Source organism: Dipodomys merriami, unplaced genomic scaffold (genome assembly GCF_024711535.1).
Source record: "Dipodomys merriami isolate MVZ:Mamm:240054 unplaced genomic scaffold, mDipMer1.0.p SCAF_79, whole genome shotgun sequence".
NCBI lineage: Eukaryota > Metazoa > Chordata > Mammalia > Rodentia > Heteromyidae > Dipodomys > Dipodomys merriami.
Genome location: NW_027206390.1, coordinates 3,250,652 through 3,322,740, shown reverse-complemented (window position 1 = coordinate 3,322,740; position 72,089 = coordinate 3,250,652).

Below are 72,089 nucleotides of genomic sequence, written 5' to 3'. Positions count from 1 at the left end.
CATCCTAACCCACACCCTAAACCTAACCCTCATGCTAACCCTCCCCCTAACCATAAAACTAACCATCACACTAACCCTAACCCACACGCTTACCTTCAGCCTCAGCCTAACCCTAAGCCTAAGCCTAAAACTAACCCTAAACCTCACACTCACCCAAGCCCTCACCCTAAAACTAATCCTAACCCTAACCCTCATCCTAACCCTCAACCCAACCATAACCTGAACCATCACTCTAAACCTAATTCTAATTCCCACATTCACCCTCAGGCTAAACCAAAGCCGAAGCCTAACCCTAACCCTAACCCTCACACTCACACTCACCCTAACCTTAATCATAACCCTAACCCTAAACCTAAACCTCAACCTAATCCTCACCCTAACCCTAACCCTAACCCTCATCCTCACCTTAGTCCTCACCCTAACCCTCACCACAAACCTAACCCTCACCGTCACCATAACCCTCACCGTAACCCTCACCCTAACCCGAATCTTAACCCTAAACCTAAACCTCACCCTAAGCCTAAAACTAACCCTCACCCTCACCTGAGCCCCCACCCTAACCCTAATTGCAACCCTAACCCTCATCCAAACACTAACCTTAACCCATATCCTAACCCTAAACCTAATGCTAACCCTCAACCTAACCATAACCCTGACCCTCACCGTAACCCTAACCCTAACCCTCTCCGTAACCCTAAACCTAAACCGAACCCTAAACCTTATCCTAACACTAACCAGAACCATTACCCTCACCCTATCCCTCCTCATAACCCTAATCCTAACCCTAACCCTAATGCTAACCCTCACCCTAACCCTAACCCTAACCCTCACCCTAAACCTAGCCCTAATCCTAATCCTCAACCTAACCATAACCATAACCCTAAGGCAAAAACTCACCCGAACCCTGAACTTAATCCTAACCCTAAACCTCACCCTAAACCTAACCCTCACCCTCACCCTCACCCTCAGCCTAGCCGTAACCCTAACACTAATCCTAACATTAACCCTCATCTTAACCTTCACCCTAACCCTAAACCTAACCCTCACCCTAACACTAACCCTCACACTTAACCTCACCCTTAGCATAAAACTAAGCCTAACCCTAAACCTACCCCTAACCCACACAATCACCCTCAACCTAACCCTAACCCTAACCCTCAACCTAACCCAAACTCTCACCCCCAACCTCACCTTTAGCCTAACCCTAAGCTTAACCCTAAACTTAAACCTAACCCACACACTCACCCTCACCCTAAATCTATTCCTAACCATAACCCCAACCCTAACCCTCAACCTCACCCTAGCCTTCACCCTAACCCTAATCCTAACCCTAACCAAACTCTAACCATAACCCTCATCCTAAATCTCACCCTAAACCTAGCCCTAACCCTCACCCTCACTGTAAGGGTAACCCTAACCCTAAACCTAACAATAACCCTAAACCTAACTCTAAACCTCACCCTAAATATAACACTCACCCTAACCCTAACCCTCACCCTAACACTTACCCTCACCCTTACACTAAGCCTAACCCTAACACTAACCCTCACACTAATCGTAAACCTTAACCTAACCCTAAACCTCACCCTAACCGTAACCCTAACCCACACCCTCACCCTAGCCCTCACCCTAACCCTAATCCTAAACCTAACACTCATCCTAACCCTAACACTAACCCTCACCCTAAACCTAGCCCTTACACTCAACCTCAGCCTAACCATAAGCCTAATCCTAACCCTAACTCTGACCCTCAAACTCACCCTCACCCAAACTCTAATCCTAAACTTAACCCTATCCCTAACCCTAAACCTCACTCTAACCCTCACACTAACCCTAACCCTAACACTAACCCTAACACTAACCCTCACACTAACCGTCACCCTAACGCTAACTCTAACCCTAAATCTCACCCTCATCCTAACACTAACCCTCACCCTCACCCTCACCCTCAGCCTAGCCGTAACCCTAAACCTAATCCTAAACTTAACCTTCATGCAAGCCCTCACCCTAACCCTAAACCTAACCCTCACCCTAACCCTAACCCTCACATTTAACCTCACCCTTAGCCTAAACCTAAGCGTAACCCTAAACCTAACCCTAAACCACACACTCACCCTCAACCCAAGCCTAACCCTAACCCTCACCCTAACCCAAACTCTCTCCCCCAACCTCACCTTTAGCGTAACCCTAAGCCTAACCCTAAAACTAAGCCTAACCCACACACTAACTCTCACCCTAACACTATTCCCAACACTAACCCCAACCCTAACCCTCACCCTCACCCTAGCGTTCACCCTAACCCTAATCCTAACCTAACCCAAACTCTAACCCTAACCCTAACCCTAAATCTCACTCTAAACCTAACCCTAACGCTCACCCTCATTGTAAGGGTAACCCTAACCCTAACCCTAACAATAACCCTAACCCTAACTCTAACCCTCACCCTAACCATAACACTCAACGTAAGCCTAACCCTCACCCTAACACTTACCCTCACCCTTACACTAAGCCTAACACTAACACTAACCCTCACACTAATCTTAAACCTTAACCTAACCCTAAAACTCACCCTAACCCTAACCCTAACCCACACCCTCACCATAACCCTAATTGTCACCCTAACCCTCACCCTAATCCTAACCCTCACCATAAACCTCACTCTAACCCTAAACCTAATTCTTAATTTAACCCTCACCCTCAACCTAACCCTAAGCGTAACCCTAACCCTAACCCTCACCCTAACCCTAACCCTTATCCTTATCTTAACCCTCACCCTCAGCCTAACCCTCACATTTATGGTACCGTCACCCTCACAATAACCCTCACCCTAACCCTAAATCTCATCCTAACCCTCACACTAACCGTAACCCTAACCATCATCCTAACCCGAACCCTTACCCTCAACCTCACCCTCGGACTAACCATAAGCCTAAACCTAACCCTAACCCTCAACCAAACCCTAGCCCTCACCCTAACCCTAATCCTAACCCTAACCCTCCTCCTAACCCTCAATCTAACCCTAACACTAACCAACACTCCAACTGAAATCCTTACACCCAACCTCACCCTAACCCTCACCCTCAACCTCACCGTAACTCTAACCATAACCCTAACAATAACACTTATCCTAACCCTAAACCTAACAATAACCCTAATCATATATCTAACCCTCACCCTCAGCCTCACCCTCACTGCAAATGAAACCATAACCATAACACTAACAATAATCCTAACCCTAACCCTGACCCTCACCCTCACCCTAACCCTTATCCTAACCCTAACCCTCACCCTAACCCTAATCCTAACCCTCGCCATAATCCTAACCATCATCCTAACCATCACCCTAACCCTAACGCTAAACCTCAACCTAACACTAACCCTAACCCTCACACTCACCCTAGCCCTCACCTTAACCCTAATACTAAGCCTAAACCTCATCCTACCACTCACCCTAACCCTAACCCTAACCCTCACCCTAACCCTAATCCTAACCCTAACCCTCAAACTAACCCTAACCCTCACCCTCACTGTAACCTGAACCCTAAACCTCACCCAAACCCTAAAATTAACCTGAACGCTAATTCATACCCTAACGCTAACCCTAACCGGAACCCTAACCCTAACCCTCACCCTTACACTCACCCTCAGCTTAACTGTTAGCCTAACCCTAAACCTAAGCCTAACCCAAACATTCATCCTAAAATTAAACGTAATACTAATCCTAACCCTAACCCTAACCCTCACCCTCATCCTAACCCTCACCCTAACTCTAACTCTAATCCTAACCCTAAACCTCACCCTAACCCTCACCCTAACCCTAACTCTAACCCTAAACCTCACTCTCACCCTCACCCTAAACTTAACCCTAACCCTAAATCTCACCCTAACCCTAACCCTCACCCTCACCCTCACCCTCAGCATAACTCTAATCCTAACCTAACAATAATACTAATCCAAACCCTAACCCTAAACCTAACGCTCACCCTAAACCTCACCCTAACCCTAACCCTAAACCTCACCCTCAGCCTCACCTTCACCGTAAACATAACCCTAACCATAACACAAAACATAAACCTAACCCTATCCCTAATCTAACCCTCACACTCACCCTAAACCTAACCATAACCCTCACCCTAACCATAACAAGCACCCTCACTGTAACCCTAACCCTAAACCTCACCCTAACCCTAAACCTAACCCTAACGCTAAATCTCACCCTAACCCAAACCCTAACCCTCAACTTCACCCTAGCTCTCACCCCAACCCTAATCATCCTCACCCAAAACCTCACACTAACCCTAACACTAATCCTCAATCTAACCCTCACCCTCACCCTAACCCGAACCCGAACCGTCACCCTTACCATAACCCTCACCCTCAGCATAACCCTCACCTTTACTCTTACTGTCACCCTCATCCTAAACCTCACCCTCATCCTAACCCTCACCCTAACCGTAACCCTAAACATCACCCTAACCCTAACCCTCAGCCTCACCTTCAGCCTCAGCCTAGCCCTAAGACTAAGCCTAACCCTAACCCTAAACCTCACACTCACCCTAACCCTCACCCTAACAATTATCCTAACTCTAAACCTCATCCTAAACCTCAACCTAACCATATGAACCATCACTCTAAACCTAATCCTCATCCCCACACTCACCCTCAGCCTAATCCTAAACCTAAGCGGAACCCTAACCCTAACCCTCACACTCACCCTCACCAGAACCCTAATCCTAATGTTAACCCTAACCCTAAACCTAAACCTCAACATAACCCTCACCCTAACCCTAACCCTAAACCTAAATTTAACCCAAACCCTAACTCTTCGCCTAAACTTAACCCTAACCCTCACCCTAAACCTAACCCACACCCTCACGCTCACCCTCAGCCTAAGCCTAAGCCTAAGGCTAACCCTAAACCTCACACTCACCCTAACCTTAACCCTAACCCTAATCCTAACCCTAACCCTCACACTCTCTCTAACCCTTACCTTTACTCTTACTATCACCCTCATCCTAACCCTCACCCTAAACCTAACCCTCATCCTAACCCTCACCCTAACCGTAACCCTAAACATCACCCTAACCCTAACCCTCACCCTCACCTTCAGCCTCAGGCTAATCCTAAACCTAACCCTAAACCTCACACTCACCCTAGACCTCACCCGAACCCTAATCGTAACCCTAACCCTCATCCGAAACCTCAACCTATAACCAGAACCATCACTCTAAACCTAATCCTCATCCCCACCCTAAGACTAAGCCTAACCCTAACCCTAACCCTCATCCTCAGAGTAACCCTTACCTTAACCCTCACCCTAACACTAAACTTAACCCGAAACCTAACTCTCACCCTAAACCTAACCCTAAACCTCACCCTAAACCTAACTCTCAACTTCACCCTCACCCTCAGCCTAATCCTAAGGCTAAGCCTAACCCTAACCCTAACACTCACACTCACCCTAACCTTAACCCTAATCCTAACCCTAAACCTAACCCTCTCCCTCACCCTAACCTCACCTTAACCCTAAACCTAACATTTACCCTAAACTTAACACACACCCTCAGCCTCACCCTAACCCTAACTCTAACCCAAAACGTCACTCTTACCCGAACCCTAACCCTAACCCTAAACCTCACCTTCAGCCAAACCGTAACCCTCACCTTCACCTGAGCAATCACCCAAAACTTATTCCCAACCCTAAACCTCATCCTAACCATCCCCTAACCCTATGCTTAACCCTCACCCTAACCCTAACTTTCTCACCCTCAACCTCACACTCAGCCTAACCCTAAATCTAACCCTAACCCACACAGTCCCACTCACCCTAACCCTAATCCTAACCCTATCCCTAACATTATCCCTACACCTAACTCTCACCCTAACACTATCACTAACACTAACACTAACCCTAAACTTCATCCTAACCCTCACCCTAACCCTGACTCTAAACCTAAACCTCACCCTCACTCTAACACTAACTCTAACCCTAAACCAATCCCTAAACCTCACCGTAACCTTAACCCTAACCCACAACCTCAATGTAACCATAAACATAAACCTTACCCTAACAATAACCCTAACCCTAATCCTAAACCTCACCATAACCCTAGCCCTAACACTAACCCTAAACCTCACCCTTACTCTCACCCTAACCCCAACCCAAACCCGAACCCTAAACCTCAACCTAATCCTAACCCTCACCCGCACCCTCACCCTTACCTTAAATCTAACCCTAATCCTAAGAATAATATTAACCCAAACCCTAACCATCACCATAACCCTAATCCTAACCCCCAAACTCACCCTCAGCCTTACCCTTAAACTAAGCCTTACCCTAGACCTAACCCTCACACCCACCCTCACGCTAACCCTAATTCTACTGTAACCATATCCCTAAACATCAAATTAAACCTCACCCTCACCCTAACCCTAACAATAAACCTAACCCTAACCCTCACCCTAAACCTCCACCTACCCCTAATTCTAACCCTAAAACTTACCTTCACCCTAACCCTAACCCTCACCATAAACTTCAACCTAACCCTCACCCTTAACATTACCCTAAACCTCACTGTAACTCTAACCCAAAACCTAACAACAAGACTAACCCTAATCCTAACCCTAACCCTAACCTTAACCCTAACCATAAACCTCACCCTCAGCCTCATCCTCACCGCAAAATTAACCCTAACCATATCACTAACAATAACCCTAACCATAACTCTAAACCTAACTCGAACCCTAAACCTTGCCTAATCCTCACTCCCAACCTAACCCTAAACTTCACCCTCAACCTCACCCTAACCCTAACCTTAACCCTAAACCTCACCCTAACCCTAATACACACCCTCACCCTCACCCTCACCATAACTCTAATCCTAACCCTAACAATAACACTAATCCTAACCTTAACCCTAACCCTCACCCTCATCATAACCCTAACGCTAACCCAAACCCTCACCCTAACCCTCACCCTAACCCTAACCCTAAAACTCACCCTAAACCTAACCCTAACTCTCACCCTCAGCCCCACCCTCACTGTAAACTTAACCCTAACCAAAACACTAACAATAACCCTAACCCTAACTCTAATCTAACCCTCACACTCACCCTAACCCTAACCCTAACCCTCACCCTAACCCTAAACCTAACCCTAAACCTCACCATAACCCTAAACCTAACCATCAACTTCACCATAATCCTCACGCTAACCCTAATCATCTTCACCCAAAACCTCACACTAATCCTAACACTAATCCTAAATCTAACCCTCACCCTCACCCTAACACTAATGTGAACCCTCACCCTTACCATAACCTTCACCCTCAGCCTAAACCTCACTTTTACTCTTACTGTCACCCTCATCCAAACCCTCACCCTAAACCTAACACTCATCCTAACCCTCACCCTAACGGTAACCCTAAACATCACCGTAACCCTAAACCTCATCCTCAGCTTTAGCCTCAGCCTAACCCTAAGCCTAAGCCTAACCCTAAACCTAAACCTCACACTCACCCTAGCCCTCACCCTAACACTAACTCTCACCCTAACCCTAATCCTAACCCTATCGCTAACCCTAACCCTAAACCTAAACCTCAACCTTACCCTAACTCTACCACTAACACTAAACCTAACCCTAACCATAATCATAAACCTCACCCTCAGCCTCACCCTCAACGCAAACTTAACCCAAAACATAACACTAACAATAACCCTCACCCTCACCCTAACCCTAAACCTAAACCTAACCCTAACTTTAACCCTAACCGTAAAACTAAAACTGACCCTAACCCTAATCCTAACCCTCACCCTCACCCTCACTGTAACCATAACCCTAACCTAACCCTTACAATAACACTAACCCTAACCCTATCCCTCATCTTAAACATACCCTTCACCCTAACCCTAAACCTCACCCTAACACTTACCTTTACCCTAACCCTAACGCTAACACTAACCCTACCCCTAACCCTCACCCTCAGCTACCCCCTAACCCTAACTCTAACCCTAAACCTCCCCTTCATTCTAACCCTAACCCTAACCCTAACTCTAAACCTCAGCCTAACCCTAAACCTAAACCTCACCCTCACCCTAGCCCTCACCCTATCCCGAATCCAAACCTAACCCTCATCATAACCCTCATTCTAACACTAACCCTAAACCTCATCTTCAGCCTCACCCTAACCCTAAACATAACCCTAACTCTCCACCTAACCCTAACCGTCACCATCACCATAAGTCTTACCCTAACCCTCACTGAACCCTAAACTGATCCCAAACCCTAACCCTAACCCTCATTCTAACCCTAAACCTAACCCTCACACTCACCCTAACCCTCACCTTAACCCTAACTGTAACACGGACCATAACCCTAAACCTCACCCTGAGTCTCATCCTGACCCTAACTCTAACCCTAAACCTCACCCTCATCCTAACCCTCACCCTAAACCTAAACCTCATCCTAACCCTAACCCTAAATCTCACCCTCACGCTAGCCCTCACCCTAACCCTAATCCTAACCCTAAACCTCATCCTAACCCTCACCCTAAACCTCACCCTCAACCTCCCCCTAACCCTATATCTAAACGTAAACCTCACCCTCACCCTAACCCTAAACCCCACCCTAACCCTAACCCTAACACTCACCCGCACCCTCAACCTCACCGTAACTCTAACCCTAACCCTAACAATAACACTAACCCTATCCCTAACTATCACCCTAACCCTATTCCTCACCCCACCCTCAGTCTCACTCTTACTGCAAACTTAACCCTAACCATAACACTAACAATAACCCTAACCCTAACCCTAAACCGAACTCAGCCTAATCCTCAGCCCCACCCTCATCCTCAGCCTAACTCTAAGCCTAACCCTAACCCTAAGACTAACCCTCACCGAAACCCTAACCGTATAACTAACCCTAACCCTAAACCTAAGCCTAACCCTAAACCTAACCCTAATCCTCAGCTTCACCCTCACCCTAACCCAAACCCTAACCAGAAACCTCACCCTAAACCTAAGCCTAAGCCTAACCCTAACCCTAACTTTCACACTCACTCTACCCTAACCCTAATCCTAAACCTAACAGTATCCCTAATCCTAACCCTAATCCTCATCCTAACATTCACCCTAACCCTAACCCTAACTTTAACCCTAAACCTCACCCTCACCCTAAACCAAACTCTAACCCTAACCCTAACACTAAACCTCACCCTAACACTAAATCTAACACTCACCCTAACTCTAACCCTCACCCTCACCCTCAGCCTAACCCTAAGCCTAACCCTAACACTAACCCTAACCCACACACTCACCCTCAACCTAAACCTAACCCTAACCCTCACCCTAAACCTGACCCTCACCCTCACTCTCAACCTCACCCTTACCCTAACCCTAAGCATAACCCTAAACCTAACCCTAACCCACACACTCATCATCACCCTCACCTTAACCCTAACCCTAACCCAAACTCTAATCATAAACCAAACCCTAAACCTCACCCTAAACCTAACCCTAACCCTCACCATCACTGTAAGGGTCACCCTAACCCTAACCCTAACAAAAACCTAACCCTAACTCTAACCCTCACCCTCACCATAACACTCACCCTGACCCTAACCCTCACCCTAACACTTACCCTAACCCTAACAGCAACCCTAACCCTAACACTAACCCTCACACTAACCCTAACCCTGACCCTAATCCTAAACCTCACCCTAACCCCAACCCTAACTCTAAACCTCACCCTCACACTAGCCCACACCCTCAACCTAATTCTAACCATCACCCTCAACCTAACCCTAACCTTCATCCTCACCCTAAACCTCACACTAACCCTAACCCTAAACCTCAACCTAGCCCTCAACCTAACACTAACCCTCATCCTCACCTTAAACCTCACACTAACCCTAACACTAATCCTCAATCTAACCCTCACCCTCACCCTAACCCTAACCCTTACACTTACCGGAATGCTCAGCCTAACCCTCACCTTTACCCTTACCGTCACCCTCACCCTAACCCTCAGCCTAATCCTAATCCTCATCTGAACACTCACCTTAACGGTAATCCCAACCATCACCCTAACCCTAACCCTCACCCTCATCCTCAGTCTCAGCCTAACATTAAGCCTAACTCTAACCCCAACCCTAACCCTAACACTAAACCTAACCCTCACCCTAACGCTCACCCAAACCCTAACCCTAACCCTCACCCTCACCCTAGCCCATACCCAAATCATAAGCTTAAGCCTAACCCTCACCATAACCCTCACTCTAACCCTAAACCCAACACTCACCCTAACCTTAACCCTCACCCTCACACTCACCCTAACTCTAATCCTAACCCTAACCCTAACACTCACCCTCACCTTAAACTTAATCCTAACCCTAACCCTAACACCAACCCCCACCCCCAAAATAACATCACCCTAACACTAACCCTAACCCTAACCCTCACCCTAAACCTAACTCTAACCCTAAGCCTCATCCTCACCCTATCCGTAACCCTAACATTAATCCTAAACCTCACCCTAAACCTAAACCTCACCGTAACCCTAACCCTAACCGTCAACTTCACCCTAGCCCTCACCCTATCTCTAACCCTCATCCTAACCCTAAACCTCACAGTTACACTAACACTAATCCTCAATCTAACACTCACCCTCACCCTAACCCTAACCCGAACGCTCGCCCTTACCATAACCCTCACCCTCAGCCTAACCCTCACCTTTTCTCTTACTGTCACCCTCATCCTAACCCTCACCCTAATCCTAACCCTCATCCTAAACCAAACCCTAACTGTAACCCTTACCATCACCCTAACCCTAAACCTCACCCTCACCTTCAGCCTCAGCCTAACCCTAAGCCTAAGCCTAAACCTAACCCTAAACCTCACAACACCCTAGCCCTCACCCTAAACCTAATCCTAACCCTAACCCTCATCCTAACCCTCAAGCTAACCATATCCTGAACCATTATTCTAAACCTAATCCTCATCCCCACAATCACCCTCAGCATAACCCAAAGCCTAAGCCTAACCCTAACCCTCACACTCACCCTCACCCTAACCTTAATCCTAACCCTAACACTAAACCTAAACCTCAACATAATCCCCACCATAAACCTAACCCTAACCCTCACCCTCACCTTAGGCCTCACCCTAACCCTCACCCCAAAGCTAACACTCACCCTCACCGTAACCCGAACCCTAACACTCACCCTAAACCTACCCCTAACCCTAAAACTAAACCTCACACTAAGCCTAACACTAAGCCTCACCCTCACCGTTGCCCTCACCCTAACATTAATTGCAACCCTAACCCTCATCCAAACACTCACCCTAACCCTAACCCTAACCGTCAACCTAACCCTACACCTAATTCTAAACCTCAACATAACCCTAACCCTGACCCTCACCGTAACCCTAACAATAACCCGCACCCTAACCTAAACCTAATCCGAACCTTAAACATAACCCTAACCCTAACCCTCATCCTCACCCTATCCGTCATCCTAAACCTAAGCCTAACCCGAACACTCATGTAAACACTCACCCTAAGCCTAACACTAACCCTCACCTTAAACCTAGCCCTAATCCTAACTCTCAACCTAACCCTAACCCTCACCCGCACCATAACCCTAACCCGAAACATCACCCTATCCCTAAACCTATCCATAAACCTAAGCCTCACCCTAAACGTAACCCGAAACCTCACCCTCATGCTAGCCCTCACCCTAACCCTAACTGAAACCTAACCCTCATCCTAACCCTCACCCTAACCCTAACCCTAACCCTCACCCTAACCCTAACCCTAACCCTAACTCTAACCCTAACCCTCACCCTAACCCTAACCCTCACACTCACCCTCAGCAAAACCCTAAGCATAACCCTAACCCTAACACTCACACTCAACCTCACCGAAACCCTAATTGTAAACCTAACCCTATCCCTAACCCTAACCCTCACCCTAACCCTCACCCTAACCCTAAACCTAACACTAACCCTAACACTAACCCTCACAATAACCCTCACCCTAATGCTAATAATAACCCTAAACCTCACCCTCACCCTAAACCTAACCCTCACCCTCACCCTCACCCTCAGCCTATCCCTAAGCAAAACCCTAACCCTAACCCTCACACTCACCCTCACACTCACCCTAATCTTAATCTTAACCCTAAACTTAACCCTCATCCTAACCCTAACCCTCACCCTAACACTAACCCTAATACTAATCCTAACCCTAAGCCTAACACTCACCCTCATCCTAACCCACACCCTAAACCTAACACTAAACCTAACACTAACCCTCACCCTAACCCTCTCACTAACACTAACTCTAAACCTAAACCTCACCCTCAACCTCATCCTTACCCTAACCCTAACCCTAAACCTCACCCTAACCCTAAACCTCACCTTCACACTCACCATAACTCTAATCCTAACCCTCAAAATAACACTAATCCTAACCCTAACCCTAACCCTCACCCTCACTGTAACCCTAACCCTAACCCAAACCCTCATCCTCACCCTCACCCTAACCCTAACCCTAACCCTAAACCTCACCCTAAACCTAGCACTAAAAAAACCCTAAACCTAACCCTAACCCTCATCCTAACCACAACCTTCAACCTATCCCTAACCCTCCCCCTAACACTTACCCTCACCCTAACACTAACCCTTACCTTAATATTAACCCTCACACTAAACCTAACCATCACCCTAACCCTAAACCTCACCCTAACCCTAACCCTCACCGTCAACCTAGCCCTCAACCTAACCTAACCCTAACCCTCATCCTCACCCTAAACCTCAAATTCACCCTAACACTAATTCTCAATCTAACCAGCACCCTCACCCTTACCCTAACCCCTTACCATAACCCACACACTCAGCTTAAACCTCACCTTTACCCTTACTGTCACCCTCACCCTAACACTCACCCTAACACTAATCCTCATCCTAACCTTGACTATAAGGGTAACCCCAACCATCACCCTAACCCTAACCCTCACCCTCACCCTCAGTTTCAGGCTAACCCTAAGCCTAAGCCTTAAACTAACCCTCACCCTCACCCTCACCCTAGACCTCTCCCTAACCCTAATCCTAACCCTAACCCTCATCCTAAACCTTAACATAACTATAACCCTAACCATCATTCTAAACCTAATCCTCATCCCCACCCATACCCTCAGCCTAAACGTTAGCCTAAGCCGAAGCCTAAACCTAATCCTCACACTCACCCTTAATATAAACCTAATCCTAAACCTAACTTTAACCCTAACATTAAACCTCAAACTAACCCTCACCCTAACGCTAATGCTTACACTAACCCTAACCTTAACCCTCCCCATAACCCTCCCCCTAACCCTAACTCTAACCCTAAACCTCACCCTCTCCCTCACCCTAACCCTAAATCTAACCCTAACCCTAAAACTAAACCTCAACCTCTCCCTCACCCTAACCCTAAATCTAACCCTAACCCTAAAACTAAACCTCACCCTAACCCTAACCCTAACCCTCACCCTAACCCTAAACCTCACCCTCTCCCTCACCCGATCCCTAACTCTAACACTAACCCTAACCCTAAACCTCACCCTCTCCCTCACCCGAACCTTAACTCTAACACTAACCCTAACACTAAACCTCACCCTAAACTTAATCCTAACCCTAACCCTAACCCTAACCATCTCCCTCACCCTCACTCTCACTCTCAGCCTAACCCTAAGCCTAACCCCAAACCTATCCCTAGCACAAACCCTCACCTTCACCCTAACCCTAATCCTAACCGTATTCCTAACCCTAACCCTCCCCCTAACTCTCACCCTAACCCTAACCCTAACACTTACCCATATCTTAACCCTCACCCTCAGCCTAACCCTCACCTTTACGGTACCATCACCCTCACCCTAACCCTCACCCTAACCCTAACACTCATGCTAACCCTCACCCTAACCATAACCCTAACCATAACCCTAACCCTAACTCTCACTCTCAACCTCACCCTCCGACTAACCCTAAGCCTAACCCTAACCCTAACCCTCAACCTCACCCTAGCCCTCACCCTAATCCTAATACTAAACCTAACCCTTATCCTAACCCTCAAACTAACCCTAAACCTAACCATCACCCGAACCCTAATCCTCACACCCAACCTCAACCTCACCCTCATCCTGCACCTTAATGTAACTCTAACCATAAGCCTTAGAATAACACTAACCCTAACCCTAACACTAACCCTAACCCTTACCCTAACACTAAACCTCAACCTAACCCTCACCCTAACCCTAACATTAAAACTAACCCTAACCCTAAACCTCCCCCTAACCCTCCCCCTAACCCTAACTCTAACCCTAAACCTGCCACTCACCCTAACCCTTATCCTAACCCTAACCCTAAACCTCACCCTGACACTAACACTAACACTCATCCTTACCCTCAACCTCACCGTAACTCTAACCCTAACAATAACACTAATCCTATGCCTAAACCTAACCCTAACTCTAATCCTATATATAACCCACACCCTCAGCCTGACCCTCACTGCAAACATAACCATAACGATAACACTAACAATAATCCTAACCCTAACCCTAATCCTAAGCTTCATCCTCATGTAACCCTCATCCTAACCCTAACCCTCACCCTAACCCTAACCCTCACCCTCACCATAACCCTAACCCTCATCCTAACCCTCACACTAACCCTAACCCTAAATGTCACCCTAACACTAACCCTAACCCTCACCCTCACCCTACCCCTCACCTTAACCCTAACCCTCACCTTCACCCTCACCCTCACCATAACACTAATCCTAACCCTCACCCTAACCCTAAACCTAACCCTAACCCTAAACCTCACCCTAACCCTAAACATAACCCTCAACTTCACCCTAGCCCTCACCCTAACTTTAATCCTCATCCTCATCTTAACCACACACTAACCCTAACACTAATCCTCAATCTAACTCTCACCCTCACCCTAACCCTAACCCGAACCCTCACCCTTACCATAACCCTCAAGCTCAGCCTATCCCTCAACTTTACTCTTAATGTCACCCTCATCCTAACCCTCACCCTAAACCTAACCCTCACCCTAAACCTCACCCTAAGTGTAACCCTAACCATCACCCTAATCCTAACCCTGAACCTCACCTTCAGCCTCAGCCTAACCCTAAGCCTAAGGCTAACCCTAACCCTAAACCTCACACTCACCCTAGCCCTCACCCTAACCCTAATCCTAACCCTAACCCTCATCGTAACCCTCAACCTAACCATAACCAGAATCATCACTCTAAACCTAATCCTCATCCCCATATTCACCCTCAGCCTAACCCTAAGCCTAAGCCTAACCCTAACCCTAACCCTCACACTCACCCTCACCGTAACCCTAATTCTAACCTTAAACCTAACAATAAACCTAAACCTCAAGCTGATCCTCACCCTAACCCCAACACTAATCTTAACCCTCACCCTCACCTTCGTCCTCACCTTCACCCTCACCCCAAACCTAACCCTCACCCTCACCATAACCCTAACACTAACGCTCACCCTAACCCTACCCCTAATCCTAATCCTAAACATCACCCTAACACTAACACTAACCATCACCCTCACACTAGCCCTCACCTTAACCCTAATTGTAACCCTAACCCTCATCCTAACCCTCACCCTATTCTTAACACTAACCATCACCCTAACCCTAAACCTAATTCTACCCCTCAAGCTAACCCTAACCCTGACCCTCACCGTAACCCTAACCCTAACCCTCAACCTAACCTTAAACCTAAACTGAACCCTAAACCTCACCCTAAACCTAACCCTAACCCTCACCATCACCATAGACCTCATCCTAACCCAAATCCTAACCCTAACCCTCATGCTAACTCTTACCCTAAACCTAACCCTATACCTCACGCTATCCCTAGCCCTAATCCTAACCCTCAACCTAACCCTACACCTCACCCTCAACATAACAATAATCCTAAACCTCACCCTGTCTCTAAACCTAACCCTAACCCTAAACCTCAACCTAACCCTAACCCTAAACCTCACCCTCAAACTAGCCCTCACCCTAACCTTAATCCTAAACCTAACCCTCATCCTAACTCTCACCCTAACCCTAACCCTAACCGTCACCCTAACCCTAACCCTCACCCTCACTCTCAGCCTAACCCTAAGCCTAAACCTAACCCTAAACCGAACCCTCACACTCACCCTCACCCAAACCCTAATCCTAAACCTAACCCTGTCCCTAACCCTATCCCTCACCCTCACCCTCACCCTAACCCTAACCCTAACCCTAACCCTAACACTAACCCTCACACCAACCCTCACCTTAACACTAACGATAACCCTAAACCTCACCCTGACCCTAACCCTAAGTCTAACCCTAACACAAACCCTAAACCGCACCCTAAACCTAAACCTAACACTCATCCGCACCCTCACAGTAACTGTAACCCTAAACCTAACCGTAACAATAACCCTAACCCTACTCCTAACCCTCACCCTAACCATAACAGTCACCCTAACCCAAACCCTCACCCTAACACTTACCCTCAACCTAAAAAAACCCTAACCCTAACACTAAACCTAAGACTAACCGAAACTCTAACCCTAACCTTAAACCTCAACCTAACGCTCACCTTCACCCTAACCATAACACTAACCCTAACCCTAACCCTCACCCTAAACCTCCCCCTAACCCTATATCTAACCCGCATCCTCACCCTTACCTTCACCTTAAACCTAACCCTAAACCCCACCGTAACCCTAACCCTAACCCTCACACTCATGCTTGGCCTAAGCCAAAGCCTAAGCCTAACCCTAACCCTAACCCTCACCCTAACCCTAACACTAATGCTAACCCTAACTCTAATCCTAAACCTCACCCTCACCCTAACCCTAACTCTAACCCTTACCCTAAACCTAAACCTCATCCTTACCCTAACCCTCACCCTCACCCTCAACCTCACCGTAAACGTAACCCTAACCCTAACCCTAACAATAACCCCAACCCTAACCCTAACCCTCATCCTAACCATAACCTTCACCCTAACCCTAACCCTCACCCTAACACTTACCCTCACCCTAACACTAACCCTATCCCTAACACTAACACTCACACTAACCCTAACCATCACCCTAACCCTAAATCTCACCATAAACCTAACCCTCACCCTCAACCTAGCCTGCAACTTAAACCTCACCCTCATCCTCACCCTAAATTTCACACTAAACTTAACAATAATCCTCAATATAACCCTCACCCTCACCCTAATCCTAAATATCACCCTTACCATAACCCTCACCCTAAGCCGAAAACTCACTTTTATGCTTACCGTCACCCTCACCCTAACCCTAATACTCATCCTAACCCTCCCCCTAACGGTAAGCCCAACTATTACCCTAACCCTAACCCTAACACTCACCCTCACCCGCAGCCTCAGCGTAACCCTAAGCCTAAGCCTAAAATTAACCCTAACCCTCACCCTCTCCCTAGTACTCACCCTAACCCTAATCCTAACCCGAGCCCTCATCCTAACCCTCACTCTAACAATAACCCTCACCCTAACCCTAACCATCACCCTAACACTTACCCTCACCCTAACACTAAATCTAACCCTAACACTCACCCTCACAATAACCGTAACTCTCACCCTAACCCTAAACCTCACACTAACACTAATCCTAACCCTCAAACTCACCCTAGCCCTCACCCTAACCCTAATTCTAACCGTTACCCTCACCTAACCCTAACCATTGTTCTCACCCTATACCTCACACTAAGCATAACCCTAATCCTCAATCTAACCCTCACAATCACCCTAACCCCTAACCCTCACCCTTAAACTAACCCTCACCATAACCTTAACTCTCACCCTTATCTTAACCCTCACCCTCAGCCTAACCCTCAAATTTACCCTTACCATCACCCTCACCCTAACACTAACCCCAACCCTAAACCTCATCCTAACCTTCAAGCTAACCGTAACCCTAACCATCAACCTAACCCTAACACTCACCCTCAAACTTACCATCAGCCTAAACCTAAGCCTAAGCCTAACCCTAGCCCTAACACTCACCCTCACCATAGCCCTCACCCAAACCCTAATCCTAACCCTAACCCTCATCCTAACCCTCACCATAATCCTAACCCTTACCATCACCCAAACACTAATCCTCACACCCACCCTCAGCCTCAGCCTCAGCCTAAACCTAACCCTAACCCTCACACTCAGCCTCACCCTAACCTTAATCCTAAACCTAATCCTAACCCTAAACCTAAACCTCAACCTAACCCTCACCCTAACCCTAACCCTAATCCTAACCCTAACCCTAACCCTGAACCTAACCCTCCCCCTAACCTTAACCCTAACCCTTACCCTAACACTAACCCTCACACTAACCCTAACCCTCACCCTAACCCTAAACCTCACCCTAACCCTATCTCTAACCCTCACTCTTACCCTAACCCTCATCCTCACCCTAATCCTAACCCTAAACCTCACCCTCAGCCTCACCCTCCCAGCAAAGTTAACCTTAACCATAAAACTGGCAATAACCCTCACCTTAACCCTGATCCTAACCCTCACCCTCACCCTAATCCAAACCCTAACCCTTACCCTAACCCTAACCCTCACCCTCACTATAACCCTAAACCTCATCCTAACTTCACTCTAAACCAAATCATCACCCTCACTGTAACACTAACCCTCACTCCCACCCTCACCCTCAGCCTAACCCTAAGCCTAAGCCTAACCCTAACCCTAACCCTCACACTCACCCTCACCCTAACGCTTATACTAAACATAACCCTCACAGTAAACCTAACCCTTACCCTCACCTTAACCTTAACCGTAACACTCAGCCTAACCCTCATCCTAACCATCACACTAAACCTAAATCTCACCCTAAACATAACCTTAACCCTCAGCCAAACGCACTTCCTAACCCTAACCCTAACCCTCAACCCAACCCTAACCCTAACCTTAACTCTAACCCTAACCCTAACCCTAAACCCCACCCTCACCCTCAGCCTCAGCCTAAACCTAACCCTAAAGCTAAACCTAAACCTAACCCTCACACTCACCCTCACCCTAACTCTAACCCTAAAACTAACCCTGACCTTCACCCTAAACACAACCCTATCCCTAACCCTCACCTAACCCTAACCCTGTCCCTAACCCTCACCCTAACCCTCACCCTCACCCTAACCCTAACCCTCACCCTAACCCTCACCGTAAACCTAAGCCTAAACCTAACCCTCAACTTCACCCTAAACCTCACCCAAACCCTTACCCGAACCCGAACCCTACACCTAACCCTCAGCCTAACCCTCATCCTAAACCTACCCCTAACCCTAACCCTCACCCTAACCTTAATGCTAACCCTAACCCTAACCCTCACATTAACCCTAACCCTAACCCTCACGCTCAACCTAACCCTCAGCCTAACCCTCATCCTAACCCTAAACCTAACTCTAACTCTCACCCTAACCTTAATGCTAACCCTAAACCTAACCCTCACATTAACCCTAACACTATCTGTCATGCTCAACCTCACCCTCAGCCTAAACCTAACCCTAACCCTAATCCAAAACTAACCGTACCCCTCACCCTAACGCTAAACCTAATCCTAACCAAAACCCTCACCCTAATCTTAAACCTATCCCTAACCCTCACCCTAACCATAACCCTAATCCAAAACCTAATCCTCACCCTAACCCATCACTCTAAACCTTTCCCTCACCCTAACCCTAAATTATCAGTCTAACCATCATCGTAATCCTAACCCTAACACTCACCCTAAACTTAACCCTAACCGTAAACCTGACCCTCACCTAAACCCTAACCCTCACCCTCACCCTCAACCTCACCCTAACCCTAACCCTCATCCTAACCCTCACCCTAACCATAACCCTAACCATCACCCTAACCCTAACCCTCACCCTAACCCTAACCCTCATCCTAACCCTCACCCTAACCATAACCCTAACATCACCCTAACCCTAACCCTCACCCTCACCCTCAGCCTCAGCCTAACCTTAATCCTAAGCCAAACCCTAACCCTCACCCTCACCTTAGCCCTCACAGTAACCCTAATCCAAACCATAACCCTCAATGTAACCATAACCCTAACCATCACTCTAAACCTAAGCCTCATCCCCACACTCAGCATCAGCCTAACCCTAAGCCTAAACCTAACCCTACCCCTAAACCTCACTATAAACCTAACCATAACCCTAACCCTAAGCCTAACCCTAATCCTCACAATCACTCTCACCCTAAACCAAACCTAATCCTAACCTTAAACCTCATCCAAACCCTCACTCTAACCCTAAATCTCACCCTGACTGTAACACTAACCCTCATCCCCACCCTCACCCTCAGCCTAACCCTAAGCCTAAGCATAACCCTAACCCTAACCCTGACACTCACCCTCACCATAAATAATCCTAACCCTAACCCTATCCCTAAACCGCAACCTAAACCTCATACTCACCCTAAGACTAACACTAAGCCTAAACCTCACCCTCAACCTAACCCTAACACTAAACCACACCCTAAACCTCACCCTAACCCTAACCCTCACCCACAACCTCACCCTCACCATAACTCTAACCCTAACCCTAACAATAACACTAACACTAACCCTAACGCTAAACCTAACCCTAACCATAAACCTCACCCTCACTGCAAACTAAACCCTAACCATAATACTAACAATAACCCTAACCCTAACCCTAAGCCTAACCCTAACACTAACCTTAAATCTAACCCTAAAACTCAACCTCACCCTAAACCTAACTCTAACACTAACCCAAACCCTAAACCTCACCCTAACCCTAACACTAACCCTAACCCTCAACCGCACCCTCACCATAATTCTAAACCTAACCCTAAACCTAACCATCACCCTAACCCTAATCCTCACCCCACCATCACCTTCAAACTAACCCTACGCCTAAGCCTAACCCTAACCCTAACCCTCACTATAACCCTAAAAGTAATCCTAACACTAACCCTAAACCTAACCCTAATCCTGACCATCACCCTCACATTAAACCAAACCCTAACCCTAAGCCTAAGCCTAACCCTCATCCTCACCCTAAACCTCACACTAAACCTAACCCTAATCCTCAACCTAACCCTCACCCTCATCTTAACCCCTAACCTTCAAACTTACCCTAAACCTCACCCTAACCCTAAAACTTATCTTAACCCTCACCCTCAGCCTAACCCTCAACTTTACCCTTACCATCACACTCACCCTAACCCTCACCCTATCCCTAAACCTCATGCTAACCTTCAACCTAACCATAACCCTAACCATCACCCTAAACCTAACCCTCACCCTCAACCTCACCCTCAGCTTAAGCCTAAGCCTAACCCTAACTCTAACCCAACCCTCACACTAGCCCTCACCCTAACCCTAATCCTAACCCTAACCCTCATCCAAACCCTCACCCTAACCCTATCTCTCACCCTCACCCTCACCCTCACCATAACTCTAACCCTAACCTTAACAATAACACTAATCCTAACTCTAAATCTAACCCTGAAGCTAATCATAAACCTAACCCTCACCCTCAGCCTCACCCTCACAGCCAAGTTAATCTTAACCATAACACTAACAATAACCCTAACCCTAAACCTAATCCTAAACCTCACCCTCAACCTAACCCTAATCCTAACCCTAACCCTCACCCTAACCCTAACCCTCACGCTCACCTTAAGCCTAATCCAAATTCTAAAACTCGCCCTAACACTAATCCTCATCCTCACCATAACCCTAACCCTCACACCTACCTTCACCCTCAGCCTAACCCTAAGCCTAAACCTAACCCTAACGCTAACCCTCACACACACCCTTAACCTAACCCTAATCCAAACCCTAAGCCTATCCCTAAACCTCAACCTAACCCTCACCCTCAGCCTAAACCTCCCCCGAAACCTAACTCTAAACCTAAACCTCACACTCAAACTAAACCTAACCCTTAACCTCATCATAAACCTCACCCTAACCCTAACCCTCACCCTCAACCTCAACTTAACTCTAAACCTAACCCTAACAATAACACTAACCCTAACCCTAACCCTAAACCTAAGCCTAACCATAAACCTCACCCTCACTGCAAACTTAAACGTAACCATAACACTAACAATAACCCTAACCCTAACCCTAATTTTAACCCTAAACCTAACCCTAATTCTTACCCCCACCCTCAACCTCAGCCTAACCCTAAGCCTACCCTAACACAAACCCTAACTCTAAACTTAAATCTCACCCTCACCCTAACCCTAACTCTAACCCTAACCCTAAACCTCACCCTAACCCTCACCCTCACCCTCACTCTCACCGTCACTGTAACTCTAATTCTAACCCAAAAAATAACGTTAACCCTAACCCTAATCCTAACCCTAAACCTAACCCTAACCCTAACACTATCCCTATCCATAATCCTCACCCTCACCCTCTCCCTAACCCCTAAACCTCACACTCACCCTTACGCTAACCCTAATCCTAACTCTAAGCCTATCCCTAAACCTCAACCTCACTCTAACCCTCACCTAACCCTCCCCCTAAAACTAACTCTGAACCTGAACCTCACCCTCAACCTAACCCTAACCCTAAACCTCACCATAAATCTCACTCTAACCCTAAACTTCCCCCTCACCCTCAACTTAACTCTAACCCTAACATTAACAATAACACTAACCCTAACCCTAAACCTAAACCTAACCCTAACCATAAACCTCACCCTCATCAGAAACTAAACCCTAACCATAACACTAACAATAACCCTAACCCTAACCCTAACCCTAACTTTAACCCTAACCCTAAACCTAACCCTAATTCTCAACCCCACCCTCAACCTCAGCCTAACCCAAAGCCTAACCCTAACACTAACCCCAACCCTAAACCTAAATCTCACCCTAAACCTAACCCTAACTCTAACCCTAACCCTAAACCTCACCCTAACCCTAACCATAACCCTCACCCACAACCTCACCCTCAACGAAAATCTAACCTTACTCTAACAATAACACTAACCCTAACCCTAATCATCATCCTAACCCTAATCCTCACCCCCACCCTCAACCTCAGCCTAAGCCTAAATCTAAGCCTAACCCTAACCCTAACACTCACACTCACACTTACCCTAAACCTCACCCTAACACTTACCCTCACCCTAACCTCACCCTAACCCTAAGCCTAACCCTAAACCTCACTCTCACGCTAACAATCACCCTAACCCTTACCCTCACACGAACACTAACTCTCAGCCTAACCCTCATCCTAACCCTGGCCCTAACCCTACCCCTCACTCTAACCTTAACGCTAACCATAAAGGTAACCCTCATATTAACCCTAACCCTCACACTCACACTCAACCTCACCCTCAGTCTAACCCTAACCCTAACCCTAATCCAAACTCTAACCCTCACCCTCACCCTAACTCTAAACCTAACCAAAACCATCACCCTAATCCTAACCCTATCCCTAACCCTCATGCTAACCCTAAACCTAATCCTAAAACTAATCCTTACCCTAACCCTAACCCTTACGCTCACCCTAACCCTAACCCTCACCCTAACCTTTACTCTAACCCAAACCCTCACCCAAAACCTCACTCTCACCCTCAACCTCAGCCTCACCCTCACCCTTACCATCACCCTCACCCTAACACTCACCCTCACCCTAATCCTAACCATAACCCTAACCCTCACCCTAATCCTAACTCTGAAACTCACCCTCAACCTCACCCTAAGCCTTAACCTACACCTAAGCCTAATCCTACACCTAAACCTCACCCTCGCCTTCACCCGAAACCTAAACCTTACCCTAACCCTAACCCTAGCCCTCACCCTAACCCTAACCCTAATCCTCCCCCTCACCTTAATCATAACCCTAATGCTAACCCTAACACTCACCGTCACAGGAAACCTAAACCTAACCCTGACCCTAAACCTAACCTTAACCCTAATACTATCCGTAACCCTCACCATCACCCTAAACCTCACTCTAACCCTTACCCTAACCATAACCCTCACCCTAACCCTAACCCTAACACTAACACTAAACCTCACCCTAACCCTCACCCTATTCCTAAATCTAAACCTAACCCTCACCCTAACGCTCACCCTAACCCTCAACCTAAACCTAAACCACACCCTCACCCTAACCCTCACCCGAAAACTTACCCTCACCCTAACCCTAACATTAACCCTAACACTAATCCTCACCATATCCCTAACCCTGAAACTCACCCTAACCCTCACCGTCACCTTAACCCTCAGCCTAACCCTAACCGTCACTCTCACCCTAAAACTCACCCTCTCCCTAACCCGAACCCTCACCCTAACCCTACCCTAAACCTCACCCGAATCCTAATCCTCACCCTAAACTTAACTCTAAACCTAACCCTCATACTAACCCAAACCCTCACCTTAAACCTCACCCTAACCCTCATGCTAACCCTAAAGCTAACCCTAACTCTCACTCTCAAACTAACCCTCATCCTAACCCTTATCCTCACACTAACCCTAACCCTAACCCTAATCCTCACATTAACCCTAACCCTCACACTAACCCTAATGCTACCCCTCACCCTACCCCTCACATTAACACAAACCCTAACCCTCACCCTAGCCCTATCCATAACCCTCACCTTCCCACTAACCCTCAATGTCACTGTCACCCTAAACCTCACCCTAACCCTAATACTCACCTACACCCTCACCCTCACCGTCACCCTCACCCTAACCCTAAACATCACCCTAATCCTAACCCTCACCCTAAACCTAACTGTAATCCTCACCCTAAACCTAAATCTCACCTTAAACCTCACCCTCACCCTAATCCTCACCCTCACACTAACCCTAACCCTAAGCCTTTCCTAACCGAAACCCTCACCTTCATCCTCTCCCTCACCCTAACACTAACCCTAATCCTCACTCTCACCCTATCCCTCATCCTAACCCTAACCCTCACCCTAACCCTAAACCTCCCCCTAACACAAACCCTCCCACTAACCCTCACCTTAACCCTAACACTAACCCTAACCCTCACCCTCACCCTAAACCTCACCCTAACACTTTCCATCACATAACCCTAACCCTAAACCTAACTCTAATCCTCACCCTCACCCTAATCCTAACACTAATCCTCAACCTAACCCTAATCCTCCCCTTAAACCTCACCCTCAACCTAATCCTCACCCTAACCATAACCCTAAGTCTTTCCTAACTGAAACTCTTACCCTCACCCTAACGCTCAGCCTAACCCTCACCCTCACCCTAACCCTAACCCTAACGCTACCCCACATCCTAAACCTCAACCTCACCCTAACCCTAACCCTAATCATCACCTATGCCTAACCCAAACCCTAACCTTCACTCTAAAGCTCATGCTCACCCTAACCCTAATGCTAACATTAACCTTCAACCTCACCCTAAACCTCGCCCTAACCCTTACCCTCACCATAAACCTCGCCCTAACACTTACCCTCACCCTAACCCTCACCCTGTCACTAAGATAACCCTAACACTCACCCTCAGCCTAACCCTCACCCTCTCCATAACCCTAACCCTAACCCTCACACTAAACTTCTGCCTCCACTCAACCTAACCCTAAGCGTAACACTAATCCTAACCCTAACCCTCATCCCCAACCTCACGCGAAACATAACACTAACCCTAACGCTAAACCTCACTCTCACACTCACCCTAACCTTAACTCTTACCCTAAAAATAACCCTAACCCTAACCCTCTCCCTCAACCTAACCCTAACCCTAAAACTCACCCTAACCCTAATCCTTACCCTAAACCTCACATTCACCCTCAACCTAACCCTCACCCTTACCCTCACCCTCACTATCACACTAACCCTAACACTAACACTAACCCTCACCCTAACCATCACAGTCACCCTAACCCTCACTCTAACCCTAACCCTCAACCACACCCTAACCCTCTCCCTCAACTGAACCCTCACCCTCACCCTAACACTCACCCTCACCCTAAACCTCACCCTCACAATCAACATCACCCCAACGCTAAACCTTACCCTAACTATAATCCTGAACCTAACCCTAACCCTCACTCTTATCCTCACACTAACCCTAACCCTAATGCTAAACCTAAACCTAAACCTCATCCTAAAAATTACCATATCCCTAAACCTCACCCTCACCCTCACAGTCACACTAACCCTAACCCTCACACTAACCCAAACCCTAACCCTCACCCTCACCCTCAACCTCACCCTAAACCTAACCTAACCCTACCCCTCATCCTAACTCTAATGATAACCCTAACCCTTAACTTCACCCTAAATCTCACCATAACCCTAAAACTCACCATAACCCTAACCCTAACCCTAAACCTAATCCTCACCCTAACCCTAACCCTCGCACACACAGTAATCCTCACCATCACGGGAACCCTTATCCTCACCCTAACACTCACCCTAACGCTAACCCTAACCCTAATCCTAATCCTAACCCTCACCCTCAATTCACCGTAACCCTAACCCTAAACCTAACATTCACCCTCACCTTAATACTCACCCTGAACAAAAACATCACCATAACCCTAACCCTCACCCTAAACCTAACCCTAACCCTCACCCTAAACTTAACCCTCACCCTAATGCTCTTCCTATCCCTAATACTAACCCAACACCTCACCATCACCCAAACCCTCACACTAACCCTTATCCTCACACTTACCCTAATCCTAAACCTCACCCTAACCCTCACACTAACATTAATCCTCACCCTATTCCTAACCCTAACCCAAACCCTCACCCTAACCCTCACCGTAATCCTTACCCTCACCCTAACCCTAACCGTTAAACTCAACCTAATCTGCAAACTAACCCTAACCCTAAACCGACGGCACACCCTAACCCTCACCCTCACCATAACCCTAACCCTTAACCTAATCCTCACCCTAACCCTAACCCTCACCATCACCCCAACCCTCACCCTAACCCTTACCCTCACATTAACCCTATCCCTCACCCTAAACCTAACTCTTATTCTCAAAAGAACACTCACCCTCACGCTAACACTCGCCCTCACACTAAACATCACCCTAACCCTAACACTCACCCAAACCCTAACCCTAAACCTCACCCTCACCCTAACCCTCACCATGACCCTAAACCTTACCCTAACCCCAACCCACACCCTCACCCTAAACCTCACCCTAACCCTAACCCTAACCCTTACCTAACCGAAAACCTCACCCTCACACTCACCCTCACCCTAATCCTCACCCTCACCTTGGCCCTCACCCTAAAACTAACCCTCACCCTAACCCTAAACCTAAGCCTCACCCACACCCTAACCCTAATCCTAAACCTAACCCTAACACTCATCCTAACCCTAACTCTAAACCTAATGCTAACCCTAAACCTCACACTCACCCTAACCCTCACCCTATCCCTTACAGTCACCCTAACCCTAACCCTAACCCTCAAGCTAACCCTAAACCTTCCCCTCAGCCTAACACTCACCCTAAACCTAACCCTAAATCTAAACCTCACCCTCACACTAACCCTCACCCTACCACTTGCCCACACCCTCAACCTCACCCTAACCCTAAACCTATACTTCACCCTAACACTCACCCTTACCCTAACCCTCACTCTCACCCTAACCCTCACCCTAACCCTAAACCTAACCCTCACACTAACCTAAGCCTAACCCTCAGCCTAAAACTTATGCTAACCTTAAATCTAACCCTAACCTTCACCATACTCCTAAACCTAGCCCTAACCCTAACCCTCACACTAAACCTAACCCTAACCCTCAGCCTAACCCTCATCCTAACCCTAAACCTAACCGTAATCCTAACCTCACTCTCACCCTCACCCTAACTCTAAACCTAAACCTAAACCTAACACTCACCCTCATCCTCACCCGAACCTAACACTATCCCCAAACCTCACCCTAACCGTAACCATCACCCTATATCTCACCCTCACCCTAACCCTAACCCTAACACTCACCCTAACACTAACGCTAACCCTAACCCTCACCCTCACACTAAACCAAACCATAACCCTTACCCTGACCATAACCTTAACCCTCAGCCTAAACCTAATCCTTACCATAACCCTAACCCTCACCCACACACTAACCCACACCCTCACCCTCACCCTCACCCTCAACATAACACTTACCCTCACCCTCACCTTAACCTAACACTATTCCTAACCCTCATCCTAACCCTAAACCTCACCCTATACGTCACCCTCATCCTAACCCTAACCCTAACACTCACTCTAACCCTCACCCTAAACTTAACACTAATCCTAACCCTCATCCTTAACCCTTTCCCTCACCATAAACTTAACCCTAAGCCTAAACCTAATCCTCACCCTCACCTGAACACTCACACTCACCTAAACCTCACCCTAAACCTAACATTACCCCTCTTCCTAACCATCACCCTAACCATAACACTAACTCTAACCCTCCACCTAACCCTAACCCTAACGCTAACACTCAAACTCGCCTAAACCTAATCCTCACCCTCACCTGAACACTCACACTCACCTAAACCTCACCCTAAACCTAACATTACCCCTCTTCCTAACCATCACCCTAACCATAACACTAACTCTAACCCTCCACCTAACCCTAACCCTAACGCTAACACTCAAACTCACCTAAACCTAAACCTAACCCTAACAATACCCCTCTACCTAACCATCACCCTAACCATAACACTAACCCTAACCCTCACACACACCTAAACCTCACACTAAACCTTACATTACCCCTCTCCCTAACCATCACCCTAACCCTACCCTAACACTAACCCTCACCCTAACATTAACCCTATTCCTAAACCTAGCCCTCACCCCCAAACTAGCCCTAACTCTAACTCTAACATTAACCCACACCCTAACCCTAACCCTCAACCTAAACCTAAACCTAACCCTAACCCGCACACTTACCTAAACCTGACCCTAACCCTAACATTACCACTCTTCCTAACCATCACCCTAACGCTAACCCTAACCCTAACTCTCAACCTAACCCTAATCCTACCCCTCACCCTCACCCTCAAACTAACCCTAAACCTAATGCTAACCGTCACCCTAACCCTAACCCTCAACCTAAACATAAACTCAGCTTAACACTCACTCTTACCCCAATCCTCACCCTAACCCTAACACTTACCTAACCGAAACCCTCACCCTCAACCTCACCCTAAACCTCACCCTCAGCCTAGCCCTCACCCAAACCCTAACCCTAACCCTAACCCTCACCCTCAACCTCCCCTTCAACCTCAGCATTACCCTAACCCTTACCCTAATCCTAACCCTAAGCTTCAATCCCACACTCACACTAACCCTAACCCTATCCCTAACGCTAAACCTCACCCTCAACCTAACCCTAACCCTAACTCTAACAATAACCTTAACCCTAAACCTAACCCAATCCCTAACCCTAAAAATCACCATAACCCTCACCCTAACCCTCACCCAAACACTTACCCTCACCCTCACCCTAACCCTAACCCTAACCTCACACTAAACATAAGCCTCACCTTAACTCTAACCCTAAACTTAACCCTAATCCTAAACCTAACACTCACACTCACCCTCACCCTAACCCTCACACTCACCCTCATCCTAAGCCTCACCCTAAACATCACCCTAACCCTAACCCTCACCCTAAACCTAAACCTAACCCTCAAACTCACCCTCACCCTATCCCTAAGGATAAACCTAACCCTCACCCTCAATCTCACCCTCAACCTAACACTTATCCTCACACTAACCCTAAACCTAACCCTAACCCTAACCCTCACACTAAACCTAAACCTCACCTTAACCCTAACCCTACACATCACACTATCCCTCACCCTAACCATAAACCTAACACTCACCCTCACTTTCACCCTCACCCACAGCCTAACCCTAAAACTAAGACTAATCCTAACACTAACCCTCACACTAATCCTCCACCTAACCCTGAAAAAACACTCACCCTCACCCTAACTCTAACCCTAACCCTAACTCTCACCTTAACCCTCACCCTGACCCTCACCCTAAACCTAACCATAACCCTCAGCCTAACACTTACACTCAACCTAATCCTCACCCTAAACCTAACCCTCACCCTCACCCTCACCCTAACCCTCATCCTAACCCTACACCACACCTCACCCTCACACTTACCATAACCCTCATCCTAACCCTAACCCCAAACCTAATGCTAACCCTAAACCGCGCTCTCACCCTAACCCTCAACCTAACACTTACCCTCACCCAAACCCTAACCCTAATCCTCACACTAAACCTAACCCTCACCCTAACCCTAACCCTACCCCTCAGCCTAACCCTCACCTTAAACCTAACCCTAAACCTAACCCTCACCCTATCACTAACCTTAACCCTAACCCTCACCCTCACGCTAACCCTGATGCTAGCCCTAACCTTCACCCTCACCCTAACCCTAACCCTAACCCTTACACTCACCCAAACTGTAACCCTCACCCACACCCTAACCCTCACCCTAACACTTACCCACACCCTAACCCTCACCTGAAACCTAAACCTAAACCTAACCTTTACCCTAACCCTAACCCAACCATAACCCTAACCCTCAACCTCTCCCTAACCCTCACCCTCAACTTTACCCTCAACCTAACCCAAACCCTAACACTCACACTAACCCTAACCCTTACCCTCAGCCTAACCCTTATAATAACCCTAAACCTAATCCTAACACTCAACGTAACCCTAACCCTAAACCTAACCCTCACCCTCAACCTCCCCTTCCTCCTCAGCCTAACCCTAACCCTAACCCTAATCCTAACCCTATCCCTCAACCCCACCCTCACCCTAACCCTAATCCTAATCCTAACGCTAACCCTCACCCTCACCCTAACCCTAACCCTAACAATAACCCTCACCCGAACACTAACCCTTACCCTAAAACTCACCCTAACCCTAATCCTAACCCTAACCCTCACCCTCACCCTCACCTTCATTCTAACACTCACCCTCATCCTGACCCTCACCATCACACTAACCCCCACACTAACCCTAACCCTCACCCTAACCCTAATCCTAACCCTCACCCTCAATTTCACCCTCACCCTCAGCCTAACCATAACCCAAAACCTAATCCTAACCCTAACCCTCACCCTCATCATAACCCTAAAGATAACCCTCACCCTCACCCTCACACTCACACTCACCCCCAACCTCAACCTAAACCTCACCCTTACCCTTACCCTCACACTAACCTCAATCTCACCCTAAACATCACACTAACCCTAACCCTAACCCTAATCCTAACGCTAACCATAACCCTCACGCTCAACCTAACCCTCACCCAAACCCTTATCCTCACACTAACCCTAACCCTAACCCTATCCCGACACCTCACCCTAACTCTCACCCTAACCCTAACCCTCAAACACACCCTAACCCTCACACGAACCCTCACCCTCACATGAACACTAACCCTCAGCATAACACTCACCCTCACAATAAACTTCAACCTAACCCTAACTCTCACACTAACCATAAGCCTAAACCTCACCCTAACCCTAACTCTCAACCTAACCTTAACCCTCACCCTCACCTTAACCCTAATCCTCATCCTAACCCTAACCCTAAACCTAATGCTAACCCTAAACCTCACACTAAACCTAACCCTCACCCTAACCGTAACCCTAAACCTCAACCTAACCTGCCCCCTAAACCTAACCCTAACCATAATCCTCACCCTATACCTAACCTTAACCATAAACCTCACCCTAACCCTCACCCTAACCCTAATGCTAACCCTATCCCTTACCCTCACCCTAACACTCACCCTAACCCTAAACCTCACCCTAACCCTAACCCTCATCCTTATTCTAACACTCACCCTAACACTTACCCACACCCTAAGCCTCACGCTAACCCTAACACTAAACCTAAACTTCACCCTAACCCTCACCCTAAACCTAACCATAACCCTAAACCTAACCCTCACCCTAACCCTAACCCTCACCCTCTCCCTAAACCTCACCCTAAGCTTTACCCTCAACCTAACCCAAACGCTAACCCTAAACCTAACACTCACACTACCCCTAACCCTTACCCTCAGCCTAAACCTTATACTAAACCTAAACCTAACCCTAACCCTCACCCTAAACCTAACCCTAAACATAACCCTCACCCTCAACCTCCCCTTCCCCCTCAGCCTTACCGTTACCCTAACCAAAATCCTAACCCTAACCCTCAACCCCTCTCTCCCCCTAACCCTAACCCTAACCCTAACGCTAAACCTCAGCATCACACTCCACTTCTCCCTAAACCTAACCCTAACAATTACCCTAACCCTAACACTAACCCAAACCCTAAAACTCACCCTAATCCTAATCCTAACCCTAACCCTCACCTAAACCTCATTCTAACACTCACCCTCACCCTGACCCTCACCATCACACTAACCCTCACACTAACCTGAACCCTCAGCCTAACCCTAAATCTCAGCCTCACCGTAACCCTAACTATAACCCTCACCCTCACCCTCACCCTCACTGGCACCCTCACCCTAACTCTCACCCTAACCCTTACCCTCACACAAACCCTAACCCTATCCCTATCCCAAAACCTCAACCTAACTCTCACCGTAACCCTAACCCTCAACCACACCCTAACTCTCACCCTCACCCGAACCCTCATCCTGAACCGAACACTCACCCTCACCCAAACCCTCACCCTCACAATAAACATCACCCTACCCCTAACTCTCACATTAACCCTAACCCTAAACCTCACCCTAACCCTAATCCTCAACCTAACCCTAACCCTCATACTCACCCTAACCATAACACTCATCCTAATCCTAATCCTCACCCTAAAACTAACTCTCAACCTCGCCCTAACCCTCACTCTCACCATAACGCTCACACTAACCTTAACCCTGAACCTAACTATATCCCTAACTCTAACCTTCACCCTCACCCTGACCTTCACCTCAGCCTAACCCTAACACTAACTCTATTCCTAATCCTAACTCTCACCCTCACCCTAACCATCAACCTATCCCTAAACCTCACCCTAACCCTAACCCTAACCATCACACTAAACCTAACATCAGCTTAACCCTCAGCCTCACCCTAATCCTCACCCTAACCCTAACACTTACATAACCGAAACACACTCACCCTCATCCAAACCCTCACACTCATCCTCGCACTCAGCCTAACCCTAAACCTAACCCTAATGCTGAACCTCACCCTCAGCCTCACCCTAACCCAAACTCTAACCCTAACAATAACCCTAAAACTAACCCTAATCCTAAAATTCACCCTAACACTAATCCTAACCCTAAACCTCACCCTCACCCTCACCGACATTCTAACCCTCACCTTCTCCCTTACCCTCACCATCACACTAACACTCACACTAATCCTAACCCTCACCCTAACCCTAACCCTAAACCTAAACCTCACCATCACCCTCACCCTAACCCTCACCCTAACCCTTAACCTCACCCTAATCCTAAACCTCACCCTCACCATTATCCTCACCCTAATCCTTACCCTCACCCTAAGCTGCAAACTAACACTAACCCTAAACCTACGGCTCACCCTAACCCTCACCCTGACCATAACCCTAACCCTAACCTTCACCCTAACCTTAACCCTCACCCTCACAGTAACCCTCACCCTTATCCTTATCCTAACACTAACCCTAATCCTAACCCTCTCCCTATCCTTCACACTAACACTAATCATCACCCTATCCCTAACCCTAACCCAAACCCTCACCCTAACCCTTACCCTCACCCTAAACCTAAAACTCACCCTCACCCTTAACCTCACCCTAACCCTTACCCTCAACCTAACCCGCAAACTAAATTTAACCCTAAACCTACTACTCACCCTAACCCTCAACCTCACCATAACCCTAACCCTAAACCTAACACTCACCATAACCATAAACCTCACCCTCACCGTAACCCTCACCCTAACCCTTACCCTCACATTAACGCAATCCCTAACCCTAACCCTAACCATAACTCTCAACAGAACATTCACCCTCACCCTAACCTTTACCCTCACACTAAACATCACCCAACCCTAACCCTCACCATAACCCTAACCCTAACTCTCAACCTAACCCTCACCCTCACCCTAAACCTAACCCTCATCCTAACACTAACCTTCACCCTCACCCTCACCCTAACCCTAACCCTAACCACAAACCACACCCTCACCCTAAACCTCATCCTAACCCTATCCCTAACCCGTACCTAAATGAAAAAATCACCCTCACCCGAATCCTCACCCTCACCTTAACCCTAACTCTAAACCTAACGCTAACACTCATCCTAACCCTAACTCTAAACCTAATGCTAACCCTAAACCTCACACTCACCGTAACCTTCACCCTAACCCTTACCGTCACCCTAACCCTAATCCAAACCCTCACACTAAACCTAACACTCACCCTAACCTTAACCCTTCCCCTCAGCCTAACCCTCAACACAAACCTAACCCTAACCCTAATCCTCACCCTATCATTAACCTTAAGGCAAAAACTCACCCTAAACCTCACCCTAAACCTAATGCTAACCCTAACCCTCACCCTGACCCTAACACTTACGCTAACCCTTACCCTCACCCTAAACCTAAAACTCACCCTCACCATCACCCTCACCCTAAAACTTACCCACACCCTCACCCTCACCCTAAACCTAACCCAAAACTTCACCCTAAAACTTCACCATAACGCTCACCCTAACCGTAACACTCACCTTCACCCTAACCCTCACCGTAACCTTTACCCTCACCGTAACCCTTACCCTATCCCTATACCTAACCCTCAAACTAACCCTAACCCTAACCTTCTGCCTAAACCTTATGATAACCCTAAATCTATCCCTAACCCTAACCCTAACCCTCACACTAACCCTAACCATAACCCTCAGCCTAACCCTCATCCTAACCCTAACCCTAACACTAATCCTAACCCTCACCCTCACCCTCACCCTAACTCTAAACGTAAAACTAAACCAAACACTGACCCTCACCCTCACCCTAACCTAACATTATCCCTAACCCTCACCCTAACCCTAACCCTCACCCTATACCTCACCCTCAACCTAACCCTAGACCTAAACTTAACCCACACCCTAACCGTCACCCTAAACTTAACACTAACCCTAACCTTAATCCTCACACAAAACCTAACCCAAACCCTTACCCTCACCCTATCCCTCAACCTCACCCTAAACATCACCCTAACCCTAACCCTCACCCAAACTGAATCCTACCCTAACCTGAACCCTAACCCTCACCCTAACACTCACCCTAAACCTAACGATAACCCTAACCCTCACACTCAACCTAACCCTCAACCTAACCCTTATCCTCACACTAACCCTAACCCTACCCCTCACACTAACCCTAAACCTCACCCTAACCCTAACCCTACCCCTCACTCTACCCCTCACCCTAATCCTAACCCTAACCCTAAACCTAACTTACACCCTCACCCTCAGCCTAACCCTAACCCAAACACTTACCTAACCCTAACCCTAACCTTAATCCTCCACCTAACCCTGACAATAATCCTCACCCTTACCCTAACACTAACCCTAACCCTAACTCTCACCCTAACCCTAAACCTAAACCTCACCCTAACCCTAACCCTAATCCTCACACTAAACCTAACCCTCACACTAAATCTAATCCTCAACCTAACCCTAACCCTCATCCTGACCCTCGCACTAAACCTAACCATAACACTAACACTCACCCTAACACTTACCCTGACCCTAACTCTAACCCTAAACCTAACCCGAACCTCACCCTAAACCTAACCCTCATCCTAAACCTAAGCCTCACCCTCACACTAACCCTAACCCTAACCCTCACCCACACCCTAACACTAACCCTAACCCTCACACTAAACCTAAACCTCACCCTAACCCTAACCCTAATCCTCACACTAAACCTAACCCTCACACTAAATCTAACCCTACCACTCAGCATAACCCTCACCCTATGACTAATCCTAACACTAATCTTCACCCTATCCCTAAACTTAACCCTAATCCTCACCCTAACCCTCAACCTCACCCTAACCCTAATTCTAACACTAACCCTCCTCCTGGTCCTAACCCTCACCCTCACCCTAAACCTCACTCTAACAGTTACCCACACCATAACCCTCACCCTAACCCTAAACCTAAACCTAACCTTCAACATAACCCTCACGCTAACCCTAAATATAACCCTAAACCTAACCCTCACCTGAACCCTCACTGTAACCCTAACCCTCACCCTCTCCCTAACCCTCAACCTAATTTTACCCTCAACCTAACACAAACCCTAACCCTAAATCTAACCCTCACACTAACCCTAACACTTACCCTCAGCCTAACCCTTATAGTAACACTAAACCTAACAGTAACCCTCACCCTGAACCAAACCCTAACCCTAAACCTCACACTCAACTTCCCCTTCCCCCTCAACCTTACCCTAAACCTAAACCTAATCCTAACCCTAATGCTAACCCTCAACCTCACCCTCACCTAACCCTAACACTAACAATAACCCTAACCCTAACCCTAACCCCCACCCTCACTTTCATCTTCACCCTCAGCCCAACCCTAACCCTTACTGTAAACCTAAAATTCACCCTCACCCTAAACCTAACCCTAACCCTCACCCTCACCCTCACCCGCACCCACACACTCACCCTAACCCTCACCCTCACCCTCACCCTCACACTAACCCTCAACCTCAACCTAAACATCACCCTAACTCACACCCTCACACTAACCCTAATCCTAACCCTCACCCTAACCATAAACCTCATCCTAACCCTCACCCTACCCCTAACGCTAACCCTAACCCTCACCCTCACACTAACCCACACCCTAAATCTTAACCTCAAACTAACCATAACCCTAACCCTAACCTTCACACTAACCCTAACCCTCACCCTAACCCTATCCCTACACCTCACCCTGACTCTAATCCTAAAACTAACCCTCAACCACACCCTAATCCTCACCCTCACACGAACCCTCACCCTCACCTGAACACTAACCCTCACCCTAACACTCACAGTCACAATAAACTTCACCCTAACCCTAACTCTCACTCTAGCCATCATCCTAAACCTCACCCTAACCCTAACCCTCAAACTAACCCTACCCCTCACCCTCACCCTCACACTAAACCTAAACCTAATGAGAACCCTCACCCTAACCCTAATCCTCATCCACAACCTAACCCGAAATCTCACCTGAACCCACACCCAACCGCAAACACTCATCCTCAACCTAAACCTCACCCTCACCCTAAACATCACCCAAACCCGAACCCTCACCCTAACCCTAACCCTAACCCTAACCCTACCCCTCACCCTAACCCTACCCCTCACCATAACCCTTACCCTCACTATAACCCTTACCCTCACCATAACCATAGCCCTCACACTAACCTTAAACCTCACCCTAACTATAACCCTAACCCTAACCTTCACCCTCACCCTGATCTTCACCTCAGCTTAAACCTAAACCTAACCCTCAACCTAACCCTACCCCTCACCCTCACACTCACACTAAACCTAAAACTAATGATAACCCTCACCCTAACCCTAATCCTCAACCCACACCCTAACCCGAAAACTCACCTGAACCCATAACCACACCCAAACTCTCATACTCACCCTAAACATCAACGAAACCCTAACCCTCACCCTAACCCTAAACCTTAACCTAACCTTCACACTAAACCTAACCCTAACCCTCAGATTAACCCTCATCCTAAACCTAACACTAACCCTAATCCTAACCCTCACCGTCAGCCTCACCCTAACTCTATACCTAAACCTAAACCTAACACTCACCTTAAACCTAAACTAACACTATCCATAACCCTCACCCTAATCCTAAACCTCAACCTATACCTCATCCTCAACCAAATCCTAACCCTAAACCTAACCCTCAACCTAACCCTAACCCTCATACACACCCTAAACCTCACCCTAACCCTAACATTACTCCTCTCCCTAACCATCACCCTAACCCTAACCATAACCCTAACCCTCAACCTAACCTTAACCCTACCCCTCACCCTCACCGTCAAACTAAACCCTAAACATAATGCTAACCCTCACCCTAACCCTAATCATCACCCACACCCTAACCGGAACCATCACCCGAATCCTCACCCTCATCCAAACCCTCAGTCCCACGCTAACCCTTACCCTCAACCTAAATATCACCCAAATCCTAACCCTAACCCTAAACCTGACTCTAACCCTAACCCTCACCCTAACACTTACCCTCATCCTAACCCTAACCCTAAGCTTCACCCTCACCCTGACCCTCACCCTCAGCCTAACCCTAACCCTAACCCTATTCCTAATCCTAACTCTCAAACTCACACTTACCCTAAACCTAACCCTAACACTCACCCTCATCCTCACACTAACCCTATCCCTAACCCTAACCCTAACCCTAACCCTCACCCTACACCTCACTCACACCCTAACCCTAATCCTAACTCTAAACCTCACCCTAACCCTCACACTAAACCTAACCCACATCCTCACACTACACCTCACCCTAACCCTCACCCTCACCCTAACTCTAATGCTAACCCTAACCCTCACTTTCACCCTATCCCTCAACCTAAACCTTACCCTTACCCTAATACTAACCCTCACCCTCAACCTAACCCTCACCCTAACCCTTATCCTCAGAATAACCCACAAACTAACCCTATCCCTAAACCTACCACTCACCCTAACCCTCACCCTAAACCTAACCCTAACCCTCACCCTTATCCTAAGCCTCACCATCACCCTAACCATCACCCTAACCCTAACCCTCACCCTAACCCTAACCCTCACCCTAAACCTAACCTCAGCTTAAACCCCAGCCTCATCCTTATCCTCACCCTAACATTACCTAACCGAAACCCTCACCCTCACCCTGACCCTAAACCTCACCCAAACCCTCACTCTCACCCTCCCCTTCCGCCTCAGCATTATACTAACCTTAACTCTAATCCAATCCCTAACCTTCAATCCCACCCTCACCCTAAACCTAACGCTAATCCACACGATAACCCTCACCCTAACCCTAACCCTCACACTAACCCTAACCCTCACCCTAACCCTAACCCTAACCCTCACCCTAACCCTAACCCTAACCCTCACACTCACTTTCACCCTCACCCTCAGCCTAACCCTAACCCTAACACTTACCCAAACCATAACCCTCACCGTAATCCTCCACTTAACCCTGACCATAAACCTCAATCTAACCCCAACACTAACCCTAACCCTAACTCTCACCCTAACGCTAACCCTAAACCTCACCCTAATCCTAACCCTCAAACTAACCCTAACCCTCACCCTGACCCTCACACTAAACCTAACCATAACCCTAACCCTCACCCTAACACTTACCCTGACCATAACCCTCACACTACACCTATCCCGAACCCTTACCCTAACCCTAACAATTATCCTAAAGCTAAGCCTCACCCTCACCCTCACCCTCACCCTCACCCTAACCCTAACCCTCATCCTAACCTTAAACCTAAACCTAAAGCTAACCCTAAACATCATCCTCAACCTAAACCTCACCCTACAATTTACCTTCACCCTAACCCTAACCGTAACCCTCACACAAAACCTAAACCTCACCCTAACCCTAAACCTAACTAACACCCTAAACCTAATCCTCACCTTACCCCTAACCCTAAACCTCACACTAAACCTAAGCCTCAACCTAAACCTAACCCTACCCCTCAGCCTAACCCTCACCCTAAATCTAAACGTAACCCAAATCCTCAACCTATCCCTCACTTTAACCCTAACCCTCACCCTCAACCTCCCATTCCCCCTCAGCTTTACCCTAACCGTAAACCTAATCCTAACCCTCAACCTAAACCTCACCCTAACCCTAACCCTCAGCCTCACCCTAACCCTCACCCTAATATTTAACCTCAACATAACCCAAACCCGAACCCTAAACCTAACACTCACACTAACTGTAAACCTAACCCTCACCCTATACTTTATACTAACCCTAAACCTAACCCCAACCCTCACCGTAACCGGAATCCTCACACTAACCCTAAACCTAACCCTAACACTGACCCTAAACCTCATCCTAACCCTAACCCTAACCCTAACCCTCACACTAACCTTAACCCTCACCCTCACGCTAACCCTCACCCTAAACCTTACCCTCACCCTAAACGTATCCCTAAACCTAACCCTAACTCTAACTCTCACACTAACACTCACCCTCACCCTAACACACACCCTCACACTAAACATAACCCTAAAGCTAACACTCACCCTAACCCTAACACTAACCCTCACCATAACCCTCACCCTCACCCTAACCCTAACCCTAACGCTCATCCTAAAACTAACCCTCACCCTCACCCTCACACTCCCCCAACCCTAACCCTCTACCTCACCCTAAACCTCACCCTAAGCCTTACCCTCACCCTAACTCTAATCCTAACCCTAACTGTAACCCTCACCCTAACCCTAAACCTATCCCTAACCCTCACCCTAACCCTAACCCTCACCCTACCTCACACTCACCCTAACCCTCACCCTAATCCTTACTGTCACCCTAACCCTAACCCTAACCCTCACACTAAACCTAACCCTCACCCAAACTCTAATGTAACCCCTCACCCTAACCCTCACCCTCAAACTAACCCTAACCCTAATCCTCACCCTATCCTTAATCTTAACCCAAAATTCAACTTAAGCCTCACCCTCACCCTCACCCTAATGCTAACCCTAACCCTCAGCCTCACCCTAAACCTCACCCTAACACTTACCCAAACCCTAACCCTCACCCAAACCCTAAACCTAAACCTAACCTTGATGCTAACACTCACCCTCAACCTAAACTTCACCCTAACACTTACCCAAAGCCTTACCCTTACCCTAACCCTAAACCTAAACTTAAACTTGACCCTAACCCTTACCCTAACCCTAAAACTCACCCTCACCCTAAACCTCACCCTAACACTTACCCAAACCCTAAACCTCACCCAAAACCTAAACCTAAACCTAACCTTCATGCTAACACTCCCCCTCAACCTAAACTTCACCCTAACACTTACCCACACCCTTACCCTCACCCTAACCCTAAACCTAAACTTAAACTTGACCCTATCCCTCACCCTAACCCTTAAACTCACCCTCACCCTAACTCTCACCCTAACATTTACCCTCACCCTAACCCTTACCCTAACCCTAAACCTAACCCTCACATTAACCCTAACCCTCAGCCTAATCCTTATCCTAACCCTAAACCTAGCCCTAAACCTCACCCTAACCTAATCCTAACCCTCAGCCTAACCCTCATCCTAACCCTAACCCTAATCCTAACCCTCACCCTCACCCTAACTGTAACCCTAAACCTAAACCTAACACTCACCCTCACAGTTACCCTAACCATAACACTGTCCCTAAGCCTCAACATAAACTTAACCCTCACCCTAATCCTAAACCTAACCTTCACCCTCAAACTCACCCTAACTCTAACCCAAAACCTAACCCTAACCCTCACCCAGACCCTCAACTTAACCCTCATCCTCACCCTAAACCTCACCCTAAACCTAAACCTACCCCTCTCCCTACCACTCACCCTGATCCTAATGCTAACCCTAACCCTCAACCTAACCCGAAACCTACCCCTAACGCTATCCCTCACCCTAATCCTAATGCTCACCCACTCCCTAACCCTCACCCTCACCCGAAGCCTCATACTCACCCTAACTCTCATCCTCACTCTAAACATCACCCAAAACCTAATCCTCACCCTAATCCTTACACAAACCCTAATCCAAACACTCACACTCACCCTAACCCTCAGCCTAACCCTTTCCCTTACCCTAAACCTAACCATAACCCTCACACTAACCGTAACCCTCACTCTAACCCTAACCCTAACGCTTACCCTAAACTTCCCCCTCACCCTGACCCTCACCCTAATCCTATTCCTAATCCTAACACTCACCCTCACCCTAAACCTAACCCTAACCCTAACCCTAACCATCACCCTCACCCTCTCTCTCAACCTAACCCTCACCCTCACCCTAAACATCACCCTAACCCTAACCCTCACCCTCAACCTAACCCTAACCCTCACCCTGAACCTAACCTCAGCTTAATCCTCACCCTCGCCCTAATCCTCACCCTAACCGTAACCTTTACCGAACAGAAACTCTCACCCTCACCCTCAGCCTATCCCTCACCCTCACCCAAGCCCTCAGCCTAACCCTAACCTTAACCCTCACCCTCACCCTCAACCGCCCCTTCTCTCTCAGCCTTACTCTAACCCTAACAATAACTCTAACCCTAACCCTAACCCTAAAACTCATCCTAACCCTAATCCTAACCCTAACCCTCAACCTCGCCTTCACCCTCATTCTAAAACTCAACCTCACTTTGAACCTCACCATCACACTAACCCTCACACTAACCCTAACCCTCACCCTAGCCTTAACCCTAACCCTCACCCTCACTTCCCCCATCACACTCAGCCTAACCCTAACTCTAACCCTAATCCTAAACTAACTTCACCCTCACCCTAACCCTCAAACTCCCCTTCCCCCTAACACTAACCCTCAACCTCACCCTAAGCATCACCTTAACCCTAACCCTCACACTGAACCTAACTCTAACGCTCACCCTAACCTTCACCCTCAAACTAACCCTCACCCGAAACAGTATCCTCACACTAAACCTAACCCTAACCCTAACCTTCACACTAATCCTAACCCTCAACCTAACCATATCCCTCCACCTCAACCTAAATCTCACCCTAACTCTAACCCTAACACTCACCCTAACCCTAAATCTAAACCTAACCCTCACCCTCACCCTAACCCTCACCATCATTCTAATGCTCACCCTAACCCTAACCCTCACCCTAAACCTAACCCTCAATCTAAACCTAACCCTCATCCTGACCCTCACCCTAAATCTAACCGTAACCCTAACCCTCACCCTCAACCTTACTTTAATCCTAACCCTCACCCTAAACCTAACCCGCACCCCAACACTAACCCTCACAATAACCCTAACCGTAGCCCTCACCCTCACCCTCACCCTCAACCTAACCCTAACACTAATCCTAAACCTAACCCTAAATCTAAACTTCACACTAAACCTAAGTCACTCTATCCCTAACCCCACCCCTCAGCCTAACCTTCACCCTAAACCTAACCCTAACCCTAATCCTCACACTATCCCTAATCTTAACCCTAAACCTCACCCTAACCCTCACCCTCACCCTAACCCTAATGATAACCTTAACCCTCACCCTCACCCTAACCCTCAACCTTACCCTTACCCTCACTCTAACCCTTACCCTCACCCTAAGCCTAAACCTCACCCTCGCCCTAACGCTCACCCTAACACTTACCCACACCTTCACCCTAACCCTAATCCTCACCCTCACCCTCACCCTAACCCAAACCCTCACCCTCACCCTAACCCTCACCCAAACCCTCACTCTTACAGTCACCCTCACCCTCAGCCCAACCTTAATCCTTACCCTAATCCTAACCCTCAGCTTCACCCTAACTCTAACCCTAACCCTAACCCTCACCCTCACCCTAACCATATCCCTAACCCTCACCCTAACACTAAAACTCACCCTATATGTCATCCTCACCCTAATCCTAAACCGAAACCTAATCCTCACCCTAAACTTCACCCTAACCCTAACACTAACCATAACCCTCATCCTCACAATAAACCTCACCCTATACCTTACCCTCACCATAACCCTAACCCTAACCCTAATCCTCAACCACACCTAACTTCACCCTCACCTGAACCTTCACCCTCACCCTCACCCTCACCCTCATCCGCACCCTAAACATCACCCTAACACTAACACTCACCCTCACTCTAATCTTCACAATAACCATAACCCTGACCGAAAAGAAACCCTCAACCTAACCCTCACACTGACCCTCACCCTGACCCTAGCCCTCACCCAAACACTAACCCTAACCCGAACCTTAATCCTCACCTTCACAATAACCCTCACCCTAACTCTTACCCTCACTCTGACCCTAACCCTAACCCTAATCATAACCCTCACACTAGCCCTAACCCTCACCCTAAACATAACCCTAAACCTAACCCTAACCTTCACCCTCACACTGACCCTCACCCTCACCGTAACCCTAAACCTATTCCTAATCCTAACCCTCACAATCACCCTCAACCTAAACCTAACCCTAACATTAACCCTCACCCTCACCGAACACAAACCCTCATTCTAACCCTAAGCTCAGCTTAACCATCACCCTCAACCTAATCCTCACCCTAACCCTAACCCAAACATAAATGTAACCCTCACACTCACACTAACCCTCATCCTCACATTAGCACTAACCCTATCCCTAACCATAACACTTACCCACACCCTAACCCTCACCCTCATCCTCACTCTAACCCTAATCCTAACCCTAATCCGAACCCTAATGCTCACACTACTCCTCTCCCTAACCCTAACTGTAACCCTACTCCTCGCCCTCATCCTAACCCTCACGCTCAGCCGAATACTCACCCTCAACCTAAACCATACTCTCACAATAAACATCAACCTAAACCTAACTCTCAACCTAACTCTAACCCTAACCCCCACCCTAACCCTAACCCTCACCCTAACCCTCACCCTAACCCTTACACACAACATAATCCTATCCCTCACTCACAAACTTACAATCACCCAAACCCTTACCCTCACCCTAACCCTCACACTAACCCGCAACCTAACGCTCACCCTAACCCTAACCCTCACCCTTGCCCTAACCCTCACCCTAACCTTAATCCTCACCCTCACCCTAATCCTCACCCTAACCTTTACCCTGATGCTAACCCTAAACATAAACCTAACCCTCAAACTAGCCCTAAACCTAACCCTCAACCTAACCCTTATCCTATCCCTAAACCTAACCCTAACCCTCACCCTCACACTAACCCTAAACCTAACACTAACACTCAACCTAACCCTAATCCTCACCCACACCCTTACCCTCACCCTCACCTTAACCCTCACCCTCACCCTAAACCTCACCCTAACCCTATTCCTAACATTCACCCTAACTCTAACCCTTACACTAACCCTAACCCTAACCCTAAACCTTACCCTAACCCTAACCCTCACCCTCACCCTCACCCTAACCCTAACCCTAACCCTAACCCTCACCGTATCCCTAACCCTTACCGTATACCTAACCCTCAGCATCAACATAACCCTAACCCAAATCCTTGCCATAACACTAACCCTCACCCTAACCCTCAGCCTCACCCTAATCCTCACCATAACTGTAACCCTCAACCTAAACCTCACTCTCACCCTAATCCTCACCCTAACCCTAACCCTAACCATTACCTAATCGAAACCTTCAACCTCACCCTCACACTCACCCTAACACTCACCCTCACCATAGCCCTAACCCTAAACCTAAACTTCACTCTAACCCTAACCATAAGCCTCACCCTCACCCTCATCCTAAACCTAACCATAACCATAAAACTAATCCTAACCCTAACCCTCACGATCACCCTCACACTAATTCTAAACCAAACCCTAACCCTCACCCTCAATGTCACCTAACTCTAACCCTAACCCTAATCCTAATTCTAACCCTCACCCTCACCCTCACCCTAAATCTAACCCTAATCCAGAACCTCACCCTCACACTAATCCTAATACTCACTCTATCCCGAACACTAACCCTAAACCTCAACCTAACCTTCACCCTGAACCTAACCCTAATGCTAACCCGAACCCAAACCCTCACACTAACCCTCACCCTAACACTTACCCTCACCCTAACCCAAACCCTCACCCTCACAATAACTCTCACTATAACCATTAGATTCACCCAAACCTTAACCCTAAATCTCACCCTAACCCTCTCCCTAACCCTAACCCTCAAACTCAAACTAACCCTCACCATAAACCTTGCCCTCACCCTAACCATAACCCTAAACCTAAACCTCACACTAACCCTAACTCTAACCTTCAGCCTAACCCTCATCCTAACCCTTACCCTAACCCTAATCCTAACCCTCAGTCTCACCCTCACTCTCACCCTAACCATAACCCTAACCCTTACCCTCATGCTAACCCTCACCCTCACTCTCACCCTATTACTATCCCTAACCCTAACTATAAAAATAACACTAACCCTAACCGTAACCCTCACCCTCACCGTCACCCTAACTGTAACCCTAACCCTAACCCTCAATCTCAACGTCACTCTCAACCTCAACCTGAACCTCAAGCTCACCCTCACCCTAACCCTCACACTAACCCTAACCCTCAACCTAACCCTAACCCTAACCCTCACCTCACCCTCCCCCTCACCCTCAGCCTAAGCCTTACACTAACCCCAATCCTAACGATAACCCTTACCCTCATCCTAAACCTAATCCTAATCGTCAAACTCACACTCACCCTCACACTCACCCTAAACCTCACACTCAAACTCACCCTCACCCTAACTCTCAGCGGCACCCTAAAAATCACCCTAACCCTCACCCTAACCCTAACCCTTACCCTCACCCTAACCTAACTCTCACCCTCAGCATCACCCTCACCCTCAGCCTAAACCTACTGCTACCCCTAATACTAATCCTCACCCTCAACCTAACTCTAACCCAAAACCAAATTCTCCTCTTCCCCCTCACCCTCACACTAACCCTCACTCTAAACCTAACCCTCACCATCAACCTCAACCTCACCCTCAGCCTAACCATAGTCCTTACCCTAATCCTAACCCTCAACCTACCCCTGACCCTAACCCTAACCCTAACCCTAACCCTCACCCTAATCCTCTCCCTCACCATAGTCCACACCTTAACACTAACCATAAACGTAACCCTCACCCTCACCCTAACCCTAACCCTAAACCTAACCCTCACCCTCACCCTAAACCTAACCCTCACCCTAACCCTTACCCTTACCCTAAACCTAACCCTAATCCTAAACCTAACCCTAACCCTAACACTCACCTTCACCCTCACCCTAACCCTAACCCCACCCTCACCCTCAACCTAACCCTAACCCGAATCCTAACCCTAACCCTCACCCTAACCCTAACCCTACCACTCACCCTAACCCTAACCCTAAACCTAACCCTCACCCTCACCCTCAACCTCTGCCTAACACTAACCTTTACCATAATCCTAACACTAATCCTCACCCTCATACTCACCCTAACTCAAACCCGAACCCTAACAATAACCCTCACCCTAACCCTAACCCTATCCCTAACCCTCACCCTAACCCTAAACATCATCCAAACCGTAAATCTAACACTCAACCTCACCCTAACCCTAACCCTTACCCAAACCCTATGCCTCACCGTAACCCTAACCCTAACCCTAACCCTCACCCTCACTCTAAACCTAACCTAACCCTTACCCTCACCATAACCTTAACCCTAACCCTGAACCTAATACTCACACTAACTCTAACCACCATCCTAACCCTATCCTTCACCGTCACCTTAAACCTCACCCTAACACTAACCGTCATCAACACCCTAACCCTCACCCTCACCCTCACCCTAATCCTCACCCTCACCCTCACCCTAACCCTCACTCTAACCCTAACCCTAAACCTCACCCTAAACCTAACCCTTGCCTTCACCCTCACCCTCACCCTAAGTCTAATCCTAAGTCTAACCCTAACTTTAACCCTAACCCAAACCCTCCCACTCACCCTCACCTTAACCCTAATCCTAATCCTAACCCTAAACCTCAACCCCACCCTAAACCTCACCATAACCGTAACCCTAACACTAAACAAAACCCTCACACTAACCCTAAACCCTAACTCTAACACTCACCCTACCCCTAACTGTAAACCTAACACTCATCCTCATCCTAACCCTCACCCGAACACTTGCCCTTACCCAAACGCTCACCCTAAACCTAACCCTAAAGCACACCCTAAACCTCACCCTAAACCTAACCCTAAACCTCACCCTAGCCCTCACCCTTAGCCTAACCCTAAACCTCACCCTCACCCTAAATCTCAACCTAACCCTTAAACTCATGCTAACCCTAACCCTAACCCTTACCCTAACCCTCACACTAACCCTAACCCTCACCCTCACCCTCACCCTCCACCTAACACTAAGCCTATAACTAACCCCAACCCTAACCCCAACAATAACCCTAACCCTAACCCTCACCCTAACCCATACCCTAACCCTAACCCAAATCCTCACCCTCACCCTAGCCCATACTCTATCCCTAAGCCTAAGCCTAAACCTCACCCTAACCCTCACCCTCACCCTCACCCTAAGTCTAATCCTAACCCTAAATCTAACCCTCACACTCACCCTCACCTTAACCCTCATCCTAATCCTAACCCTAACCCTAACCCTCACCCCCACCCTAAACCTCACCATAACCCAAACCCTAACACTAAACCTTACCCTAACCCTCACCCTAACCTTAACTCTAATCCTAAACATCACCCTCACCCTAATCCTAAACTTAACCCTAACCCTAAACATCACCCTAATCCTTAACCGCACACTAACACTTACCCTCAACCTAACACTAACCCTAACCCCAACACTAACACTCACACTAACCTAACCATCACCCTAAACCTAAACCTTACCCTAAACCTAACCCTCACCTTCACCCTGAACCTAACACTAACCCTAACCCTCATCCTAAACTTAACCCTCAACCTAACTGTAAGGCTAAACCTCACCCTCACCCTCAACCTAAACCTAAACCTAACCCTAACCCTCAGCCTAATACTAACCCTAACCCTAATGCAAACCATAACCCTCACCCTCACCCTAACCCTCACCCTAACCCTCACCCTAACCCTAACCCTAACCCTAATCCTAATCCTCACTCTATCCCTACCCTAACCCTCACCCTCATCCTAGCTCTCACCCTAAACCTAATCCTAACCCTCACCCTCACACTAACCCTAATGCTAACCTTACACTCACCCTCACACTAACCCTCACCCTAACCCTAATCCTAACCCTAACACTCACCCTCACCCTCAACCTCACCCTAACCCTAACCATAAACCTGATCCTCACCCTATGCCTAATCCTAACCCTCAGCCTAACCCTAACTCCAATCCTAACCTTAAACCTCACCCTCACTCTAAACCTAACCCTACCCCTAACCCTAACTCTCACCCGAAACCTAACCTCCACTGTAACCCTAACCCTGACACTAACCCTAATCCTAAACCTAAACCTCACCCTGACCCTAACCCTCACCCTAATCCTTACCCTCACCCTAACACTCACCCTAACCCTAACACTAACCCTCACACTAAACCTAAATGTCACCCTTACCCTAAACCTCACCCTAACCCTAACTCTAACCCTAACTCTCACTCTCACCCTAGCCCTCACCGCAACCCTAACACTAACCCTAACACTCAACCTCACCCTAAACCTCACCCTAACCATAACCCTCACCCTAACCCTTAGCCTAACCTTAACCCTCACCCTAACACTAACCCTAACCCTAACCCTCACCCTAACACTAACCCTCACCGTAACACTCACGGTAACCCTAAACCTCACTCTCACCCTAACCCTCACCTTAACCCTTACCCTCACACTAATCCTAACCCTAACTCTAACCCTAATGTTCTTACTAAACCTAACCATCAATTGAAATCTATCGGTACCCCTCACTCTAGCCCTAACCCTAACTGTAACACTAACCCTAACGCTAAACCTCACCCTAACCCTAACCCTAACCCTAAACCTTGAGCTCACCCTCGGCCTAATCGTAACCCTGACCCTCACCCTAACTCTCATCCTCACCCAATCCTCACCCTTACATTAACCCTCACCCTCACTCTAATCCTCACCATCACCCTTACCCTCACACTAACCCTAATCCTCACCCTAACCCTAACCGTACCCCTCAAGCTAACACTCACCCTAAACCTAACCCTCACCCTAACCCTAAACCTAACCATAATCCTTACCTAACACAAACCCTCACCCTCACCATAACCCTCACCCTAAAACTCACCCTCAACATAGCCCTCACCCTAACCCTAACCCTACTCCTCACCCTAACCCTAAACCTCACCCTAAACCATACCCTGACTCTAAGCCTCACCCTAACCCTAACCATAACCCAAAACCTCACCCTGACCCTCACCCTCACCCTAACCCTAACCTAAACCCTAGCACTCCAACTAACCCTCACCTTAACCCTAACCATAAGCCTAAACCTCATCCTCACCCTAACCCTCACCCCAACCCTTACTCTCACCCTAACCCTAACCTTCACCCTCACCTCAAACCTCATCCTAACCCTTACCCAAACCCTAACCCTAACCCTAACACTCACACTAACCCTAACCCTCACCCTCACCCTAACCTTCACACTTACCTTATCCTCACCCTAACCCTAACCCTAACACTAACCCAAAACCTACCCCTCAACCTACCCCTCACCTTATCTCTAACCCTAACCCTAAACCTAACTTTCACCCTAAACGTAACCATAATCCTCACCCTCACCCTAACTCTCACTGTCAGGCTAACCCTCACACTAACACTAACTCTCTTCCACACCCTCACCCTCAACATCACCCTACACATCACCCTAACCCTAACACTCACCCTAACCCTAACCCTAAACCTCATCCTAAAGGTAACCTTCACCCTAACCCTCACCCTCACCTAATCCTCACCTTAACCATAACCCTTACCTAAACAAAACCCTCACCCTCACCTTCATCTTAACCCTCACCCTCACCCTAGCCCTCACAATATCCCTAACCCTAACCCTAAACCTCACCTTAACCCTCACCCTCACCAATACTCTAATCCAAACACTATCCCTCACCCTAACCCTAACCTCCACCCTAACCCTAACCCTCACCCGCACCCTCAGCCTAACCCCAATCTTAAACCTCACCGTCATCCTTAACCTCACCCTAACCCTAACCATAACAAAAACCCTAACCCTAACTCTAACCCTAACTATCACCCTCATCGTCAACCTAAACCTAATCCTAAAGATAACCCTCCCCTCACCCTTACCATAACCCTAATCCTAACCCTAACCCTCACCCTAACCCTCAGCCTCACCCTCAACCTCACCCTCAACCTAACCCAAACCCTCAAACGAACCCTCACCCTCACCCTCCACCTAACACTCACCCTCAACCTAATCCTAACCCTAAGCCTCACCCTCACCCTCACCCTAACCTTAACCCAAACCCTAACACGCAACTTAACCCTCAACATACCCCTAACTCTAACCCTGAAAATGTCCCTCACCCTAATGCTCTCCCTAAGCCTTACCTTCACCCTAACACTTACCCTAACCCTAACACTCAAACACACCCTAACCCTCATCCTAACCCTTACCCTCAGCCTAAACCTAACCCTAACACTCATACTAAACCTGCCCCTCACCCTAACACTAACCCTAAACCTCAACCTAATCTTCACCCTCACACTCAGCCTTACCCTGATCCTCATCCTCACCCTAACCCTCACACTAAATTTAACCAAAACACTAACCCTCAACCTAACCCTCACCATACCCCTAACCCTAACCCTGAAACTGTCCCTCACCCTAACGCTCTCCCTAACCCTAACCCTAACCCTAACCCTAACCCTACCCCTACCCCTAACCCTAAACCTAACCCTAACCCTCACACTAAACCTAACCCTCACCCTAACCGTAACCCTAACCCTTACCCTAACCCTCACCTTAACCTTAACTCTAACCCTCACCCTAACCCTCATGCTAACCCTCACTCTCACCCACACACTCACCCTAACCCTAACCCTAAGCAAAACCCTAACCTTAAACATCACCCTAAACCAAACCTAACCCTATCCCTCACCCTCACCCTAACCCTCACCCTAACCCTTAACTTCATCCTCTCCCTAAACGTCACACTTATCCGAAACCTCACCATAACTCTAACTTTAACTCTCACCCTCATCATCACCCACACGCTAACCCTAACCCTAACCCTCACCTTAACCCTAAAACTCACCCTAATCCTCACCCTAACCCTCACTCTCACCCGCAACCTCACCCTAACCCTCAACCTAACCCTAACCCTCACCCTAACACTTACCCACAGCCTAACACTAACCCTAACTCTAACACTAACCCTCACACTAACCATAGCCCTCACCCTAACCCTAAACCTCACCTTAACAATAACCCTAACCCTAAAACTCACCCTCACCCTAGCCCTCACCCTAACCCTCATTCTAACCCTAACCCTCAACCTAACCCTTACCCTCATCCTCACCATAAACCTCAAACTAACCCTAACCCTAATCCTCAATCTAACCCTCAACCTAAACCTAACCCGAACCCTTAACCTAACCCTCACCCTAACACTAACCCTCACCCTTATCTTAACAATCACCCTCAGCCTAACCCTCACCTTTACCCTTACCATCACCCTCACCCTAACCCTCACCCTTACCCTAACCCTTACCCTAGCCCTCACCCTAACCCTAACCTTCACCCTCACACTCACCCTGACCCTCAGTGTAACACTAACCCTATCACTTTTCCTAACCCTAAACATCACCCTCACCCAAACCGTCACCCTAACCGTAACCCTCACACTGAACCTAACCCTCAACCTAAACCTAACCCTACCCCTCACCCTAAACCTCACCCCAAACTTAACCCTAACCCTAACCTTCACCCTCACGCCAGCCCTCACCCTAACCCTAATTCTTACCCTAACCCTAACCCTCACCCTCAACCTAACCCTAAACCTCACACTAACCCTAACCCTAATTCTCAATCTAACCCTAACCCTAACCCTTACCCTAAACCTCACCCTAACCCTAATCCTCACCCTTACCCTTACCCTCACCCTCAACCTAACCCTAAACGTTACTATCACCCCAATGCTCATACTGACCCTCACCCTAACCCGAACCCTCTCCCTAACACTAACCCTAACCCTAACCCTCACCCTAACCCTCACCGTAACACTCACGGTAACCCTAACCCTCACTCTCACCCTAACCCTCACCCTAACCCTTACCCTCACACTAATCCTAACCCTAACTGTAATCCTAATGCTCTTACTAAACCTAACCATCAATCGAACTCTATCCCTACCCCTCACTCTAGCCCTCACCCTAACTGTAACAGTAACCCTAACGCTAAACCTCAACCTCACCCTCACCCTCACCCTTACCCTTGCCCTCACCCTCGGCCTAATCCTAACCCTAACCCTCACCGGAACCCTCACCCGCACCCAATCCTCACCCTTACAGTAATGCTCACCCTCACTCTAATCCTCACCATCACCCTTACCCTTACTGTCACCCTAACCTCACCCTAACCCTAACACTCAACCTCACCCTCAACCTCACCCTAACCCTAACACTCACTCTAAACCTTATTGTCACCCTAACTCTCACCCTATCACTAACCCTAACCCTAAACCTCACCCTAACCCTCACCCTCAACTTAACACTAACCCAAACCCTAACCCTCAACCTTACCCTCACTATAACGCAAACGCTAAACCTAAACCTCACCTTCACCCTAACCCTAACCCTTACCCTCAACCTAACACTAACCCTAACACTAACCCTCACCCTCACTCTCAACCTAACCCTAACCCAACGCTAACACTCACCCTAACCCTAAACTCCACCCTAACCCTAATCCTGACTCTAACAATAACCTTAACCTTAACCCTCACCCTAACCCTCAACCTAACCCTTATGCTCACCCTAACCCTAAACCTAACCCTCACACTAACCCTAACCCTCATCCTAACCCAAACCCTAAACCTAATCGTACCCCTCATCCTCACCTTCACCCTCACCTTCACCCTCACCCTAACCCTAACACTAATCCTAACCTTAACCGTCACCCTCCCCCTCCCCCTAAACCTAACCCTAATCTTAACCCTCACCCTCACCTTCATCCTCAACCTCACCCTAAACCTAACCCTAACAATAACCCTAACCATAACCCTAACCTCACTCTAACCCTCACCCTCACCCTCACCCTAAGCTTAACCCTAACCCTATTCCTAATCCGAAACCTAACCCTTTCCCTCACCCTCACCCTAACCCTAAGCCTAACCCTATCCCTAACTCTAACCCTCACCATCACCCTCACTCTCACCCTAAACGTAACTCAATCCTTCAACCGAACCCTCACCCTCACCCTCCACCTAACCCACACCCTCACCCTAAACATGACCCTAACCCTAATAATCACCCTAACCCTAAGCCTCACCCTCACCCTTACCCTAACCCTCTCCCTCGCCGAAACCCTCAGCCTAAACCTAACTCTAATCCTAACACTAAACCTCACCTGCACTCTAAACCTAATCCTACACCTAACCCTATCCCTCACCCTAACCCTCACCCTATCCCTAACCTCCACCCTAACCCTAATCCTGACACTAACCCTAACCTACCCTAACCCTCCCCCTAACCCTAAAGCTCACCATAAACCTTACGCTCACCCTAACACTCACCTTAACCCCTTAACCCTAACACTAATCCTCACACTAAACCTAACGCTCACCTTAATCATAAACCTCACCATAAGCCTAAAGCTAACCCTAACTCTCACTAGCACCCTAGCCCTCACCATAACCCTAAACCTAACCCTAACCCTCAACCTCACCCTAAAACTCACCCTAATCCTAACCCTCACCCTAACACTTACCTTCGCCCTAAACCTCACCCTAACCCTAATCTAAAGCTTCACACTACCCCACACCCTCAACCTCACCCCAGCCTAACCCTAACCCGAACACAAATCCTAACACTCACCCTCACCCTTACTCACAACCTAACCCTACCCCTAACGCTAACACTCACCCTAACCCTAACCTCCACCCTAACCCTAATCCTGACACTAACCCTAACCCTAACCCTAACCCTCACCCTAACCCTTACCCTCACCCTAACATTCAGCCTAACCCTAACCTTAACCCTCACCCTCACCCTAACCCTCAACCTAACCCTTAACCTCACCTTAACCCTAAACCTAACCCTCATACTAACCCTAACCCTCATCCTAAACCTAACCCTAAACCTAACCGTACACCTCATCCTCAACCTCACCCTCACCCTCAGACTAACCCTAACCCTAACCCTATTCCTAAACCTAACCCTCACCCTCACCCTCACACTAAACCTAACCCCATTCTTAAATCTCACCCTCATCCTCAACCTCACCCTAACCCTAACCATAACAAAAACCCTAACCCTAACTCTAACCCTAACTATCACCCTCATCGTCAACCTAACCCTAATCCTAAATATAACCCTCACCCTCACCCTCACCCTAGCCCTAATCCTAACCCTAACCCTCACCCTAACCCTCAGCCTCACCCTCAACCTCAACCTAAACCTAACCCAAACCCTCAAACGAACCCTCACCCTCACCCTCCACCTAAAACTCACCCTCAACCTAATCCTAACCCTAAGCCTCACCCTCACCCTCACCCTAACCTTAACCCAAACCCTAACACGCAACGTAACCCTCAACATACCCCTAACTCTAACCCTGAAAATGTCTCTCACCCTAATGCTCTCCCTAAGCCTTACTTTCACCCTAACACTTACCCTAACCCTAACACTCAAACACACCCTAACCCTCATCCTAACCCTTACCCTCAGCCTAAACCTAACCCTACCACTCACACTAAACCTGCCCCTCACCGTAACCCTAAACCTAACCCTCACCCTAACCCTTAACTTCATCCTCACCCTAAACGTCACACTTATCCGAAACCTCACCGTAACTCTAACCTTAACTCTCACCCTCATCATCACCCACTTGCTAACCCTAACCCTAACCCTCACCTTAAACCTAAAACTCACCCTAATCCTCACCCTAACCCTCACTCTCACCTGCAACCTCACCCTAACCCTAACCCTAACCCTCATCCTAACCCTAACCCTCACCCTAACACTTACCCACAGCCTAACACTAACCCTAACTCTAACACTAACTCTCACACTAACCATAGCCCTCACCCTAACCCTAAAACTCACCCTAACAATAACCCTAACCCTAAACCTCACCCTCACCCTAGCCCTCACCCTAACCCTCATTCTAACCCTAACCCTCAACCTAACCCTTACCCTCATCCTCACCATAAACCTCAAACTAACCCTAACCCTAATCCTCAATCTAACCCTCAACCTAAACCTAACCCGAACCCTTAACCTAACCCTCATCCTAACACTAACCCTCACCCCTATCTTAATAATCACCCTCAGCCTAACCCTCACCTTTACCCTTACCATCACCCTCACCCTAACCCTCACCCTTACCCTAACCCTCACCCTAGCCCTCACCCTAACCCTAACCTTCACCCTCACACTCACCCTCACCCTCAGTGTAACACTAACCCTATCACTTTTCCTAAGCCTAAACCTCACCCTCACCCAAACCGTCACCCTAACCGTAACCCTCACACTGAACCTAACCCTCAACCTAAACCTAACCCTACCTGTCACCCTAACCCTCACCCTAAACTTAACCCTAACCCTAACCTTCACCCTCAAGCTAGCCCTCACCCTAACCCTAATTCTCACCCTAACCCTCATGCTCACCCTAAACCTCACACTAACCCTAACCCTAATCCTCAATCTAACCCTAACCCTAACACTTACCCTAAACCTCACCCTAACCCTAATCCTCACCCTTACCCTAACCCTCACCCTCAACCTAACCCTAAACGTTACCATCACCCCAATGCTCATACTGACCCTCACCCTGACCCGAACCCTCATCCTAACACTCACCCTAAATCTAACCCTATCCATCACTATAACTCTAACACTCACACTCACCATCACCATCAGCCTAAAGCCTATGCCTAAGCCTAACCCTAACCCTATCCCTCACCCTCACACTAGCCCTCACCCTAACCCGTATCCTAACCCTAACCCTCATCCTAACCCTCACACTCACCATATGGCTAACCATCACCCTAAGCCTGATTCTCACCCCCAACCTCACCTTCAGCCTAACCCTAAGCCCAAGCCTAATCTTAACCCTAGCCCTACACTCACCCTCACACTAACCCTAATCCTAACCCTAACCCTAATCCTAACGCTTAACCTTAACCTAAACCTCACCCTAACCCTAACGCTAACCGTAAGACTAACCCTAACTCTAACCCTCACCATAACCTTCACCCTCAACCTAAACCTAACCCTAACCCTCACCCTCACCCTCACCCTCACCCAAACTGCAAGTGTAACCCTAAACCTAATATTAACACTAATGTTAACCCTAAAACTAACCCTAACCCTAACCTTCATCCTCAGCCTCACTCTATCTGCAAATGTAACCCTAACCATAACACTTACAATAACCCTAACCCTAATCCTAACCATCCCACTCACCCGAATCCTAATCCTAACCCTAACTCTCACCCGAAACTTAACCTTCACCCTCACTGAAACCCTAACCCTCATCTTAACCCTCATCCTAACCTAACCCTAAACCTCACCCTAAAATTTAACCTACCCTAACCCAAACCCTAACCCTTAACCTAACCCTCACCCTCACCCCAACCCTAACCCTAACCCTAAACCTCACATTAACGCTAACCCTAAACCTACAACTCCCCCTCCCCCTCATCCTAACTCTAACCCTAAACCTCACACTCACCCAATCCCTAATCCTAACCCTAACCCTAACCCTCACCCTCACCCTCACCCAAACCATAACTCTAAACCTAACCCTAACATTAACACTAATCCTAAACCTAAAACTAACCCTAACCCTAACCCTAAACTTCACCCTCTACCTCACTCTCACTGCAAATGTATCCCTAACCATAACACTTACAATAACCCTAACATTAATCCTAAACATCACCCTCACTCTAATCCTAATCCTAACATGAACCCTCACCTTAACCCTAACCCTCACCCTGACTTTAACCCTAAACCTCATCTTAACCCTCATCCTAACCCTAAACCTAATCCTCACCCTAATGCTTAACCTCACCCTAATCCTAAAACTAAGCCTAACCTAAACTTCACCCTAAACCTCATGCTCACCCTAACCTTAACCCAAACCCAAACCCTCAACCTAACACTCACCCTAACCCTCAACCTAACCCTAATCCTACTTCTCACCCTAACCATCATGCTCACTCGAAACCTCACCCTTACCAAAACCCTAACCTTAACCTTAAACATAAACCTCTCCTTAAGGCTAATTCTAACCGTAACCCTAACTCTCACCCTCACCCTCTCCCTCAGCCTAACCCTAAACCTAGACCTAGCCCTAACCCTAACCCTCACACACACACTCACCGTAACCCTAATCCTAAACCCAACCCTAACCCTCACACTAAAGCTCACCCTAACCCTAACCCTAACCCTAAACCTAACCCTAAACCACACCCTCACCATCAACCTAACCCTAACTGTAACCCTAAACCTAAACTTCACCCTAACCCTAACTCTAACACTAACCTAACCCTAAATCTCACCCTAACCCTTACCTTATTCCTGACCCTCACCCTCACTCTCACCCTCAGCGTAACCCTAAACCTAAACCTCACCCTAAACCTAACCCTCACCATAACACTTACCCTCACCCTAACACTAACCCTAACACTAAACCTCACACTAACCCTAATCCTCACCCTAATTCTAACCATCACCCTCACCCAAAACCTAACCCTAAACCTAACCCTCACCCTAACCCTAAATCTAACCCTAAACCTCACCCTAACCCTAACCCTCATCCTCACCTTAAACCTCACACTAACCCTAACCCTAGTCCTCAATCTAACCCTTACCCTCACCCTAACTCTAACCCTAACCCTTACCCTAAACCTCACACTAACCCTAACCCTCACCATTACCGTAACCCTCATCCTCAGCCTAACTCTCGCCTTTAAACTTACCGACACGCTCAACCTAAATCTCACCCTAACTCTAAACTTAACCCGATACCTAACTATCACCCTAACCCTAACCCTAACCCTCACCCTAACCCTCACCCTCACCCTCATCCTCAACCTCACCCTCAGCCTATCCCAAAGCCTAACCCTAACCCTAACCACAACCCTCACATTCACTGTCTCCCTAACCCTAATCCTAATCCTAACCCTAACCCTAACACACAACCTCACCCTAAATCTCACCCTAACCCTAATCCTAACACTAACCCTTACCCTAACCTTCACCCTAACCCTATCTCTAACCCTAAACCTAAAACTCACCCGGACACTCACCCTAATACTAACCCTAAACTTCACCCTAACCCTAACCCTAAATCTTCCCCTCACCCTAGCCCTCACCCTAAACCTAAACCTAACCCTAAACCTCACCCTCACACTAACCCTAACTCAAACCTTAACCCTAAACCTCAACATCACCCTAACACTAACCCTCACCCTCACTCTCACTGTAAACCTAACCCTAAACCTAACAATAACCCTAAACCTAACCCTAACCCTCACCCTAACAATAACATTCACCCTAACCCTAACCCTCACCGTAAAACTTACCCTCAGCCTTACCCTAACCCTAACACTAATACTAACCCTCACAGTAACCCTAACTCTCAACCTTAACCTAAACCTCGCCCTAACACTAACTCTAATCCTAAACCTCACCCTCACCCTAACCCTAACCCTAACCCTAATTCTAACCCTAACCTTCACCCTAACACTAACCGTAACCCTCACCCTAAACCTCATACTAACCCTAATCCTCAATCTAACCCTCACCCTCAACCTAAACCTCACCCTAACCCTTACCCTAACCCTCACCCTAAATGTAACCCTCACCCTTAGTGGAACACTCACCCTCAGCCTAACCCTCACCTTTACTCTTACCGTCACACTCACCCTAATCCTCACCCTAACGCTAACCCTGATCCTAAAACTCACCCTACACCTAAACCTATCCATCACTCTAACCCTAATCCTCACCCTCAGCCTCACACTCATCCTAATCCTAACCCTCATCCTAACCCTCCCCCTAAACCTTACTCCAACCCTCACCCTAAAAATAACCCTCACCCACAAACTCACCCTCAGCCTAACCCTAAGCCTAACGCTAAACCTAATCCTAACACACTCAATCACCCTCACACTAATCCAAATACTAACCCTAACCGTCACCCTCAACCTCACCTTCAGTTTAACCCTAAGCCGAACACTAACACTAACCCTAACTCTCACACTCACCCTAACCCTTACCCTAATCCTAATCCTAATCCTACCCTAACCCTAACCCTCAGCCTCACCTTAACCCTAACTCTAATCCTAAACCTCAACCTCACCCTCACCCTAACATTAAGCCTAACCCTAAACCTCACGCTAACCCTAACCCTAAACCTCACCCTCACCCTAGCCCTCAGCCTAACCCTAATCCTAAACCCTACCCTCATCCTGACCCTCATCATAAACCAAAACCTAATCCTAAACCTCACCCTCACCCTCACCCTCACCCTCAACCTAACCCTAACCCTAAACCTAACACTAACCCTAACCTTCACCCTCACCCTAACCCTCACCTTAACCCTAACATTAATCCTAACGCTAACCATCATGCTCAGCCTCACCCTAAACCAAAATCTACCCCTAAACCTCACCCTGACCCTAACCCTAACCCTATCCCTAAACGTCATCCTACCCTAAAACTAACTCTCACCCTCACGCTCACAGTAACCGCAACACTAACCGAACCCTAACAAAAATCCTAACACTAACCCTCACCCTGACCCTAACCATAACCCTCACCCTAACCCTAACCCTCACCCTAACACTTACCCTCACCCTAACACTAAACCTAACCCTAAATCTAAACCTCACACTCACAGTCACCATCACCCTAACCCTAAATCTCACCCTAACACTAACCCTAAACCTCATCCTCACCCCAGCCCTCACCCTAACCCTAACACTCATCCTCACCCTAAACCTCACACTAACCCTAACACTAATCCTCAATGTAAACCTCACCCTCACCCTAACCTTAACCTTAAACCTCACCATAACCCTAATCCCTCACCCTTACAGTAATCCTCACCCTCAGCCTAACCCTCACCTTTACCCTTACCATCACCCCAACCCTAACCTTCACCCTAACACTAACCCTCACCCTAACCCTTACTCTACCCCTAAACCTCACCCTAACCTTAACCCTAAACCTCACCCTCAACCTCAATGTCTAAGCCTAACCCTTATCGTAACCCTCACCCTCAACCTAGTCCTCACCCTAACACTAATCCTAACCCTAACCCTCATCCTAACCCTCACACTAACCCTAACCCTAACCATCACCCTAACCCTAATCCTCACCACGACCCTCACCTCAGCCTAACCCCTCACCCTAACCCTAATCCTCACCCTAAACCTCAACCTAGCACTCACCCTAACTTTAACCCTAACATTAACCCTAAAACTGACCTTAGACCTAACCCTCCAACTAACCCTAAATCTAACCCCAAACCTCACCCTCACCTTAACCCTAATCCTAACCGGCACCCTAAACCTCACCCTAACCCTAACCCTCACCCCCACCCTTACCATAAAGCTAACCCTAACCCTAACAATAATACTAATCCTAACCTTAAAACTAACCCTAACCCTAACCCTAATGCTAACACTCACCCTCACTCTAAGCCTAATCCTAACCCTAACGCTCACCCTAACCCTAACACTCACCCTGACCCGAACCCTAACCCTCACCCTAACCCTAAGCCTTACCCTAACACTAACCCTAACCCTCAACCTCACCCTACACCTCACCCTAACCCTTACCCTAAACCTAATCCTAACACTAAGCCTAACCCTCACCCTCACCCTAACCCTCACTCTAACCCTAACTCTTACACTAACCCTAAACCTAACCCTCAACCTCAGCCTCACACTTATCCTAACTCTAACACTAAGCCTAACCCTAAACCTCACCCTAACCCTAACCGTAAACCTCACCCTCACCCAAGCCCTCACCCTAACCCTAATCCTAACCCTACCCCTCATCCTAACTTTCACCCAAACACTTACCCTAACCCTCATCCTCACCCTCACCCTAACCCTAATCCGAACCCTAATCCTCAACCTAACCCTAACCCTCACCCTCACTGTAACTCTTACCCTAACCCTCAACTAACCCTAAACATAACCCGAAATAAAACTCTCACCCTAAACCTAAACCTAACTCTAACCCTAACCCTAACCCTAAACCTCCTGCTCACCCTAGGCCTCACACTAACCCTAATCCTAACCCTAACCCTCATCCTAACCCTCCTCCTAACCCTTACCCTAACCCTCACCCTAAACCTAACCCTCACCCTCAGCCTATCCCTAACCCTAACCCTAAACCTAACCCTAACACACAAACTCACCCTCAGCCTAACCCTAAACCTAACCCTAACCCTAACCCTAACCCTCCCCCTAACTCTTACCCTAAGCCTAACCCTAACACTAACCCTAACCCGAACCCTCAACCTAACACTCACCCTAACCCTAAGTCTATACCTAAACCTCACCCTCACCCTTAACCTAACTCTAAACCTAACCCAAACCCTAAAGCTCACCCTAACCATAACCCTAACCCTCCCCCTCATCATCAGCATAAACCTAAGCCTAACCCTAACCCTAACCCTAACTTTCACACTCACCCTAACCCTTACCCTAATCCTAATCCTATCCCTAACCCTAACCCTCACCCTCAGCCTCACCTTAACCCTAACTCTAACCCTAAACCTCACCCTCACCCTAAAACTATGCCTAACCATATACCTCACCCTAACCCTTACCCTCATCCTAATCCTCACCCTAACCATAACCCTCACCCTCATCCACAGTGTAACCTTAAGCCTAAGCCTAAGCCTAACCCTAATCCTCAAGCTCACCCTAACCCTTACCCTAATCCTAATCCTAACCCGAACCCTAACCCTCACACTCACCTCACCTTAACCCTACCTCTAACACTAAACCTCATGCTCACCCTAACCCTAAACCTAACCCTAAACCTAACCCTCACACTTACCCTAACCTCACCCTCAACCACAACCTCAGCCTAACCCTAACCCTAACCCTAACCCTCACACTCACCCTAACCCTATCCATAATCCTAATCCTAACCCTAAACCTCACCCTCACACTCACACTCACACTAACCCTCACCCTAACCCTATCCCTAACCCTAACACTAACCCTAACCCTAACCCTCACCCTCAGCCTCACCCAAACCCTAACACTAACCCTAAACCTCACGCTCACCCTCACCCTAACCCTTACCTTAACCCTAAACCTCACCCTAACCCTAACCCTGACCCTTACAGTAACCCTCAGCCCAAGTCTCACCTTTACCCTTACCGTCACCCCAACCCTAAACCTCATCCTAACCCTAAACCTCACCCTAACCATAACTCTACCCCTAAAACTCACCCTCACACTAACTGTAAATCTAAAACCAACCCTAACCGTAAACCTCACCCTAACCCTAACCCTAAACCTCACACTCAACCTCATGCTCATCCTAACCCTAAGTCTAAGCCTAAACCTTATCCTAAACCTCACCCTCACCCTAGCCCTCACCCTAACCCTAATCCTAACCATAAACCTCATCTTAACCCTCACCCTAACCCTAATCCTCACACCCACCCTCACCCTCAGCCTAACCCTAAGCCTAAGCCTAACCCTAACCGTAACCCTCACACTCACCCTCAACCTAACCCTAATCCTAACCCTAACCCTAAACTTCACCCTAAACCTCAGCCTAACACTCACCCTAACCTTAACCCTAAACCTAACCCTCGACCTAACCCTCCACCTAACCCTAAATCTAACCCTAAACCTCACCCTCACCCTAACCTTAATCCTAACCCTCACCCTAACCTTAACACTAACACTAATCTTAAACCTTACCCTAATCCTAAACCTAACCCTAATACTAAACTTCACCCTAAGTATCACCTTAACCCTAAGTCTAACCCTAAAACTCACCCTCACACTAACCCTAACCCTAACACTAAACCTCACCCTAAACCTAACCCTAACCCTCACCCTCACAATAGCCCTCACCCTAACCCTAATCCTGAAACTAACTCTCATCCTAACTCTCACCATAAGCCTAACCCTCACCCTCAACCTCACCCTAACCCTTACCCTAACCCTCACCCTAACCCTAAACTTAACCTGAACCCTAACCCGAACCCTAACCCTAAACCTCACCCTCAACCTCACCGTCAGCCTAACCTTAAGCCCAACCCTAAACCTAACCCTAACACACACACTCACCCTCAACGTAACTCTAATCCTAACCCTAACCCTAACCTTAACCAGCCCTCTAACTCTCCCCGTAAACCTAAACCTAACACTAACACTAACCCTAACCCTCATCCTAACCCTCACCTGAAACCTAATTCTAACCCTAAACCTCACCCTCACCCTAAACCTAACTCTAAACCTAACCCAAACCTTAACCTCACCCTAAACCTAACCCTCACCTGTACCCTCACCCTCACCGTAACTCTAAACGTAACCCTAACAATAACACTAACCCTACCTAACCCAAAGCATCACCCTAACCCTAATCCTCACCCCCACCCTCACCCTCAGCCTAACCATAAGTCTATGCCTAACCCTCACCCTAACCCTTGCACTCACCCTCAACCTAACCCTAAATCTAACCCTAAACCTAGCCCTAAACCTCATCCTAACCCTCACCCTCATCCTAACCCTAACACTAACCTTAACCCTAAACCTTAACCTAACCCGCCTCGTAACCCTAACTCTAAACCTAAACCTCACCCTCACCCTAAACCTAAACCTAACCCTACACTTCACCCTAAACCTCACCCTAACCCTCATGCTCACCTTCACCCACAACCTAACCGTAACTCTAACCGTAACCCTAACAATAACAGTAACCTAACCCTAACGCTCAGTATAAACATAACCTTCACCCTCAGCCTCACCCTCACCACCAACTTAACCCTAACCATTACACTAACAATAACCCTAAACCTAACCCTAAACCTAACCCTTATCCTCACCACCAACCTCACCTCAGCCTAACCCGAAGCCTAACCCTAATCCAAACATTAACTCTCACCATAACCATAAGCCTAACCCTAACCCTAAACCTAAACCTAAACCTAACCCTAAACCTAACCCAAATCCTCATCCTCACACTCACCCTAGCCCAATTTCTAAACCTAACCCTCACCCTAACTCTAAACCTAAACCTCACCCTCACCCTAACACTAACACTAACCCTAACCCTAAACCACACACTAACCCTAACCCTCACCCTCACCCTCAACCTCACTGTAACTCTAACCCTAACCCTAACAATAACACTAATCCTAACCCTAACCATAACACTCACCTTCAGCCTCACCCTCACCGCAAACTTATCCCTAAGCCTAACCCTAACCCTAATCCTAACCCAAAACATCACCCTCACTCTAACACAAACCCTAACCCTAACACTAATTCTAACCCTAAATCTCACCCTCACCCTAACCCTAACTCTATCCCTAACCCTAAACCTAAAACTCATCCTAACCCAAATCCTGAGGGTCACCCTCACCCTAACCAAAACACTAAACCTAACCCTCACCCTAACCCTAAGCCTAATCCTAACCCTAACCCTAACCCTCCAACTCACCCTCGAGCTAACCCTAATCCTAAACCTAACTCTATCCCTAACCCTAACCCTCACCCTAACACTCACCCTAGCCCTAACCCTAACCCTAATCCTAACCCTAAACCTCATCGTATCCCTCACCATAACCCTAAACCTAACCCTCACCCTAACCCTAACCCTAACCCTCACCCTCATGCTCGGACTAAGCCTAAGCCTCACCCTCACCCTAATACTAAATCTCATTCTAACCCTCACCCTAACCGTAAACCTAACCATCACGCTAACCCTAAGCCTCACCCTCTACCTCACACTCAGTCTAACCCTAAGCCAAAGCCTAAGCCGTACCCTACACCTCACCTTCACCCTATGCAACACCCTAACCCTAATCCTCACCATCACCCTAAACCTAATCCTCACCCCCACAGTCACCCTCACCCTAACCCCAAGCCTAAGCCTAACCCTAACTGTAACCCTCACACTCACCCTCACCCTAACCCCACGCCTAAGCCTAACCATAACTGTAACCCTCACACTCACCCTCACCCTAACCCTAATCATAACTATAACCCTAACCCTAACCCTAAACCTCACCCTAAACTTCACCCTAACGCTAACCCTCACCATTACCCTCAACCTCCTATCTCTAGCCCTAACCCTCACCCTAGCCCTCACCCTAACCCTAAATCTAACCCTAAACCTCACCCTCACCCTAACCCTAATCCTAAACCTAACCCTAAACCTCACCCTAACCCTAACCCTCAACCTCACCCTCACCCTCACCCTTACCTTAACGCTAACACTAACACTAACAATAACACTAATCCTAAGCCTAAACCCAACCCTAACCCTAACCCTAACCCTAATCCTAGCACTCACCCTCACCCTAAAACTAATTCTAACCCTAACCCCAACCCTGACCCTAACCTTCATGTCACCATAACCCTAACCCTCATCCTAACCCTCACCCTAACCCTAACCCTAAACCTCACCCTAACACTAACCAGAACACTCAACTTCACACTAGCCCTCACTCTAACCCTAATCCTAACCCTAATCTTCATCCTAACCCTCACCCTATACTTAACCCTAACCACCACAGTAACCCTAACCCTAATCGTAACTGTCAACCTAACCCTAATTCTCATGCTCAGTGTAAGCCTAACCATAAACCTCGCCCTAACCCTAAACTTAAGGCGAACCCTAACTATTACCCTAACCCTAACCCTAAACCTCACCCTAATCCTAACCCTCACCCTCACCATCACCCTCAGCCTAACCCTAAGCCTAACCCTAACGCTAACAGTAACCCTCAGACTCACCCTAACCCCTACCCTAATCCTAATCCTAACCCTTAGCCTAACCCTCACCCCCACCCTAACCCTAAATCTAACACTAACACTAACCCTAACCCACACCCTCAGCCTCACCCTAACCCTAACTCTAACCCTAAACCTCACACTCACCCTAACCCTAACCCTAAACCTCAACCTAACCCTAACCCTAAACCTAAACCTCACCCTCACAATAGCCCTCACCCTAACCCTAGTCCTAAAACTAACCCTCATCCTAACCCTCACCATAAGCCTAATCCTCACCCTCACCCTCACCCTAACCCTAAACCTAACCCTAACCTAACCCTACCCCTCACCTTCACTATAACCCTTACCTTAAGCCTCACACTAACCCTAAACTTAACCCGAACCCTAACCCTCACCCTCACACTAACCCTCACCCTCAACCTCTCCCTCAGCCTAACCATAAGCCTAACCCTAAAACTAACCCTAACACACACACTCACCCTCACCCTAACTCTAATCCTAAGCCTAACCCTACCTTAACCCTCCTCCTAACTCTCACCCGCAACCTCAACCTCACCTTAACTCTAAACCTAACCCTAACAATAACACTAACCCTAAGAGTAACCATCACCTTAACCCTAATCCTCACCCCCAATCTCACCCTCAGCCTAACCATAAGCCTAAGCCTAACCCTCATCCTAAGCGTTACACTCACCCACACCCTAAACCTAAACCTCACCCTCACCCTAACCCTAAACCTAACCCTAAACCTTACCCTAAACCTCATCCTAACCCTCACCCTCACCATCATCATTACCCTCACCTAAACTCTAATCCTAAACCTAACAATAACACTAAACTTAACCCTAACCCTTAGTATAACCATAAACCTCACCCTGAGTCTCACCCTCACCACAAACTTAACCCTAACCATAACACTAACAATAGCCCTAAACCTAACCCTAAACTTAACCCTAACCCTATTCCTCACCCCACACAAACCCTCAGCCTAACCCTAAGCTTAACCATAATCCTAACAGTAACTCTCACAATAACCCTAACCCTAACCATAACCCTATACCTAAACCTAAACTTAAGCCTAATCCTAAAACTAACCCTAATCCTCATCCTCACACTCACACTAGCCCAATCCCTAAACTTAACCCTCACCCTAACCCTAACCCTAATCCTCACCCTAACCCTAACCCTCTCACTCACACTCACCCTAAACCTAATCCTAAACCTAACCCTATCCCTAACCCTAACCCTCACCCGAATACTCACCCTAGCCCTAACCCTAAGCCTAAACCTCACGCTAACCCTAACCCTCACACTCACCCTCACGCTAACCCTAATCCTAACCCTAATCCTATCCCTATCCCTAAACCTAACCCTCACACTCACCCTCACCCTAGCCCTAATCCTAACCCTAATCCTAACCCTAAAACTCATCCTAACCCTCACCCTAACCCTAACCCTAACCCTCACCCTAACCCTAACCGTAACCCTCAACCTCATGCTCAGCCTAAGCTTAAGCCTAAGCCTAACCCTAAACCTCAACCTAAACCTAACACTAACACTAACCCTTATTCTAACAATAAACCTTACCCTCAACCTAACCTGAACTCTAACCTTATACCTAAACCTAAACTTCATCCTAAACCTAAACCTAACCCTCACCCTCACCCTCACCATAACCGTAGCCCTAACCCTAACAGTAACCCTAACCCTAGCCCTAATCCTCAACCTTACCATAACCCTCACCCTAACCCTCACCCTCACCCTAACACTTACCTTCCCCCTAATACTAACTCTAACCCTAATCCTCACACGCACCCTAAACCTAACCCTCATCCTCACCCTGAACCTCACAATAACCCTAACACTAATCCTCAATCTAGCCCTCACCCTCACGCTAACCCTAAACCTAATCTTCGTGCTAACCCTAACCCTCACCCTAGCCCTCACCCTAACCTAACTCTACCGCTGAACCTCACCCTAAACCTAACCCTCATGCTCAACCTCTCCCTCAGGGTAACCCTAAGTCTAACCCATACCCTAACCCTAACCCTCAAATTAACTCTAACGCTTAACCTCACCCTAACCCTCAACCTAAACCTAACCCTCACGCTCACCATAACCCTAACCCTTACCCTCACCCTAACCCTAACTTTCACCCTCAACCTCACCCTCAGCTTAATCCTAAGCATAACCCTAACCCTAACCCTAAACCTCACACTCAACCTAACCCTTACCCTAATCCTAATCCTAAACCTAAGCCTAAACCTCACCCTCACCCTAACCCTCACCCTAACCCTAACTCTAACACTAAAACTAACCCTAACCCTCACCCTCAGCCTCACCCTAACCCTAAACCTAACCCTAAACCTCACCCTAAGCCTAACCCTAAATCTCACCCTCATCCTAGCCCTCACTCTAACCCTAATCCTTATCATAATGCTCATCCTAAACTTCCCCTAACCCTTACCCTCACCCTCACCCTCACCCTAAACCTAAGCTTAACCCTAACCCTGACCCTAACCCTCACACTCACCCTAACCTTTACCCTAATCCTAATCCTAACCCTAAAACTAACCCTCACCATCATCCTAACCCTCAACCTAACCTTAACTCTAACACCAACCCAAAACCTGACCATCACCCTCAGCCTCAGCTTAACCCTAACTCTAACCCTAAACTTCACCTTCACCCTAACCCTAATCTTATATCTCACCCTAAACCTAACACTAAACCTCACCCTCAGACTAGCCCTCACCCTAAACCAATTGCTAAACCTAACCCTCATCCTAACCCTCACCCTCACACTAACCCTAATCCTCAACTTCACCCTAACCCTAAACCTAACACTAAAGCTCAAACTAACCCAAAACCTCACCCTCACCGTAACCCTTACCCTAATCCTCTCCCTAACCCTAAACCTAACCCTCACCCCCACCCTCACCCTCACCATAACTCTAACCCTAACCCTAACAATAACACGAACCCTAACCCTAACCATCACCCTAACCCTAATCCTCACACTCACCCTCATCCTCAGCTTAACCCTAAGCCTAAGCCTAACCCTCACACTCACCCTCACCCTAACCATAATCCTAAACCTAGCCCTATCCCTAAACCTCAACCTAAAACTCACCCTCACACTAACCTGACCCTAACCCTAAACCTCACACTAACCCTAACCCTAACACTAACCCTAAAGCTAACCCTAAACCTCACCCTCATTCTAACCCTAACCCTAACCCTAACCCTAACCCTAAACCTAAACCACATCCTAACCGTAATCCTCACACATAGCCTAAGCATTACCAAAATCCTAATCCTATCACTAAGCCTAACCCCCACCCACACTCTAACCCTCACCCTAACCCTAACTCTAACACTAACCCTAACCCTCACCCTCAGCCTCACCCTAACCCTAACTCTAATCCTAAACCTAAACCTCACCCTAACCCTAACCATAAACCTAACGCTAAACCTCACCCTAACCCTAACCCTCACCCTTATCCAAAACCTCAAAGTAACTCTAACTCTAAACCTAACAATAACACTAACCCTAACCCTAACCCTAAACCTAACCATAACCCTCACCCTCAGCCTCACCCTCATCGCAAACTTAAACCTAACCATAAAACTAACAATAAACCTAACCGTAAAACTCACCCTAATCCTCACCCCCATGCTCACCCTCAGCCTAACCCTTTTCCAAACCCTAACCCTAAGCCTAACCCTCACTGTAACCCTAACCCTAAACCTAAACCTAACCCTAAACCTAACCCAAACCCTAAACCAACCCAAACCCTAATCCTCAGCCTCACTCTCACCCTAACCCAAACACTAACCCTAACCCCCACCCTAAACCTAAGCCTAAGCCTAAGCCTAACCCTAACACTCACACTCACCCTCACCCTAATCCTAAACCTAACCCTATCCCTAAACCTAACCCTCACCCTAACCCTCACCCTAGCCCTCATCCTAACCCTAACTCTAACCCTAACCCTAAAACTAAACCTCATCCTAACCCTAAAACTAACCCTCACCCTCACACTCACCATAACCGTAGCCCTAACCCTAACAGTAACCCTAACCCTAGCCTAACCCTAACCCTAACCCTAACCCTAACCCTCAACCTTACTATAACCCTCACCCTAACCCTCACCCTCACCCTAACACTTAACCTCACCCTAATACTAACTCTAACCCTAACACAAACCATCACCCTAACCCTAATACTCACACTCAACCTAACCATAACCCTAACCCTCACCCAAAACCTAACCTTCACCCTCACCCTGAACCTCAAAATAACCCTAACACTAATCCTCCATCTAGCCCTCACCCTCAACCTACCCCTAAATCTAATCCTCACGCTAACCCTAACCCTAACCCTAGCCCTCACCCTCACCCTAAACCTAACTCTAATCATAACCCTAAACCTAAACGTCATCCTAACCCTAACCCTCACCCACACCCTAACCCTCACCCTAATCCTAACTCTAACCCTAACCCCAACCCTAACCCTCACCCTCAGCCTCAACCTAACCCTAAATATAACCATAAACCTCAACCTCACCTTAACCCTAACCCTAAACCTAACTCTAAACATCACCCTAAACCTAACCCTAAAACTCACCCTCACCCTAGCCTTCACCCTAACCCTAATACTAACCCTAACGCTCATGCAAGCCCTCCCCATAACCTTAACCCTAGCCCTCACCCTAACCCTAACCCTCAACCTCTCCCTCACCCTGAGCCTAACCCTAAGCCTAAACCTAACCCTCACCCTAATACTCACACTCACCCTCACCCTAACCCTAATTCTAAACCTAAACCTATCCCTAAACCTCAACCTGAACCTCAACCTCACCCTAAATCTAACACTAACCTTTACGCTGAACCTCACGCTAACTATCCCCCTAACCCTAACTCTAACCCTAAACCTCACCCTCACCCTAACCATAAACCTAAGACTCACCCTAAACCTAACCCTAACCCTAACCCACACCCTCACCCAAAACCTCAAAGTAACTCTAACTCTAAACCTAACAATAACACTAACCCAAACCCTAAC